The sequence below is a fragment of the Ahaetulla prasina genome, chromosome 1 (genome assembly GCF_028640845.1).
Source record: "Ahaetulla prasina isolate Xishuangbanna chromosome 1, ASM2864084v1, whole genome shotgun sequence".
NCBI lineage: Eukaryota > Metazoa > Chordata > Lepidosauria > Squamata > Colubridae > Ahaetulla > Ahaetulla prasina.
The window spans coordinates 75,034,839-75,104,612 of record NC_080539.1 but is presented as its reverse complement, the minus strand read 5'-3'; the positions used below and the strand labels follow the sequence as shown (position 1 = coordinate 75,104,612).

The window sequence follows — 69,774 nt, the reverse complement described above, 5'->3', positions numbered from 1 at the left end:
TGAGATCATCTCCCTTTCCCTTTTGAATCTAGTTGAAAACAGCCCTGAAAAGGATCTATTTTCAGTTCTATTCTGACATCAGGACTCTAGAACATAGCATGGGGATATGTTTGCAGGTCTACAGGTCACAGAAAACAGCCCATTTGTGTTCATTGGTGAAAGAATTACCCAAATGCTTCATTTGTCCCCATCTCCATCTTTCCACTCAGTTGAATGTTTAACAGCCACCCCATCTCGCTAACAATATAGAAGAATAAAGTGCTTGTAATGTATTACTGTAAGTTTTGGCGGGAGTTTTAGGCGGGAAGTATCTCGTTTCTGATTGGATACAGCCTCTGGCTGAAGTGTATATAAGGAGAGGTTTTTCTCCAGAGTTTTGCTGGGTCACACTATATTAAAGAGCTGTTGTCACTAACCTGGTCTCCTGCCTCGTCAATACCCAAACCTAACATTGGCGACGAGGATGGGATATTGAGGCAGAGCACCAGAACAGAGCTGAACTCACTACGAGAATCAAACCCAGCAAGGTAACGGCGAATGCAGCGATGACCGGCTACACGCCACCCACTCCGTTTGACCCTGCCCAGGAGACATGGGGAATATATATGACCCGTTTCGAAAGTTTCCTGAGGCAACGAGCTACAGGAGTCTCCGACAACCGTAACGGGCTTACTTCATAAGCCACTGTGGGTCCGCAGTCATCGCCGTCGCAGAAGCCCTAGCGGAGCCAACACCGCTACACTCCGTGTCGTGGCAGACCCTTCAGACCCTCCTGAAGAATCACTACGCACCAGCCCCGCCCAAATACGCTCGACGGCACGAGTTTGGGGAGCGCAGGCAACAAGAAGGCGAGTCTATCAGCGACTACATGGCAGCCCTGAGACAAGCCTCCAAGCATTGCAGTACCGCGATCTGGACGAAGAGCTGCTGGAACAACTTATACGGGGGGTCAGAGACATCCGTTTGAGGAGACGGTTGCTAGCCAAGAGCAACCTGACATTGGCAAACGCTCTGGACGAAGCCAGAGCCCATGAGATGTCCAACCATGCAGCAGACACCTTACAAAAGCGACTCACGCCGATGGCGGGCGCAAAGCCGAGCACAGTCCACCACGAAGAAACCTATCGTGAGTCAACCAGCGAAGAGGAGGAAGAAGTCCACTACACCGGAAAATCGACAAGGGAAGACCCGGAGGAATGCGGAAGTTGCGGGGGGCGACATCAGCGCCAAAGATGTAAGTTCAGGGCGCCATTTGCGGCGGTGTGAAAGGAAGGGCACCTGGCTCAAGTCTGCCGAGCACCCCAACCTTCCCGAAAATTCAAATGGGCCAATCAGAGCGGCTCAGACTCAGAGATGCAAACCCCACATTCCCCCCGAAATTTCAAACCAGCCAATCAGAGCGCGAGATCGGCGAGGGGACCCGCGATTGGCCAGGAAAGAAAGAGTGCGAAGTCAAACCGAATGACTGTTACCATAGACCACGCAGCTACCCGCATCAAGAAAAGATCTTCACAAACCCGACAATTGAAGGCGTACCGTGCCGACTGGAAGTAGACACAGGATCAGCTATCACAATCATGTCCTGGGACACTTTTGTGAAAGCCTTGCCGCACATCGCAAAGCGCAAGCTACAGAAACAACGGCTCCGGGTGCAGGATTACCAGGGCAACCGCATCCCTGTTCGAGGGACAACGACCGTCGAGGTCAAGTACGGGACATACGAAAAGACCCTGCCCATCACGTTAGTCGAGGAACCTTGCCAAGCTTGCTGGGGCTAGACTGGTTCAGGCGTTGGGAATGGGGTGACTGGCGTCCACCGGAGCGGATGCAACCTGCAAACGCCCTAATGGAGGAATTCGCAGACGATTCGAGGACCGTTTAGGCAAGTACAAGGGGACCCCTATCTCCTTCAATTTAGACCCCCAAATAGCTCCCATTAGGTTAAAGGCAAGGAGGGTTCCTTTTGCACTCAAACCTAAAATCGACAAAGAGTTAGATAAATTAGTCAGCCAGGGGATACTAGTGCCAGTTGACCATGCCAAATGGGAGACGCCAATCGTCACCCTATAAAACCAGACGGGTCCATAAGAATTTGCGCTGATTACAAGGCTACCTTGAACAAAGCATTGCAAAGAGCGCCTACCCAGTTCCAGTAGTGCAACACTTATTGCACTCACTAGGGCACGGACAAGTTTTCGCCAAATTAGACTTGGCACAAGCGTACCAACAGCTACCCGTAGATGCTAGCACAGCTGAAGCCCAGACCATTGTAACGCACTGGGTGCCTTTAAGTGCACCCGTTACAGTTCGGGGTGAGTGTGGCCCCGGGGCTATTCCAAAATTTGATGGAGCGGCTCCTACAAGGGTTACCGGGAGTCGTACCCTATTTCGATGATGTGTTGGTATCAGGGGAAGATTTAAGAGAACTGGGGAAGCGATTAAGGAAAGTTTTGGCCATTTTTAGGTCGGCAGGATTAAAAGTCAAAGCAAGCAAGTGTCAGATAGGGGTCGAATCTGTTGAATTTTTGGGCTATAGAATAGACAAAAAAGGGATTCACCCCACTGAGAGCAAAGTCAAGGCGATAAAGAGAGCCCCAGCACCCAAAAACAAGACAGAACTCCAGGCTTTCCTGGGTCTGGTAAATTTTTACGCCGTGTTTTTAAAAGACAAGGCAACCGTTGCTGAACCGCTGCATAAATTGCTTGGAAAAAACACTGCTTGGTCGTGGGGGAAGTCAGAGAATAGGGCATTTGAGGCAGTAAAAAGTTTGCTATCAAGCGATAGCCTGTTAATACAATACAACAACAGACTGCCGTTAGTATTGGTTTGTGATGCGTCCCCCTATGGAGTAGGAGCGGTACTTAGCCACAGACTCCCAAACGGCACTGAAGCCCCTATAGCGTTCTATTCACGAACAATGTCCCCGGCTGAGAGGAATTACAGCCAGCTAGATAGGGAGGCTCTAATAGTGTCAGGGGTGAAAAATTTCACGAATCGTTTTGGGAGAGACTTTGAAATTATCACTGACCACAGACCGCTATTGGGATTACTGGCTGGCGACCAACGCCAGTGGCACTATCGCCCGCTGACCAGATGGACTATTTTTCTGGCCGCCTACTCTACAAACTGCAGCATCGACCTGGAAAAGAGCTGGGGCATGCGGACGCATTGAGCAGATGCCCATTGCCCGGGGAAATCGAGGACCCTACTCCGGGCGCCCCCGTTCTACTAATTGACTCTTGGGACTCTGGCCCAGTCACATCGCAGGAAGTGGCTCGGGCCTCCTACCGGGACGTTGTTTTAAGAACTGTAATCGGTTGGGTTCAAAGGGGATGGCCCGCTGTGCCGGGCGACCGTTTTAGAGAGTTTGTAAAGAAAGGGGGGGAATTGTCTGTGCAAGGGGGGTGCCTGCTCTGGGGGGATAGGGTGGTAGTTCCAGAGAAGCTGAGAAAAAAAGTCCTGGAACTACTGCATGAGGGTCACCCAGGAATTGTAAGGATGAAGGGACTAGCCAGGAGCTATGTTTGGTGGCCCCTCATGGACAGGGAAATCGGTGACAGGGTTGGCGATGCCAGGTATGTCAGGAATCCAGACCACTACCACCCACGGCCCCAGTGTTGGAGTGGGAGAAACCCCAAGGCCCTTGGTCCCGCATACACATTGATTTTGCCGCCCTTCCACGGTCAAACATTTCTAATTGTGGTGGATGCATTCTCCAAATGGCTGGAGATTATCTTAATGAAATCCACAACCGCGGGAGCTGTCATTGCAGCACTAAAACACCTTTTCGCCACGCACGGGCTACCGGACACCCTCGTGTCCGATAACGGCCCACAGTTCACCGCAGCATTATTTGAAGGGTACCTGGCTGAAGAGGGCATCCGACATGCCCTCTCAGCGCCGGTCCACCCTGCGTCGAACGGCCTTGCTGAACGTTTTGTTCGGAGTGCGAAGAAGCGCTATCACGGCGGCCCCGGCGATTGGCAGGCACAGATCGACGCATTCCTAACCGTCCAACACAGGACCCCCTGTGTGGCCACCGGCCGCAGCCCAGCCGAGCTATTAATGGGACGGAAGCTACGGTGCCCGCTAGACCGGCTACACCCGAACTACGTGCAGGACGGGTTCAAAACAAAACCAGATAGAATCCGGGAATTAAACATAGGAGACTCAGTGTGGGCACATAATTACAGCGACGGCCCAAGCTGGAAGAGGGGATAGTCATAGACAAAACGGGCCCCAATCTTACCTAGTGGAAATAGCGATGGCAGAGTTTGGGCGCCACATAGATCAATTAAGAAACAGATTGAGCGATAAGGCAGAATTAGGCGAGACCAGCCCTGACTATGATTTAATTAACCCCACAGCTGACTGGAGCCGAGAACAAACAGAAAGCGTAGAACCAAACAGAGACTTATCTGAGTCAGGCGAGGTCCAGCGACACCCTCAGGTCCCTCTAGGGGACAGCAGGTCCGAGCCGGCGAATAATCCAGGGCGGATGGCGGGAGGAGGAGGGTAATGTATTACTGTAAGTTTTGGCGGGAGTTTTAGGCGGGAAGTATCTCGTTTCTGATTGGATACAGCCTCTGGCTGAAGTGTATATAAGGAGAGGTTTTTCTCCAGAGTTTTGCTGGGTCACACTATATTAAAGAGCTGTTGTCACTAACCTGGTCTCCTGCCTCGTCAATACCCAAACCTAATATACATGAAATCAGGTTAACATGACTTAGCCTGGAATCTAAGAAGGCGGGAAGGAGATTGGTGATGGGAAGCCAATATTACGTTGGCACTTCTTTATTTTGATAAGATGGTTGTGTAGTGCTTAAATCAGTGATTGAAAAATAGCCTATGACTCTACCCATTCCTGTGAATGAACCTCTCATTCAATTTTCTGATAATGAATGAGTGGTATGTGACTGATAACTGTCTTAATGAAAGGAGATGTTACAATAGTTGTTTCAAGCAAACAAAACATGCTGCAGATATTACCAAAAAATCTTTGCAGAAATCTTGAATGGAAAATCAGTAATATTAGTATATTGCATCAGTGGTGAAATCCTTTGCGGTTTGCCACTGGTTCACTGCCCACGCATGTGCAGTGCACGCCAAACACACGTTGCATGAGCATGCACAATGTGCACCAAATGCATGCTGCAAGCTTGTGCATGTGCAGTGTGCGCTAAACATGCGCTTTGCATGAAAAGGACACTTAGAATAGAATAGAATAGAATTTTTATTGGCCAAGTGTGATTGGACACACAAGGAATTTGTCTTGGTGCATATGCTCTCAGTGTACATAAAAGAAAAGATACCTTCATCAAGGTACAACATTTACAACACAATTGATGATCAATATATCAATATAAATCATAAGGATTGCCAGCAACAAGTTATAGTCATACAGTCATAAGTGGAAAGAGATTGGTGATGGGAACTATGAAACGATTAATAGTAGTGCAGATTCAGTAAATAGTCTGACAGTGTTGAGGGAATTATTTGTTTAGCAGAGTGATGGCCTTCGGAAAAAACCTGTTCTTGTGTCTAGTTGTTCTGGTGTGCAGTGCTCTATAGCGTCGTTTTGAGGGTAGGAGTTGAAACAGTTTATGTCCAGGATGCGAGGGATCTGCAAATATTTTCACGGCCCTCTTCTTGATTCGTGCAGTATACAGGTCCTCAATGGAAGGCAAGTTGGTAGCAATTATTTTTTCTGCAGTTCTAATTATCCTCTGAAGTCTGTGTTTTTCTTGTTGGGTTGCAGAACCGAACCAGACAGTTATAGAGGTGCAAATGACAGACTCAATAATTCCTCTGTAGAATTGGATCAGCAGCTCCTTGGGCAGTTTGAGCTTACTGAGTTGGCGCAGAAAGAACATTCTTTGTTGTCCTTTTTAATGATGTTTTGATGTTAGCTGTCCATTTGAGATCTTGCGATATGATAGAACCCAGAAATTTGAAGGTTTCTACTGTTGATACTGTGTTGTCAAGTATTGTGAGAGATGGAAGTATGGAAGGGTTTTTCCTTAACTTAACAAGGTAAGTAGAACAGCAGGGGGGGAACAGCTGTGTCGCGCTATTTAGATTTGCTGGAAAGCAGGATTTCCTGCTTTCTAGCGAATATAAATAGTGCAGCACAGCTGATCGTCAGAAATACTGGTTCAGACCAACCGGTAGCCTTTTTTTACTACCGGTCCTGTGAACCGGTAAAGGGGACGCAGTGGCCCAGGGACTAGGACGTTGAGCTGGTCGATCGAAAGGTCGGCAGCTCAGCGGTTCGAATCCCTAGTGCTGCCGTGTAACAGGGTGAGCTCCTGTTACTTATCCCAGCTTCTGCCAACCTAGCAGTTTCGAAAGCACGTAAAAATGCAAGTAGAAAAAATAGGGACCACCTTTGGTGGGAAGGTAACCACATTCCGTGCGCTTTTGGTGTCGAGTCATGCTGGCCACATGACCACGGAGACGTCTTCGGACAGTGCTGGCTCTTCGGCTTTGAAACGGAGATGAGCACCGCCCCCTAGAGTCGGCAACGACTAGCACGTATGTGCGAGGGGAACCTTTACCTTTACCTCTGTGAACCGGTAGATTTTATCACTACCAGTTCGCCTGAACCAGTGCAAACGGTAGAATTTCACCACTGTATTGCACATTTGCTAGTGGAAGCTCAAAAAAAAACACTTGCTGGTTCTGAAGATATTTATATCTTTACAGCAGAAGCAAAAAAAATGAATAGTCTTATTTATTTATTATTTGATGAGAGAGGGGGAAGGACGGAAGAAGAGAGACAGTTTGATGTGGTGGTTAAGGTGCTGGCCTAGAAACCAGGAGACAGAGTTCTTAGGTATGAAAACAGCCGGGTGACTTTAGGACAGTCACTCTCTCTCTCAGCCCAACTCACCTCATAGGGTGATTGTGGGGGAAAATAGGAGAAGGAAGGAATATTTGCTGCTTTGAACTGTATATAAAAAAGGCAGGATAAAATATTTTTTAAAAACTGATATCTCCCATATGTGTCTCTTGATGGTGCACAAAGTAAAAAACACAAAATTACCAAAAATATAACCACAAAAGCCATTACAAATTAAAAACAATTTAAACCATGAAATGTTCATAATTTAGTCACCTGTATTTAAATATAATCATCTGAATGTTAAATTAGTATCCTTCCTCTCTACTCAATTGGGCATGCTTATTTTATTATGACAATTTGTCCCTTCAAAATCTCATATCATAGATATTTCTATCCTTCCTAGATCCTTTTCCCATTAAGGATTAAATCCAGTGTATCCTCCAATGGAGTTCATTAGAATCTCCTCTTCTGAAGTCTTGTATGCAGTGTTGACTCTTCTGAGCTGTTTCTCTTCTGAATATAATGAATTCAAGGATACTATGAATACTTCTTTCCAAGGTGTACCTTCTTCAACCAATCCTTCTCTCTTGGTAAGGATTAGATCTAGAATAGCAGAATACTTTCTACTTTCTTCTACAATATTTTCTGCCAAACGAAGATATCAGCAAGAAAAGATGTTGAATCTCTGACTTTTGGCAGGATTAGATATGACAAAAGTGTTTGTAAACTGCAATGTTGTTTCAAAGGGGATGGCCCGCTGTGCCGGGCGACCGTTTTAGAGAGTTTGTAAAGAAACTAGGGGAATTGTCTGTGCAAGGGGGGTGCCTGCTCTGGGGGGATAGGGTGGTAGTTCCAGAGAAGCTGAGAAAAAAAGTCCTGGAACTACTGCATGAGGGTCACCCAGGAATTGTAAGGATGAAGGACTAGCCAGGAGCTATGTTTGGTGGCCCCTCATGGACAGGGAAATCGGTGACAGGGTTGGCGATGCCAGGTATGTCAGGAATCAGACCACTACCACCCACGGCCCCAGTGTTGGAGTGGAGAAACCCCAAGGCCCTTGGTCCCGCATACACATTGATTTTGCCGGCCCCTTCCACGGCCAAACATTTCTAATTGTGGTGGATGCATTCTCCAAATGGCTGGAGATTATCTTAATGAAATCCACAACCGCGGGAGCTGTCATTGCAGCACTAAAACACCTTTTCGCCACGCACGGGCTACCGGACACCCTCGTGTCCGATAACGCCCACAGTTCACCGCAGCATTATTTGAAGGGTACCTGGCTGAAGAGGGCATCCGACATGCCCTCTCAGCGCCGCTCCACCCTGCGTCGAACGGCCTTGCTGAACGCTTTGTTCGAGTGCGAAGAAGCGCTATCACGGCGGCCCCGGCGATTGGCAGGCACAGATCGACGCATTCTAACCGTCCAACACAGGACCCCTGTGTGGCCACCGCCGCAGCCCAGCCGAGCTATTAATGGGCGGAAGCTACGGTGCCGCTAGACCGGCTACACCCGAACTACGTGCAGGACGGGTTCAAAACAAAAACCAGATAGAATCCGAATTAAACATAGGAGACTCAGTGTGGGCACATAATTACAGCGACGGCCCAAGCTGGAAGAGGGGATAGTCATAGACAAAACGGGCCCCAAATCTTATCTAGTGGAAATAGACGATGGCAGAGTTTGAGGCGCCACATAGATCAATTAAGAAACAGATTGAGCGATAAGGCAGAATTAGGCGAGACCAGCCCTGACTATGATTTAATTAACCCCACAGCTGACTGGAGCCGAGAACAAACAGAAAGCGTAGAACCAAACAGAGACTTATCTGAGTCAGGCGAGGTCCAGCGACACCCTCAGGTCCCTCTAGAGGACAGCAGGTCCGAGCCGGCGAATAATCCAGGGCGGATGGCGGGAGGAGGAGCTCAGAGGAATGAAAAGCCCTCCGGCAAGCTCGACTCAACTCCAGAAAGTGAACTGCGCAGGTCCGGAGAGTCAGGAGACGCCCACGCACTGCAGGACTACGTAGAGAAGTAATATGCAAATATTGGCAAAGTGCCTTCTGGGAGGGGAGGAGTGTAATGTATTACTGTAAGTTTTGGCGGGAGTTTTAGGCGGGAAGTATCTCGTTTCTGATTGGATACAGCCTCTGGCTGAAGTGTATATAAGGAGAGGTTTTTCTCCAGAGTTTTGCTGGGTCACACTATATTAAAGAGCTGTTGTCACTAACCTGGTCTCCTGCCTCGTCAATACCCAAACCTAACAGTGCTTGTACCTGAAAGATCAGGAGAGGGACAGATCATCATGGAGAAAATCTACCTGGTCGCTAAGAGTTGATATTGAGTTGATGACACATAATCAGACAACGCAAAGCTGTATATTGCTACCCTGTTTATTTAACTTATTGTATGTGCAGAATACATCATACAAAATAACTGGATAGATGAATCACAAGCCAGAATTAAGATTTCTGGGAGAAATTTTAACCTATGGGGTTAGCTGTGGCAGAAAGTGAGGAGGAACTAAAGAGCCTCTTCATGAGCGTGAAAGAGGAAAGTGCAAAAGTTCGCCTGAAACTCAGCATAAAAAAAACAAAACTAAGATCATGTGTCTGGTCTCATCACCTCCTGCCAAAAAGAAGAGGAAGAAATGGAAGCTGTGATAGAATTTGTTTTATTGGCTCCAAGGTCACTGTGAATGGTCACTGCTCTTTGGGTAGAAAGCTATGGCAAACCTAGACAGCATATTAAAAAGCAAAGACATCACATTTCCATCAAAGGTCTGTAAAGTCAAAACTATGGTTTTCCCAGTAGTAATGTAATGGCTGTGAGAGTTGGATGATAAGGAAAGCTGAGTGCTGAAGAATTAATGCTTTCGAATTGTGGGGTTGGAGAAGACTCTTGAGAGTCCCTTAGACTACAGGGAGATCAATTCAGCCAATCCTAAAGAGAATCAACCCTGACTTTTCTTTTAAAAGACAGATACTGAAGTAGAAGCTCAAATATTTTGGCCACCTAATGCGAAGAAATAATTTATTGTAAAAGACCCTGATATTGGGAAAGATTGCAGACAATTGTATAGAACAAGATGGTTAGACAGTGTCTTTGTCACAGCAAACATGAGTTTGGGCAAACTCCGGGAGAAAGTGGAAGAAAGTGGAAGAAAGTGGAAGAGGGGAAGGGAATACAATGGTCCATGGGTCACAAAGAGCCAGACATGATTGAACAACAATAACAACAATCAGACAATTAATCTGCTCAGAAGACAAAGATCAATGGATAATTCTTTGCCTTTTGTTATATTGGAAAACCTGATGAAGGTATGTTGAGAGGTGAGGTATAAAAGATGTACACACATGCTTCATGTCTTATGGTTATCAAGGCCAAGGCAGCATTTTCTTTTTCAGTATTTGATCTTCCATCCATGTATGTTTCTTGAGTTCCTTTCATATCTGTCGCTACTCCCTATTTTTTAACTCATTGTGTTTTCAATGAGGTAGAGAATAGGAAAGCAGATTTCTATATTTTATCCATCCTTATTCAATATCAAAAGCATTCCTGCTTTTTCACTGAAACATCATGAAAATAATTACACCTGTTGAACTGGGCACAGTTGATTTTCTGTTTCCTTGTATCCATTTAGGTAATTTTCTTCCTGAAATAATGAAGAAAGTGTCATGGTTGCTAATCAATTTCAATCATTTTCAATCATCCATCCATATAAGAGCTAGGTAGCTCCACAGTCATGGGAGTCTACTTGTGCTCTCATTTTTCTATGTGTCCTGTTATAATTACCCAAATTAGAAAAGGAAGTGTTGGTACTGCTTGGCTGAATTTAGTAATTTTTATAGGTAATGTTTAATTTTATGGAACATCTTTCCATATATTTCCTAATTTTACTTTATTTTAAAACTTTAGATTTTTGTTTTTGGTGACACGCAAATGGCATGCGGGACAAAAGTGTACGCTGTTGCCTAGAGTGTTCCTAGTGAAATTTCCAAATTGATAGAGTTGTATAACAATGCTAGGAAGCACCCTATATGTGCTGTTTGACCTCAATTATACATGGGGAGATGCTTTGCATCAGTAGGTGATGTCCTGAAGGGAGTTGGCATTAATGCCATCGGAGATTACCTAAAACTAATATACATGAAATCAGGTTAACATGACTTAGCCTGGAATCTAAGAAGGCGGGAAGGAGATTGGTGATGGGAAGCCAATATTACGTTGGCACTTCTTTATTTTGATAAGATGGTTGTGTAGTGCTTAAATCAGTGATTGAAAAATAGCCTATGACTCTACCCATTCCTGTGAATGAACCTCTCATTCAATTTTCTGATAATGAATGAGTGGTATGTGACTGATAACTGTCTTAATGAAAGGAGATGTTACAATAGTTGTTTCAAGCAAACAAAACATGCTGCAGATATTACCAAAAAATCTTTGCAGAAATCTTGAATGGAAAATCAGTAATATTAGTATATTGCATCAGTGGTGAAATCCTTTGCGGTTTGCCACTGGTTCACTGCCCACGCATGTGCAGTGCACGCCAAACACACGTTGCATGAGCATGCACAATGTGCACCAAATGCATGCTGCAAGCTTGTGCATGTGCAGTGTGCGCTAAACATGCGCTTTGCATGAAAAAAGGACACTTAGAATAGAATAGAATAGAATTTTTTATTGGCCAAGTGTGATTGGACACACAAGGAATTTGTCTTGGTGCATTTGCTCTCAGTGTACATAAAAGAAAAGATACCTTCATCAAGGTACAACATTTACAACACAATTGATGATCAATATATCAATATAAATCATAAGGATTGCCAGCAACAAGTTATAGTCATACAGTCATAAGTGGAAAGAGATTGGCGATGGGAACTATGAAACGATTAATAGTAGTGCAGATTTAGTAAATAGTCTGACAGTGTTGAGGGAATTATTTGTTTAGCAGAGTGATGGCCTTCGGGAAAAACCTGTTCTTGTGTCTAGTTGTTCTGGTGTGCAGTGCTCTATAGCGTCGTTTTGAGGGTAGGAGTTGAAACAGTTTATGTCCAGGATGCGAGGGATCTGCAAATATTTTCACGGCCCTCTTCTTGATTCGTGCAGTATACAGGTCCTCAATGGAAGGCAAGTTGGTAGCAATTATTTTTTCTGCAGTTCTAATTATCCTCTGAAGTCTGTGTTTTTCTTGTTGGGTTGCAGAACCGAACCAGACAGTTATAGAGGTGCAAATGACAGACTCAATAATTCCTCTGTAGAATTGGATCAGCAGCTCCTTGGGCAGTTTGAGCTTACTGAGTTGGCGCAGAAAGAACATTCTTTGTTGTCCTTTTTTAATGATGTTTTTGATGTTAGCTGTCCATTTGAGATCTTGCGATATGATAGAACCCAGAAATTTGAAGGTTTCTACTGTTGATACTGTGTTGTCAAGTATTGTGAGAGATGGAAGTATGGAAGGGTTTTTCCTTAACTTAACAAGGTAAGTAGAACAGCAGGGGGGGAACAGCTGTGTCGCGCTATTTAGATTTGCTGGAAAGCAGGATTTCCTGCTTTCTAGCGAATATAAATAGTGCAGCACAGCTGATCGTCAGAAATACTGGTTCAGACCAACCGGTAGCCTTTTTTTACTACCAGTTCTGTGAACCGGTAAAAGGGACGCAGTGGCTCAGGGACTAGGACGTTGAGCTTGTCGATCGAAAGGTCGGCAGCTCAGCGGTTCGAATCCCTAGTGCTGCCGTGTAACAGGGTGAGCTCCTGTTACTTATCCCAGCTTCTGCCAACCTAGCAGTTTCGAAAGCACGTAAAAATGCAAGTAGAAAAAATAGGGACCACCTTTGGTGGGAAGGTAACCACATTCCGTGCGCTTTTGGTGTCGAGTCATGCTGGCCACATGACCACGGAGACGTCTTCGGACAGTGCTGGCTCTTCGGCTTTGAAACGGAGATGAGCACCGCCCCCTAGAGTCGGCAACGACTAGCACGTATGTGCGAGGGGAACCTTTACCTTTACCTCTGTGAACCGGTAGATTTTATCACTACCAGTTCGCCTGAACCAGTGCAAACGGTAGAATTTCACCACTGTATTGCACATTTGCTAGTGGAAGCTCAAAAAAAAACACTTGCTGGTTCTGAAGATATTTATATCTTTACAGCAGAAGCAAAAAAAATGAATAGTCTTATTTATTTATTATTTGATGAGAGAGGGGGAAGGACGGAAGAAGAGAGAGACAGTTTGATGTGGTGGTTAAGGTGCTGGCCTAGAAACCAGGAGACAGAGTTCTTAGGTATGAAAAAACAGCCGGGTGACTTTAGGACAGTCACTCTCTCTCTCAGCCCAACTCACCTCATAGGGTGATTGTGGGGGAAAATAGGAGAAGGAAGGAATATTTGCTGCTTTGAACTGTATATAAAAAAGGCAGGATAAAATATTTTTTAAAAACTGATATCTCCCATATGTGTCTCTTGATGGTGCACAAAGTAAAAAACACAAAATTACCAAAAATATAACCACAAAAGCCATTACAAATTAAAAACAATTTAAACCATGAAATGTTCATAATTTAGTCACCTGTATTTAAATATAATCATCTGAATGTTAAATTAGTATCCTTCCTCTCTACTCAATTGGGCATGCTTATTTTATTATGACAATTTGTCCCTTCAAAATCTCATATCATAGATATTTCTATCCTTCCTAGATCCTTTTCCCATTAAGGATTAAATCCAGTGTATCCTCCAATGGAGTTCATTAGAATCTCCTCTTCTGAAGTCTTGTATGCAGTGTTGACTCTTCTGAGCTGTTTCTCTTCTGAATATAATGAATTCAAGGATACTATGAATACTTCTTTCCAAGGTGTACCTTCTTCAACCAATCCTTCTCTCTTGGTAAGGATTAGATCTAGAATAGCAGAATACTTTCTACTTTCTTCTACAATATTTTCTGCCAAACGAAGATATCAGCAAGAAAAGATGTTGAATCTCTGACTTTTGGCAGGATTAGATATGACAAAAGTGTTTGTAAACTGCAATGTTGTTTCAAAAGGGATAGAATTGTTGTCTCTTTGAAGAATGATGGTTATTAAAAATATAAGACAATTTCATAATAACACTTTCACAGCATTTACTTGCTAATTCCTAAATCTTGTTTGAAAGTTAAAATTAGATTGAATAAACATAAAGCAAAACCAAACAGTAAAGCATCTTGAAATATATTTTTTATTAGTTTATTAATTTAATTTCTCATTTAGAAAAGCTATGTCTTTATTTCAAAAGTACAAATCTTAAAATTTGCAATATTTATCATATTTTAGTTTTGCACCCAGTTTAGTCCCAGCTAAACATGCTTCAAATTTTGCATCCATTTCTTTGCTCTGAGCTTCAGTGAACAAAGTTCTCCAATCCCCCACTTCACCTGTAGAGGATCAATGAAAAAAGAATTAGTTATGTCTTCATCTATAAAAGTTCAATAGTTTGAAACATCTTTGGAATGTGGAATCATGCATAATTTATATGCTTTGTAATGTATTCATATGCAATTCTACAGCTTTTTTTAAATTCTTGAATACAGCTCATCTGTCTGGAACCCACACTGCATATCAGACATTAATACAATCGAATGAGTCCAGAGATATTTCACAAGAAGAGTCCTCCACTCCTCTGCTTGCAACAAAATACTTTATGCCACCAGACTCAAAATTTTGGGCTTAGACAACTTAGAACTTCATCATCTTCGGTCTGACCTAAGCATAGTACATAAAATCATCTGCTACAATGTCCTACCAGCCAATGAATACTTCAGCTTCAACCAAAACAATACAAGAGCACACAATAGATACAAACTCATGGTAAACCGATCCAAACTAGACTGCAGAAAATACGACTTCAGTAACAGTTGTCAACGCCTGGAATGCACTACCTGACTCTGTGATTTCTTCCCCCAAATCCCCAAAAGTTTAACCTTAGACTGTCTATTGTAGACCTCACCCCATTCCTAATAGGTCTGTAAGGGACGTGCATAAGCGCACCAGCATGCCTACCGTCCCTGTCCTAATGTTTTCTTTTATTCGTATCCTTTTCATGTATTTATAATTATGTTTATACCTGTATCTGTCATAAAATACATGCTTGATGAAAAATACAAAAATAAATAAATAGATAAATAAATAAATAAATAAATAAATAAATAAATTACTCAGAAATAAGCCCTGTTCAATTTAATGGGTGTTCCAGATAGTAAAGCTTTGTAGCCTAAGACACTTAGGAATAAACCAAATGAAGTGATAGCGGTAATTAACACCCAAAACATTTGGAGGGTGGTAGGTTGCTTCTGTGGTGGCAGGATTCATGACTATATCTGTTTATTTAAAGTATGAAATATACATATTAGATCAGGTTTATATTTTACATATGATGATAAAAGTAAAAAGACATTTCAATGTCTTTAAAAGGATTTCCGTTCCTCTATTCTGCAATGCAGCAGATAGGCAAAACTTTGAAATAGGCTGTCAAAGTACTGATACTATAGCAAATCATAAACCTTAGTTGTTGCTTTTAATATTAATTATCTCCACTAGAGGACATGTGTGTTCTTTGAAGAAACAACTTCTTAACACTGCAATCTTGAGACCTGAGGGAAACAATACCTTTTCTGAAAATAACAGAAGCAAAGTGACCAAGAACTTCCGGAGATTTCCTGCTCATTGCTTGAAAGGTAACCTTATCTGCAACAGACTTAATAATCTCATCAGACAGAGGGAGTTCATAAAAGTCAGCAATTCGTTTGACTCCTTCCAGAAGGTTCTGTAAAATAGTACAATCAATTATTTCACCTCTAGAAGCATTTAAAATAATACAGGAAGTCTTCATTTTACAACAACAAGTGGGACCGGCAACTCAGTTTGCTGTTAAGGGAGACATCACATGACTGTGACTTGGGATTTTACTATCGGCTTCTTCATTAACTCTGCTTGTTGGAAGCCAGCTGTGAAGTATATAAGAAGTGATAACATGACCATGGGACTTTGTGAAGGTTGTAACTACCCTGCAATTGCCAAGCATCTAAATCTCAACCATATGATTGTGGGGATGATGTGATGGTCATAAGTATGAGGACCAGTTGTAAAGTTACATTTTCAGCAGAGTAATCATGAATAGTTACCAAATGTGACAGTTGTTGAGTGAGGACTACCTATATACTGTACACTGTTTTGACACCCAAGACTGGGATGAGTTAGAGTTAAGTGTATCTCAACACTGATAAGCATGAACTTTAGCTCCCAGAATTCCCCAACCAGGTTATAGAAAAGTACAGTATTATGGTGCATTGATGTCTTTATTAAAGAGAGGAAGTAAATGATATGCAGAGGTAAAAATTATTATGTTCAAGGTTTCCGGGCTTATAGTACAAAGCTTTAACTTCTGAGGGTCACATGTACAACATTGTGCTGTTAAATATTTACATATATTTTTCATTTTTGCAAATCCAATTATTAATATGTATTTCAGCTTTGCTAGCATTTATAGACCCTGAATTAGGATTGCCCCTAACTGTAGAAAGACCATTTATATTTTCATTTAAAAATATTTAACCCAAATAACCTGGATATCAAGTAGATTAAGTAATGACAATAGCCTATATTAATTATGAAACTTTGCAACACAGAAAATTCAAAGCATAGCACTGAGACCAAACACTAAAGAACAAGGCTAAATTTTTTACACTGCACTAAAAGTAAGTTTATTTGTGGTTTAGGTGTTGAATAATTCTAGCCATTGTGATTCATAAGCCATAGTTTATGGATTATCATACTAACCAAGAAACCATGCTTAAACAAAAAGTGACAAAGAATGATATGTCAATTCAACTTAGCTCATTTCCCAGTCATCCTACGACACATAGGATAGAAGAATAGAAGTCTTTCCTACTTATGCCCTGCACTTTGTTAGGCCTATGCCATTGACCTCATTGTGTCTCTGACCATACCTGAAGCAGCTTAAAGCTGTCGTCACTGTTCCCTTAAGCAGTCAACAAGTTGTGCAGAGTCTGTATAGACTCTGACACACTTCACCGACCAACAAGAAGTTGCCCGTATTGGGGAATGCTGGAGGTTTCCTTCATAGCTACAGGCTACAGAAAAATGAATGCGTAATATACAGAAAAATGAATGTGTAATACAAATATTATAATTTCTAAAAGACTTACTTCTTTCAGTTCTTCATAGGTGATTATCATTATATTTTCTTCATCCATATGTTTGTCCCAAGCAAGAGCATGGTCAAAGTAGGAACTCCACGCAACTGAAATGAAATGTACACAATCTCTATCTCACCAGCTAATTAAGTTCTCTACACGAGACAAGAAAAATGTAACAATCTCAATCATATAAACTGGATTGGAACCAGGTTTATCATGGCTATTTTAATCTGATGTCATTGAGTCTATTGTAAGTACGAGTTAGCTGGATAGGGTCCAATGTAATACTGCCTCCAGGCTGACCTGCAGAGGAAACATTTTTATAATATGCAAATAAAATAAGCAAGCCAACTTTGATGAAATTTAACTAAGTTTGCTCTAATTCAGTTAGTGATAAATTATTATAATCCGAATCATAGCTTGTTAAGACAAGTCTGATACTACTTGTAATGATATCATTCTCTTTTATTGGATCAGTTTTGTGCTATGTGAGAATTCTTTTATCACATCAAGGAGAGGGGAGAAAAGAATTTCTGATCCTCCAAAAAGTTCTGGAAAAGTGTGATAATTTTGTGATGGTCAAGCATATCACATTTTTAGCTAAAAATTAATCTGAAGACTATGCTTAGTAATTCCCTTCATAAATACGGTAGTTAGAAACATATGGGAAATATCTGTATTTTATTTTAAATTTCATATATTATTTCAATTTGTCTGCATTTCCATTTCTAGACTTGAGCTGCTGAAGTAATAAATGTTGAAGTAATAAATAAAGTACACTCTTTTTTAAGATGGGGGCTTCTTTAACTGCTCTTATTCAGTATTGCCTTCTGATCACAAGAAGAATTAGAAGGGCATCCCAAAATTTGGAGTCACCTCTTTTGTTATCACCATATTGTTGGGAAAAAAATGAGGATGTACTATGTATCATAAGCTGTGCCATGATATCGTTTCTACAATATTATTTATATACAAATTATCTTTGGAATGTTTTCCAAAGAAGTGTAGGTATATCTACTGCAAATATACTCATATTAGTAGTCCGTGGGATTTAAAATTATGAATTTAGGTCCTGAGGTCCGAAAGGTTGGGGACCCCTGTTCTATGCAATCACTTAGATAGGACACAATTCCAATTTAAACATTTTCAGACTAAACAGAATTGTAAATGGGAGGCTTTGAGAAGACCAAAAGGAATATATATTGTGAGAATGTGAGGTTAGCCCTAACTTTCCTATCCTTTTATAAGAGCTAAAGACCTGATTCTGCCAATTGGCTTGGGGCCCCCAATGGGGAAATAGGCCCCAGTGGAGGTGGTTGATCGAATAACAACAGATCCCACCTTCGCCCCACTCCACTCCCGCCCTCCCCACTTGTCCTTATATTTTAATCTTTGATTTTAATTTACTTATGTTTAATGTCATTTTTTTTTCTGTAAACTGCCCAGAATTATCTTATGGTAAGATGGCAGCCAATACATTTTATAAATACCGTATATACTCGAGTATAAGCCGAGTTTTTCAGCACGTTTTTTGTGCTGAAAAACGTCCCCTCGGCTTATACTCGAGTCTACGTCTTCGGGAACCCCGCACAGGAGGGGGTACCGAACGGACTCCCATGGGAGGGACGGGGAGCGGGCCCGCCGAGGTCTCGCGGGATTTGTCGCCCCCAGGCCGGCCCCCATTCCCGTGTCTGGTGGGCGGACGGCGCAAACTTGGCGGACTGTGCATTGGCGCGGGGAAGCCCTGGTGGTGCAGTGAGAGGGCTGGGCAGGGCCGCCAGCCTTCTCGGCTGAGGAGGAGGTTTCCCGACCGCGAGCTTCGCCGCGAGAGCCACCCAAAGGCCAGAAGAAAGGTCATTCCATCGAGTAATGGGCGAAGGCTCCTTCCTCTCCCGCCTTACCCATGCTGTGCGAGCCCGGCTGGGCTGCAACCCCGCCGCCGCCGCTCCTTCCTCAGCCTCCCGGGGCTCGCGCTCTAGCAGCCGCCAAGCTCAGGCGGACTCGGCAGCTCCCCATCAGCACTCGCGCAGGCGCGATTCGGGCAGGAGGTCGGGCTCGCTCTGTGGCGGTGGCGCGCTGCCGCCGCCGCCACCACCGCCACGGAGCGAGCCCGACTCCTCCTGCCCGAATCGCGCCGTGCAGTGCTGATGGGAGCTGCAGTCCGCCTGAGCTTGGCGGCTGCTAGAGCGCGAGCCCGGGAGGCTGAGGAAGGAGCGGCGGCGGCGGTTGCAGCCCAGCCGGCTCGCACAGCATGGGTAAGGCGGAGAGGAAGGAGCCGCTCCATTACTCGATGGAATGACCTTTCTTCTGGCCTTTGGGTGGCTCTCGCGGCGGCGCAGAGCGCAGCGCCATCCCGCCAGCGACCCTCAAACTCGCGTTCCGCTTTCTGGTAAATTGAGACGCCCGGGTGAACAAACAATGCAGCAACTCAGAGCAAGCGGCGATTGGCCAAGCTCAACCAGTAGAAAAAGGTTCTCCCGTGTCGTCATTGTTGCTAGGCAGATGTTCAGGCGCAGCGGGAGAGAGAAGAGGGGAAAACCCTCCTCCCTCAGCCGAGAAGGACTGCACCGCCAGGGCTTCCAGCGCCAATGCATAGCCTGGCGGGAGTTACTGCAGCTCACCGGCTCCGCCCCAACTGGTGGTGTTGGGGCAGCAGCTGCGCTTTCTAGCAAAAGGTCGCTCGCCCAAAACTCCTCGCCTTCTCCTGGGAAGGGCTGGATGGCTAGCCGGGAAGGGTTGAATAAGCAAGCCAACCTCCTCCCTCCTCCCTCCTCTCCCCATAGCGAAAGGCGTTTTCCCGTTGGAAGAGAGAGAGAGAAAGGAGGGGCCGTTCCTCCCCTTCTTTCATTCTTTCTTCTCCCTCCGTGCTTCAGAAGCTGGGCGTGTGTGTGCGCGCCCTAGTCCCCTTCTGTTCCGCGGCGCTGGAAGAGAGAGAGAGAGAAAGGAGGGGCCGTTCCTCCCCTTCTTTCATTCTTTCTTCTCCCTCCGTGCTTCAGAAGCTGGGCGTGTGTGTGCGCGCCCTAGTCCCCTTCTGTTCCGTGGCGCTGGAAGAGAGAGAGAGAGAGAAAGGAGGGGCCGTTCCTCCCCTTCTTTCATTCTTTCTTCTCCCTCCGTGCTTCACCGTGCTGGGCGACCTGGAGCAGCTGCTCTTCAGCCAGATGCTCGGTGAGTCAGCCCGTCCCCTTCCTTCCGTGGGGTCTGCCTTGCTGGTGAAGGTTATTGGGGCTTTTGAGCAAGGGAGGAGGAGCGAGCACCGCCTTCGCTGGCATTCCGGGATTTCCCTTTGTTTAGAGCTGGGAATCCTCCTTCCCCCTTTTGCACTCCCTCCCTCTCTCTCTCTCTCTCTCTCACACACACACACACACACACAGACTTCTAAAGTCGATTGGCACAATGCTAAGCAAACACAGCAGTGGGTCAAGGGTGAAGGCTAGGAACCTGGCAGGTGAAAGGTTGAGCGACATGAAGGCAAAGACCACAATTGTTTTAAGAAAGAAGCTTTAGCAGGGAGGGGGATGGGAGGGTGTTTTAAGTTTTGGCAAACAGCCAGGCCAACTGTATTGGAGAAGGTCACACAACTGGCCTTAACATTTTAGCTGCTGTCTTTTCCTCACACTTGGGTTTAATGATATTAGAGATCCTTATTGCCCTGCCAAAAAAAAAAAAAGAGCCACCCCAACGTCTATGAAAATTAACCTTCTCTGCCAAGAGACACTGTGCAGGGTATTTTCACTATTGGTGTGCATACAGGCTTAGATTTGTGCTGGGTTCTTAGTGCTTAGAGCACTGACCTTCAGAGGCACCCTGGTCCCTTGGAAGCTAAAGGAGGACTCATTTTCATGCTTGCAGTTGTATTGTCAATTTCTGTGAGACAATGTTGTTGAAGTAACTCACTCACTCATTCATTCATTCATTCATTCATTCCTTGTGTGTCCAATCACACTTAGCCAATAAAAATTCTATTCTATTCTATTCTATTCATTCATTCATTCATTTTATTTTGTCAAATACATATTAAATAATTATATAAATATAAGCATGAATTGAATACATAAAGGAATACAACTAAAGGGAACATTAGGACAGGGACGGTAGGCACGCTGGTGCTCTTATGCACGCCTTACAGACCTCTTAGGAATGGGGTGAGGTCAATACTAGATAGTCTTTGGTTAAGGCTTTGGGGATTTTGGGAAGAGACCAGAGTCAGGTAGCACATTCAGGCATTAACAACTCTGTTACTGAAGTCACATTTTCTGCAATCTAGATTGGAGAGGTTCACTTTTAAGTTTGAATCTATTGTGTTCTCGTGTATTGTTGTGGTTGAAGCTGAAGTAGTCATTGATAGGAAGTACATTGTAGCAGATAATTTTATGAGCTATGCTCAGGTCATACCAAAGGTGGCGTAGTTCTAAATTTTCTAAAGCTGGGAATCCTCCTTCCCCCTTTTGCACTTTTATTGTTTTTCGTTCAAATAAATATTCATGTTATTTTACTTGGCTCTATCTTTATTTTTTACATTGACCAGTAGCTGCCTCATTTCCCACCCTCGGCTTATACTCGAGTCAATAGTTTTTCCCAGTTTTTGTGGTAAAATTAGGTGCCTCGGCTTATATTCGGATCGGCTTATACTCGAGTATATACGGTAAATAAACAAACAAAGATAACATACCTTCGCCACTCATAAACTTTTGAAAGAAGTCATCCCAAGAACTGGCATTAGGGAGCAAAGGATTTTTGTTGTAAAAATGATAATAGGATGTAGCTGCATCTTTGGGATTTCGAAATACCACCAGCATCTGTTTAAACAGATAGATAATCATTAAATGTGACTTAAAAGAATTATAAACAGCCAGTTGATGTTTGCAGTGTTTATATAATGAAACTAAGACATAAATCAGGGTTGTGATTTCTATGCCAAAATTTGCATTTGGCCTTTGAATGATGGCATACTGAGAATCACACCCTAAAAAGTTATATATGAGGTCAAGACGAAAACATTTTATTTGCTGTCAATTGTAAATGTAGTTACATGTAAATGTAATCAAATGTTTTTGTCTTGGCATCCATTATTTTATTAAACTTCACAATTTTGTAGCAACATTTTAAGATTTCAGAGCAACAGAGCCTTGGGCCTCAGGACAGGCAATTCGATGTAAATGCACATTCAGAGTGGGAGGTTGTTATATCATAATATGCAAGATTTCCACTCCTTTACTCCCAGCAAGATTGGAGAGGTATTTCTATATTGCAAGGAAGACAGGTACATCAAGTTGCCTTAACAGGGAGGTGGGCAGCATATTAAATGAATAAAGAGAGAGAGAGAGAGAGAGGGAGGGAGGGAGGGAGGGAGGGAGAACAGTAATATAGAAGACATATGTTGAGTATATGTCTCAATAACATTCTTAGTTGGAGAATTAGTTGGATAAATCTTCAGAATGTCAATTACTTTGGATAAATATTGAAGAAAAAGATATGATGATTATTATATACTATGGTTTAATTCATAGATCATAACAGAAACTTTGCTTGCAGGGGTAGTCAATCTTTTTATAGCTACCGCCCACTTTTGTGTCTCTATTAGTAGTAAAATTTTCTAACCGCCCACCGGTCCCACAGTAATGCGCCGTGTATTGTCATCTGTGCATGCCTCTCACACATTGTGGATTGGGTATGTGGGAGGTGCGCCAGCTACCAGCTCTGCTTGTCTGTTACAGCTGGGTGGTGTGAGGGGAGATGCGCGAGCTGTTCTGGGATGAGGCTCGTTTGTTTGCGGTTGCACTATAGCGCCATTTAGTTTCACTTACGTGAACTAAACTTATGCATGGGCGATACAAATATATATTTTCATAAATTTAAATTGTCATGGGGAATTTTATGAAAACCTAATGAAACTGTTTTTAAATAATGCTATGAAAATTTTTTAAAAAGTCAATTAAATTAAAAAAAAGGAAAGTGCTTCAGTATCGGACAAAACCCCTACAGCCCACCATGAAAGCTGGAATGCCCACTAGTGGGTGGTAGGGACCAGGTTGACTACCACTGATATAGAGGAACTAATTTTTTGTGACCTTCAGAAATATATAATATTCAATATCTACAAGCTGAGATGCAACCAGGCAATTCTGTTGGACAATTGTATTTACAGTGAAATTGATTCCTTACCTTCACTTTGTTCTCCAGAAAGGATTTTGGAATGTTATCGTAGTAGAGATGAGTTACATAATGACGGGGAGAAGGTTGTTCTTTCATTTTCTGAAATCAAATCAAAAGATGCTAAAATTTTGTTGATGAAATTTGGGCTCAATTGTGGTCATAATCGAGGATTACCTGTTCAGTTTGCTGCAAACCTATCCGCATTAGCAAGTCCACATTAGCCTCTTCATTATGTAGATGGTAATAATGACCATCCGGATCTCCTCTATCTATAAACCAAGTGTCCTGGCCTGCCCCCTGCTCTAGAGAGGCAGCTCCACTTACATATTTCTTTTGCATACACAAAGCAATTCCACAAGCAAACCAAAACATACAGTAAAACCAGAATGAGGATTAGGCTGGTTAGTTAGAAGTACATTCTCTCAATACCTATGGAATGGCTAAGTAAAATAACTTTGAAAGGTTTTGTTTTTTTAAAAAAATTGCATATCAATATCTTTCTTTGATCCTGCTCTAGAACAAGCTCATAAACCCAAAGTTTCTAACTCTATCAAAACAATGCAATAATATATAAGAGCTGTAATTACTGTAGATTGTAAAATAAAAATAAAACCATTGTCAAGTCTGACTTTACTTCCTGATGACGTACATGAATGCATACATGCAGCTTTTTCTGGCCCATGACAATTTGGCATTACCTTATACCAGAATATTTTAAAAAATCTTCAGTGTATCTTACAAACCAGAACTCTAGAGCCCAGCCAGTTAAGCTCAGCTCTGGTGCTGCCATATGCTGAAGCAGGGTAAATTATCCAGTGTATTTAACCACTTATATTATTCTAGGCAAAGACTGAATTCATACTGACCAGAAATTTTTCTGGGCCTCCAAATTCAAGCATTAAGTGGGGTCTTCGTAGTTGTGACTCCTTATTACTTGTAATTGCAGCTACCATTTCAGTTAGAATTTGAAATACCCAGTTGGTACCTATAAGAGAAGACAGGTAAGCTACATTTAGATTACAGATTGCATTAACTTTATAACCATGAGCATGAACACAAATGTGTTTTCTTGAACCAAGGAAAATTTCAGCATGCCAAGCATCATGAATGAAAAAAAAAATCTAGAAAATGTAGACTATAGCTTGTACATTTTGTGATGTGTTGACACTGGTTGGATATAATACCAATCTATGATCGCTAGAAAGTGAATCTCAGGTTTGCTGTTTCACCTAATCTACAAAGACTACATTTTGTCTGCAAGATTTAGGGGACAAGCAAGCAGTGATCTTGATTTACACAGCCCATTCTACCTAAGGTTCAACCAGTAGCATTACTAGAGGCTGAGTCAGGTGCCCTCTTAGGCAGTGGTGGGATTCAAATAATTTAACAACTGGTTTGCCCAGGGTCAGGTTGGCTGTCATGAGAGGCATGCCCCCCCCCCGTCTTCCAGCTCTGCCGCACATAAGGGATGACCCCCCCCCCCGATAGCCAACCTGACCCTGGGCGAACCGGTTGTTAAATTACTCCCCTTCCCCACTATCAAAGTGGATCTTGGGCACTGCACTGCAATGGAGAAATGGGCAACAGATTTGCTGGCACGAACGAAGAAAGAGCAGGGAGAAGAAAGAGGGAAAGTGGCCTTCTCCTTCCCTTGCCCGGCCATCCAGTAGCCCGTTTCTCCATTGCAGCGCAGCGCCCAGAATCCACTTTGATACCGGGGTGGGTGGGTGGGTAATTTAATAACTGGTTTGCCTGAACTGGTGTGAACCGGCCGAATCCCAACACTGCTCTTGGGATTTGTAGGCATCTGTGCTCTTGTAATTGCTCTGTCCACACAGCCATTTTGCTACTATTCTATCTTCTCATTGAGTCATTGAGAGTTGGACAGCATACAAGTTTAATAAAACTATTATTATTATTATGGTTGGCTGCGCTATCGGCCAGATGTTTAGCTGAATTTGGCATTTTCATTCACCTATTGAGGCCGTTCTCAAGTTATATCACCATCAACATCTCCTGGTGCATTCAATACTTTCTTTACCTCTTTATGAAAGGTCATATTTTTTCTTGTCCTCCTTCCCCTGCCTCTTTTCCATAGGTCCTTTAAGGTTCAGAGGTGAGACAGCACCTCTGTTGATTCCTTTTTTAAGTACATAGTGCTGAATTTGGGAAGACCTCTAGTCACCAACTGGGATAAAATGTTCAAACAGCCCCAGGGCAAAATTGCAGTCGATTTGCAGAGCATATTAAAATATGTGTCAAAGGAGGTTATCTATAGCCTCGTCACACCATTTCTTCCACTTCCCAATCCATCAGTAACAACAGCAGCCTGAAGATAATCCACAACCATCCTTAAATCTGCCAGCTTTAAAATGCTGAGAACAAAAGTAAAGAACCATTGCTTTAACTTGAGCTGCCACAAGTCTGTAGTAACAAAAATCCAGGTCTCTTGTTTCAGGCCTCTGTAGTAATCCTTATTTATATTGTGTGAATCTGTATGGTTTTATGTAAGCAGGTAAAAAAAAAATCCATTGAGGGACAATTGAGAAATATATCAAAGTGCCACCTTTTCTCTTCAAAGAAGCCCAGGAGCCAAAGGTATGGAAAAGCAAAAATTCCTATAAATACCATAATATTTTCTTGAGTTCTGGATGTTATCCAGTAACTGTATTTTGCCATCATTGGAAGTTGTTTATCATTCACAGAGGTAGTTCCACTTTGTTGGACTGTAGCCAATGTCCAAAGTCTGAATTACTGTGGCCAGGTTATACCTGTTTTGCACTGTTCATAGTGACAGGAACAACTAATCAATTAAGGAAAACTTTCAGTCTGAATCTTTTCAGTCTTTTCAAGGCATATGCATCTCAACTCAACATAAGTCATTCATCCAGTTCCAGGAGTTAGGGCCCAACATGTACAAGCCTGGTTATTTTTGTTTTAGCTTTCCAATTTCTACAGTGCCTCCTTGCATATGATTCTTGGACCCAGCCAACCAGGTCTTCATTACAATGACCAACTGACAGAAAAATGTTTTCTTGATATAACGAGGCTAGGAATTTTTGTTCAATTTTTTCCTGATAAATAATCTTTTTCTAAAAATTAAATTTTGCATTCAGTTAGCTGTGGCCAAACGAGGCGATTGTTAACAGAATAAAGAATAACAGAGTTGGAAGGGACCTTGGAGGTCTTCTAGTTGAACCCCCTGTTAATTGAGATATGTGATTTTACAACCTTTTTGCCAGAGTTGTTAAGTGAATTACTGTAGTTAAAATATATAACATGGTTGATAATGGAATCTGGCTTCCCCCATTGACTTTGCATGGCTCAAATTGCAAACACATGATCCCAGAATGCTGCAATTGTAAATACGTGCAGATTGCCCAGCATCTGAACTTTGATCATGTGACAGTGGGGATGCTGCAAAGGTCATATGTAGGAGGACCAGTTGTAAGTCACTATTTTATGTGCTGTTATAACAGCGAACAGTTAATAATGAATGATTGCCAATCAAGGACTGCCTCTATTCTTAGCCAAAAGAAATATCAAATGATCATCTGATAGGGTAAGACATCTCATCATAGGATCTAAATCTTTAAAATGCTGTCCTCAAGCCTAATCACATTACTTTTGAGGAATGGATACAAAAATAAAACAAAAACATTTTGTTTTTAACAGAATATAACAGGCAGTTTATGCAAATTATTGATGACTTCTAGGATCATAAAAAGCTGAGCAGTTTCACTTGGTGCCCAGCCATTGTACAGCCTTCCCCAAACACATCCCTTCTAGATTGTTTTTGGGAATGACAAATGCTACCCTCCCACCATATAGCTGAGGGTGATGACAACTGAAACTCAAGGTATATTCAGGATGTCATTTTGTAATATATTGCCGATAAACTTGAGATTATCCCAGAGGCAGCAAAATGAAAAAAGTGATGAAAAGCCACAGTATAATGTTCCTCTTTCCTTTGCAAGAGAAAGAAAGAAGAGTAGATACTCACCACATTTGGGATAAGCAATTACCAGCATATCATCCTTTCTTGCTTCAAAAGTTTCCAGTGCTTCAAAAGTTTCTGCACTACAAAGGCGGTTAGGATACAAAACTCCTTTGAAAGTAAAAAAAAGCTCTTCGTCCTTGTTGTCTTTATTCTCATCAAATATCTTATTCATTTGTTTCACAAAACTCTCATTTTCTTCAGCCATTCTTTTCTCTTGCTGGAAGTCTCTGCCTTGTTATGAATCCTTTCAAAAGGCAGCTCTAGGTTTATGCAGTCAGATTCTTTGAGGCCTCCTTTCTCTTGCTCAATAAAAAAAAAAGTGCCCAGAACAGAGTCATGAATCACTAGTCTTTGCACGCTACATCCTGGTGTGCGTTGATTACGTAACAGTTTTGTGAGTACAAATTACTTAACCTGTGGTAGAAGAGCAGAACTTTCTTCCAAGAAGAAAACAAATAGTTTGAGAGAGATTGCAGTGCCAGAAGCCAGAACGAATGCAAAGTAAACAGCTTGAAACTGTATCGATTGGTTAAAATAAAAGGTTTCTTCTTTCTTTAATGGGAGGACTATATGGAACTTTTTTTTTATGTCAAATCAGTAACATGAATGTTAAAATTCTAGATCTGCTTTTGAAATTGAGCACCTAACACAAAGTGAAAAACACAGTGAGTTTAGATTGACGAGGGGTGTGTGTGTGTGTGTAGAGGAATTTGTAGCAACAACCTCTACATCTTTATTTGATTGTAAATCTGTGTTCAGTGAACTTTGTGCCCCATAATTTAGCATACTGGTATTTTCCTGAAAATACATGTGTTTGTGTGTGGGACCAAGCCTAATTATGTTGAGCTGAAGGTAAAGGTAATATGAGGGTGAAGGTTCATTCTCCGAGCTTGTGGGTTGGTTTCCGAACGTTTTATCACCAGGCTAGGTAACATCTTCAACGGAGTTTAGGAGAATGAACTGAAAATGTTACCTAACCTGGTGCCAAAGCATTCAGAAACCAACCTACAAGCTTGGAGAATAAACCTTCACCTTCATCTTACACCCGAGCTACAGATATCTGCCACTAATGCTGTAATATCTCTGAAATATATTTTTAAAAAACCACGTTATTTAGAATTACAGCTACAGTATGTATGTCAATAGTATCAACCAGCCATATAATCTTTAAAAAAAAGTATAAATATTGCCTCAGAATTTGCATCAATGAATGAGAATTAGAAATATAGTTGCACAGCCAGGTAGTCCACACCTTAAAGGCTGGTCACTTAGCAACATTCAAAGTTACAGAGGTTCCCCTCTAAATCTACTTAATAATCTGGTTCCAAAATCACAGCCGCTGCAGCCCTTCCATGGTTGTTTGTCCTTTCCAACCACAGGGATACTGCCAGACTCCCAACTCTATCCCATCACCCCCCACCAGATCCCCAACAGCCTCAGGCCTGCTTCTTACCTCACCAGGCCCTGCACCCTCCTCCTCACTTACCTTTCAAAGATCTCCAGAGCTCATCTTAGGGAAGCAAAATGGATTGCTTTGTGGTGCAGCTGCATGGTACAATTCTGGAAGCAACCGCCATATTCCGAGTGGCTACTTTGAATTGTTGTCACATGGAAAACGACGACTGCTTCTTGAATCACGCTTCCTGGCCAAGCAAATAAGCAATCCATTCTGCTTCCCTAACGTAGTCTCAGCAATGCTCCGGAAAGTTCTGGAGATCTTCAAAAGATATGTGTGTGATGGGTGATGTAGGGTGGGGAGGAAGCCAATCTCTGTGGGGACTAGTAGGGGAGAAAAAGCCCCCAAAACTGTGGAGACCCCTGAAGTGGAGCATGGGGTGTCTTAGGGGGTGGAGAACACCTTAAAAGGCCTGGGGCAGGCAGGCCTGGGGCTGCACTAGGGCTTTCAGGGCTTCCTACAATCATGTAGCACCCTGTGTTCTGCTTAATGAGGCATGTAATTGTTCCATGACCACATCAGACACAGCAGGGAGTGGGATTCTTTAAGCTAGGCCCTCTCATTTAATGGCTGTCACCAACTGCAACCATAATGGGCAGGCTCCTTTAAGGTTGTACATTGAGGACTACTTGTAGAACATAATATACCATATTTTTCGGAGTATAAGATGCACCTAAGTTTTTGGGGAGGAAAATAAGAAAAAAGCTGATTGGCAGGTGGATTGGCCTCCCAGAATACCCCCCCCCTCCCAGAAGTGAATTTTAGCAACAGGTTCCTTGTTGTGAACTCTGTCTTGCTTTGCTGCTTTTTTTTTTTTTTTGCTTTTTTTCCTGCCTCTGAAACTCTGTTTCAGAAAAAAACTTTTTTTCTGTCTCTGAAAGCCCTCAAAACAGAGCTTCAGGGGGAAAAAGCCTCTGAAGCTGTTTGGGGCTTTTTTTCTGCAGCTCCGGTTGGGGCTTTTTTTCTAAATTCTGTTAAGCTCCGGTTGGGGCTTTTTTTCTGAAGCTCCGTTTCTGATGCTTTTTTCAGCCTCTGAAACCTCCGTTTGAGAAGCTAGGCTACATTCGGAGTATAAGATTTTCACCCTCTTTTTTTGGGGAAAAAGGTGCATCTTTGGGTGGCTCAGCAGACTAAGTCTGTCTATTATTAACACAGCTGCTTGCAATTACTGCAAATTCAAGTCCCACCAGGCCCAAGGTTGACTCAGCCTTCCATCCTTTATAAGGTAGGTAAAAAGAAGACCCAGATTGTTGGGGGCAATAAAAAGTTGACTTTGTATATAATATACAAATGGATGAAGACTATTGCTTAACACAGTGTAACACACTATTGCTTAACACAGACACAGTGAGTCTTCGGAGAAGGGCGGGATATAAATTCAAATTAAAAAATAAATAAATCTTATACTCCAAAAAATACGGTATATATACCAGCTCAGTGGGGCTTCCTCCAGGTAATTTGTTTTTAAAAAGGCTGAGGATTTTGTTCAGTATCTGTCTGATAAAATCGCTCAGATTTGGGACGGCCTGGACACTGATTGGATAGATCCAGGTGGGATGGCGGAGACGAGTCTTGAGAATGTTATCTGGGCTGAGTTCGATCCTGTGACTCCTTATGACATGGACAGGTTGTTGGGTAGGTTGAATTCCACCACATGTTTATTGGACCCGTGTCCCTCCTGGATGGTACTGGCCACACGGAAGGTTACACGAGGCTGGCTCCAGGGAGTTACCAACGCTTCTTTGTTGGAGGGTGTTTTCCCCGCCGCTTTGAAAGAGGCGGTGGTGAGGCCCCTCCTCAAGAAGCCCTCCCTGGACCCGGCTGTTTTAGCGAACTACCGTCCAGTCTCCAACCTTCCGCTTCTTGGTGAAGGTTGTTGAGAGTGTGATGGCATATCAGCTTCCTCAACATCTGGAGGAAACTGTCTATCTGGACCCGTTCCAGTCCGGTTTCAGACCCGGATACAGCACCGAGACGGTTTGGTCGCGTTGGTGGATGACCTCTGGAGAGCCCGGGACAGGGGTTGTTCCTCTGTCCTGATTCTATTAGATCTCTCGGCGGCTTTTGATACCATCGACCATGGTATCCTGCTGCGACGGTTGGAGGGATTGGGGGTGGGAGGCACCGTTTATCGGTGGTTCTCCTCCTATCTCTCTGACCGTTCACAGACGGTGTTGGCAGGGGGGCAGAGGTCGACCCCAAGGCGCCTCACTTGTGGGGTGCCTCAGGGGTCTGTTCTCTCGCCTCTCCTGTTCAACATCTATATGAAGCCGCTGGGTGAGGTTATCTGTGGTTTCGGGGTGGATTATCATCTGTACGCTGATGATACTCAGCTGTACATTTCCACCCCGAACCATCCCAACGAAGCCGTTGAGGTGATGGGCCGGTGTCTTGAGGCCGTGCGGGTCTGGATGGGGAGGAACAGGCTCCGACTCAACCCTTCCAAAACAGAGTGGCTGTGGGTTCCAGCGTCCCGGTACAGTCAGCTTACACCATCGCTGACTGTGGGGGAGGAAGTACTGACCCCCAGGGAGGGAGTGCGCAACTTAGGCGTTCTCCTGGACGATCGGTTGTCCTTAGAGGATCATTTGACAGCCATCGCCAGGGGAGCATTTTATCAGGTTCACCTGATTCACCAGTTGCGCCCCTTCCTTGACCGGGACGCCTTACGCACGGTCACTCACGCCCTCGTCACTTCCCGCCTGGACTATTGCAATGCTCTCTACATGGGGCTCCCCTTGAAGAGCACCCAGAGGCTCCAGTTAGTCCAGAATGCGGCCGTGCGGGTGATAGAGGGAGCACCGCGTTGCTCCCATATAACACCCATCCTGCGCAGTCTACACTGGCTACCGGTAGCCTTCCGGGTGCAATTCAAGGTTTTGGTTACCATCTTTAAAGCGCTCCATGGCTTAGGACCAGGATACCTTCGAGTCCGCCTTCTGCCGCCGATTGCCTCCCAACGACCCGTGCGCTCCCACAGTGGGCCTCCTCAGGGTGCCGTCGACCAAACAATGTAGGTTGGCGACCCCCAGGGGGAGGGCCTTCTCTGTGGCACCAGCCCTGTGGAACGAGCTTCCTCCGGGATTACGACAACTCCCCGACCTCCGGACCTTCAGACGTGAACTGAAGACTTTATTATTTCAGCACGCTGGACTAGCCTAAGAATAAAATGTTTTAGCTAAATTTTAATGGGTTTTAACCGTTTTTTACCATTTTTAGTGATTTGGCTATGATAATATTTAGTTTTAATTGGGTTTTTAATGCTTATTTATTATATTGTCTTTTACTATGCCTGTGAACCGCCCTGAGTCCTACGGGAGATGGTGCGGTATAAAAGTATGATTAATAAAATAAATAAAAATAAATAAAAAGAGGTAGCAATATAAATCTAGAATAAAACATATCTCCAACAACAGTTGCAAACTAATGTGAGTGGTTTGTCTTATAGTCGCTGATTTGGATTGTATTTCCCATTTTCTTCATATTGCATCCTTCAGATTAACAGTAAATGTCGTAGAGATTCAATCTTAGTTCTGATGCAAGTTGCACTCAGCCTAAGGCAGGTCAAAGAAACACTTTAATCACTGCCCAATATTCCTCAACCAGCTATTTAGAAATATGTAGTGACTGAAAAGTTACAGCATAATTACATCATTATGAAATAACTATTTCTCCAATTGTAAGTGACTTTCTTCTGAATTACAGTAAACCTCACTGGCCTCAAGGAACTTTATTCCTAGGCAGGAACTGTAATCACTTTACATATAAACTATTGCTTCTCAAAGAAGTTAAAATACACTGTATGTCATGCTTAGCAAGAGGGGAAGTCCCCTATACCCCTCCCCTCAATCTGTTCTAAAGATCAGCAAAGCTTGTTTTAACTAGTAGTCTTTTATCATTAAATCACACTTGTATGTTCAGTTCTCTTTAAAACTATAAAGTACAGAAAAAAACCTTTAATGAAGGAATGCAAGCCTCTTTCAGGGAAAATAAATTACTATAATGGGAATGGCAAAAAATAGGAGAAAGAAACTCAAGATAACTTTGCCTTGATTCTGTTTGTTGTAAGGGGAAACTGAGGAAATGGAGAAAATCAGGGCATTAAGACAACTTGGCAGTAACATGTTTGTAACAGAAGTCAAAGCCTGATACTCAATGTTTCCTAAAAGACCTTAGTATAAGATGAATGAATATGTTTTATACTAAGTAGTAGATGTTTGTATCAGTAGGTTCATTTCTTTCTAAATTCTATATTCTGTCATGTTATGATTCATTGGGAAGAAAATTCAAATAAACATCAAGATTACATTTACTTCATAAATTTGTTTAATAAAGAAATGCTTTGGCAAATCATGGCAGGATTGAAACACAAGTAAATACAAGCAGCAATCTGTGTGTCTTGCCTTTAGAAATCATGCTGATTTTGAATATTGCCTTATAACATATCACTCTGATTTCTGAATTTGAAATGAGGGAAAAACATATATGCTTGCTCTGTATTTATGATAGATTGTGGGAAAGCAAGTAATGAAGTTTTGAAGATTTATCTCAGCAGAGGCATCTCAATCCAATTACTATGAGAAAAACCAATTCAGAGATATTTTGACTCAAATAGCTTTCTCTAAGGATGAACACTTCCTCTTAAATTTTTCAAGATTTTGTATTTTCCCCAGACTAACATTGAAGTTACCTTCCTGAAATCCAATTGTTCTTGTTTCCTTGATCTTATCAGCCACATGGGAGTGACGTAGGAATGAAATATACTTACCTTCCCTACCGGTTCATAAGGGCACGTGCCGCACGGACCCCCTGCACATGCACAGAGGGTAAAAAACAGCTCAGTGATCTTGGGCCACTCATTCTCTTAGCTTAGGAAGAAGACATGAGCCAACTAGTTTGAGCATTTGGCAAGAGAAATTCTTGCCAAATATTCAAACTAGTCTAGTCTCTCTCACACACACACACAAATACACCCACACACACACACTTGTGATGAATGTTTTAAATGGATGACTGATCTGCCTGATGCAGTGCTTTCCAATATTATTCATTTTACAAGCAAGATTTAAGTGAAAACTGAAATTCAAGAGCATAAAATCCTCTTGACAAAATCTATCTATTCCACGGACAGGACAAGGTAGATTTGAGCACTATGGCTTCTACCATCTACAAGCCTTTCCACTACCCAGGCAATACCCACCTCCTTCACATCATCAGGAAGTTATTTTACATTTAACTGAAAAACAGTGCCTGACATTTTTCTTGAATAGAAAAAAACCCCTCATAAATAAAATATGAAATACATGAACCTGACAATGCTTCCTTGATGTAGCTTAGTTGTAGATGCTTTTATTCCAATAATTCATAATCGATAATTCCGTGACATAAATGATAAATGTCAAGGAATATACTGTAATTCAGGCAGTGAACAAAGAGTAAGTGAACTGCAGTCTAAATATAATTCCATTAAATTCCAGAACTTGAAGTCCTGATTTAACTTTTGCTTGCAATCAAAGCTGCAAACCTTTTTGAGCAAATTGCACAACTCAGTACAAAACTTTTATGGACTTTGCCCTTTTTCGTATTATTCTTTTGAGACTAAACAAACTGCATCTCTCTGTTAATGAATTGCATTTCTGTTAAATGATAAATAAATTGAGATTCTCTGATCTAACCGGTAGATGGAACTGCTTTACTACAACGGTGAAGAGGTGAAGTTTTCAAAGGTTCATTGAATGTATCTGTAAAAAAAAGTAGAATTCAAAAGCAGATATGTCAAAGAGTAGAATTTAAAACAGAATGTCTTTTTTACCTTCCCAATACTGGTAAATTAGCACATTTTGCAGTGTTTCCTTGATATTTAATATCTGTCCCAAAAGGGCAGAGTCAAAAAGTTGGATCTCTGAAGTTGGATAGCACCAAATTGTAGGCCTATTGAGGCAGCTTAGATTTGCCTCAGCAAGATGCTTTGCATTGTGAAAAGATGCAATTTGTTTTAGAAGGTATTTCAGGTTGCCTCAAATCCTTCAAAGATAGTTGACTCGGGCTTAGATAGAAGCCAGAAACACTGGACAGTAGAAGGCAATCCAAACACGCAAAATGAAACAATATTTTGGTGACTTGCATAAGTGAGGGTGCCATATTGCTTCACAAAGCAGTTCTGTGTGAGTTGTTGATCAAAGTGAAATCACAAAGAATTCATAGTAATGGGTAGGAAAGATAACCCAGGAAAACAAATATAATAAATAGAAACAACAATTTTTAAAATCTCAAACAGTGTTTAATCAAATCAGATCAAGTATTACAATCGTAATGTACATTTCTATAAAAAATATATATATAGAATAGATGAGTTCTTCAGGTCAAATGGAGGTTGCAGGTAATTTTATTTTTGTAGTGAGTGTCCAGGAAGATTAGTAGATCCTATAAAAAGGGAAATTCAAACTAGAACCTTTATCTTTCAAATGAAATATTGAATTATTGTAATCAAACTGCCTTGATACAGTAATGACAAAAACCAAAGAAAAAATGTCAGGCATTTAACAACAACTGCTTAAAGAACCATATTAATCATAAAACCATTTAATTTATAAAGTATATGTAAAGTATTATAGCAGGAGCATAGTATAACTATCATAAAATATCTGTTAACACTTCTTATCACCCATCAAAAGTTCTATATATTAGTCAAGTACAAAATAATTTGTGTATTTCTGCAAACCAGACTCTACGACAACCATATAGTTCAAAGATCTTATATGATGTAATTATTTCCATTTATATGAATAACTGATTTATAAAACAATCAAAATTGTTGAATGAAGGCAAATATATGTGCCCCAGGATAATGTTGCAGGATCCAATCTAGTTGGTCATTGGGACCAGAGGTTTGTTTTTCCAAGCTTTCAGACTCATGCTGGTGCCCATCCTCAGGGAATTTCTCAATCTCCAGGAACAAACCTCTGGTCCGGTGACCAAGTCAGATTGGATCCTGCAATCATAGCTGTAAATCTTTATTATGTGACAGCTTTGATTTTTTTTTAACTTGGGTACAAAACAATAAATATTACTTAGCATCTTGGTTGGTAAAGCAAAGCCATCTCTGCCTAAACACAAAATAGGTTAGCTGCAGAAGCAGTAGATGACTGCATTCAAATTTGCATCTACAGTAAGGAGAACAAACATCCATCATTGGCAGAAGGGGTATCCCCCATGTCCTCTCCTCCCAATCTGTTCCAAAAAATTAGAACACCTTTCAAAGCAGATTTGGAGGAAGTGTAATAGTTGCCGAATGGGGAGGAAAAGAGGAAAACAATATGTCACTGGATAAATAAGGGCCATACATATAATACGATGCTGCTGAAGCCCAGAGAAATATCGAGTATTTTTAAACAAAAACAAAATCATTTGTCAATATCAGAGAGTATTGCCGTTGTCCCAAAGATTACATTTTATACAAAACAGTGAGTTAATGTTGGCTAGGATTACTTCTATTCTTCATGAAATTCACTTACCTAAATGCTGCCTCTGTAAAAGATTAACGAGAGTGATTGGGTGTTTGATCCCAGATGAGAGCGAAGATGCAGATGTGGACTGATAATGCTGAGTAGATTTCTGTCCAAAAGTATTTGGGATATGATTTCTACTGTTTTGTGATGATACAAATGACGATATGTAAGGATTTCCATTGTTGAGCATTTTTAAGGGAGATGATCTAATAATAAAATGACCAAGAACATTGCATAACAGTGAAAGCAGAATACACATTTTGACTACAGTAGTAGAGGACTTGTTCCATTATTTCAATAAAATAGATACAATGGGAACAGTCCCATTAGAGGACATAGTGATTCTAAAACATTGTTTCTTCTATGCCGCTGCATAGACTTACTGCTATAAATTCAAATAAGCTAAAAGAAAGATGCTAATAGTTGAAGGAAAGATTTTATTTAATTCAGTAATTATAAAAGAAAAATACAGGTATAACTTGTTTTCCTAAAACAAATTACCTAAAATTTCACAGTATACTAATTCTGTCAAAAAATCTTAATAAACCAAAGCCAATTAAACCATCTCTCTGAGCAACAGAAATAAGCATTAAATACCAAAATGAGAAAAAATACCCTTTTTTGAATCCCACTGCAAAGTTTATTTTACCTTACAGATCCTGCTGGGTTTCTTTGAAATGATGTCATTCCAGATAATTGAGAACTTCTGCATGTAACACTACCTATAAATAATATTCCAGATTAAATTACATTATATTTTATATAATCCATTATCTGAAAATACATTTCCAGAAATACATTGCACACTTCACAAATTATTTGGAATAAGTGCTTCAGATCTCATGTTAGCACAGACCTCCCCATAATCATTAAAAGATCCCATTCTTTTTTAGGCTTCTATGTTTTATGGGCTCCAATAAGGACTTTTCAATACCAAGATGTGATCTTCCAAGACAAAGGGTCATAGAGTGCATCTATGTGTTCATTTAATAGATTTATACTGCCGGCCAACTCAAATAGTGTGATTTTGGGCAGCATACAATAGATAAACCCTTCACATAACATTAAAACATACCCAATATATAAAATATAAAATGGCAACCAAACACATTAATGAAAATACATTATTATACATATACATAGTATGTAGTCCTGGGCTTATGACAGTAATTGTTATGAAATGGTAAACCCAAACATAAGGTATATATCAACAAATAAACAATATTTACTCTTACCCATATGTCCATTCTGCGGTGGACTTATCAGTGATATTCTTGTTGGGCCAGCTACTGTTTCAGTCTACGTATAATTCAGAAATATTTACAATAAAAACATAGAGTAATAAGTAATTATTTCATTTAATTAAGTATTTCTTGCTTCCTTGCTAGTACAGTACAGAAATGTACTGCTTTTTTAAGAAGAATTATTACTAGGTTGTATTACTTAAAAGAAATTTTGGTTCGGCCTATGATAAATCAGAAGAACAGAGCTGCATTTTTAATGGGCTCAACAATAAATTATTTCCTCTCTCTGCTATAAATATCTTCTAACAAGAATCTGTAACAGTCAGAGTCTAAACATTTTGTATGCTACTTATGTCTCCTAGTTGGTGGACTGCAGGCAACAAAATATAGGCTTGCAAGGTACTTTCCCTATATTGCTAAAGCATAAAACAGTATGTGAAAGCCTCAATTTCGCCTTGATAGGTGAAAGAATTAATATCACTGACTGGATCCATTTGATGATGTCCTTGACATATGGAAGATTACAATTTAGAAAGTAAGAGGAGCGAGGAAGGAGAAGTCAATGCATGTGCGCTTTTATATACAAGTAGTCCTTGACTTACGACCACTCGAGACCAAAATTTTTGTTGGTAAGTGAGACAGTTGTTGAGTTTTGTCTCATTTTACAACCTGTCTTGCCACAGTTGCTAAATGAATCTTAACAGTTGTTAAGTGAATCTGGCTTCCCCATTGACTTTGCTTGTCAGAAGGTCATAAAAGAGGATCACATGGTGGCAAGTGTGAAAAACGGTCATAAGTCACTTTTTTCATTGCTTTTGTAACTTTGAATGGTCACTAAATGAACTGTTGTAAGATGAGGACTACCTATACAGACAATGAGGGGAAGACTGAAAAAATCATGATGGGTTGGAATAGATGAGAGCCTAAAAAACAGATAAGATAAATTTAATAGCCTCATCTGAACTATTTTGGATGCAATAAACATGACCATTATTCCAGAGAGATACCTAAGCAAAAGCTGGATCCTTTGCATCCAGTTTGCTAAATAAAGGTCAGTTAAATAAACTTTAATTACACTTTTTCTCCTTCTTATCTCAAGCCTCTATTTCTTTTGCTTACCCTTACAACTTTTCTGTATTTTGTGCAATACTGTTTACCCCAAACAAGGTGGCATGACATACCGTATTTTTTGGAGTATAAGACGCACTTTTTCCCCCAGAAAAGAAGGTGAAAATCTGAGTGTGACTTATACTCTGAATGTAGCCCTGCCCAGCCTCTGAAACGGAGCTTCAGAAAAAAAAGCCTCCGAAGACACAGAGCTCACAACCAACGAATCTGTCGCTGAAATTCACCTCTGGGAACAGCTAATAGGGGGTATTCCATGAGGCCGATCCACCTGCCAATCAGCTTTTTTCTTATTTTCCTCCCTTATTTTATCTGGCTGTTAACCGCCCTGAGTCCTTCGGGAGAAGGGCAGTATAAAAATTCAATAATAACAATAATAACAATAACAATAACAATAACAATAATAATAATAATAATAATAATAATAATAATAATAATAATAACAACAACAACAACAACAATAATAATAATTATTATTATTAAAAACTAAGGTGCATCTTACAGTCCAAAAAATACAGTATGTCAAAGTCTATCAGCTGAAACTTTTCCATTTTGCAGATAAAAACAGGAAACCATTACTTGCAAGTTTCTTTCCATGAAATCATATCATAGTATAAGCAATTTTTTAAAACTAAATATGAGAGAATAGATCAGAATGAACTATACACTCATTTCAATTGCAGCAGTCGGTTACCAAGTTTTCTAGTTAAATTCAAGCAACAGATTATAGACAGAAAGAAAATGTAATAGCTGTCAATTTTATAGTCCCATCTTATACTTGATATGTAATTTGAGCAGTTCTGTGTATAAACAAAAGGAACAGCCACAATTATATATATGCCCATGTAGAAGAAAGAAGCATGGGAAGTACTAAACTGTCATGACTGCTTTTCAAAGAATTAGTGATCACCTCAGCATATATGCCTTTAAGAAGTAAAGATAGGAAGTATCCTAAATAACAGAGAACCTTTTCCACTAAAGCTGATCTAGCATTTAACAGTAGAATGATAACTGGAACTATTTGTATCTTGGTATATAAAGAAGGAAGAAAAAACTTACTTTCCTTACTGAAGGTGGCACTTCTACCTCCTTTGATGAATTCCGACTGATAAAAGATGTTGAATATTTAAATAATTGAATAAGGTACAAATATTAAGCCTGGGCCAAATATTTAAGTTTTATTTTTGTTAAGTTTTTATATTATAAATATTATATACACAAACACATACATACCAATTTTAAATTTCAAATAATGGAATAATTGAAGCATGATACTATAAGTATGCTATTTTTCTTAATCACAATGGGATTCAGCATTGTTAAACTCGTTTAGGATGAACTAGGTAATTAATTATTTCTTTGTCACCAATACTATAGTTTTTCTTAAGGTGGCTTGAAGTATTAAAAACATATAAAGGCGGACAATTTATAAAAATATAATTAAGTTTAAAGGGTACTGCGTCCTTTAGATATATATGACACAATACTAAATACAACACCTGAAAAGTATATTCCAATGAGTTTAGTGGAATCTATTCTGATGTCCAGATGTATGTTTTCAAGCAAAAGTTACTATTCATGGAAAGTAAATTACTCTAATGGATTATGCGTATTTGAAAATACAAAGTATCTTTGAAATTATTCAAAATTCAATTGTGTTAATAATTAAAATACTCACCGTTGCAATTGTTGTATATACTGAATTTGTTGTGATGCTCTCTTAAGATATGCTTCCAGTTTTGCAATCTGAGTAGAATAATCTATTTCAGTAATTTAAATTCTGTATTATTTCTTGTCATTTATAAAAATCAGTTGTTTAATGGTCAACAGTTGTTTAATGGAAATATTCCAGACTAAGGGATCAGTACTCAGTCAAAATATTTTAACTGCTAGATGAGGTACCAAAAAGCTTAGTACAGTACATTATTTGATTCATTACATTTTATTTATACATATCACACCAGAAATGTGACTTCATCAAGATTCAGTATACTATAGTATTCAATTCAACATGAATCCAAAGTACCTTTTCTCTGTAATGTGTTAATAGACGTCTTCTGTGTTTTTCCTGAAACTGGGCAATCTAACAATTAAGAAACCACAGGAACAATTATTGGTATTGTTAAACAGTGTTAGAATATTTTTACGAAAGCAATACAAATCTAACAGAAATTAAATACCTAAGTCTATATTTTACTCCTAAGTACCATATTGATGTGGGGAGTGCAGCAAACATTAAAGATTCTTTTTTCTTCAAACTTTCAGAAATACTTCATCCTAAACTGCATACCATGTACAAACATAATACTGTACTTAACCAACATAAATGTAATGAATTGATCACCTGTAGATAAAATGGATACTCAAAGTACACATTATGCTAATATATTATGTTATTGCAAAAACCATAATATTTCTAATTCATACATGCTAAGCCATAATATACTGAACAAGTTACATGTTAAACTAAAACCACATTAAGACTTGCCCATATCCTCTAATCTTGCCCATACCCTTTCATCTTCTTGGGTGACCTAAATCTACCTCTCATTAACTGGACAACTAATGAATGTTCAACTGACCCAATCCATACTACACTATACAACGCTGTTACAAACCTAGGTCTTGAACAACTTGTAACTAACAATACAAGACTCAACAACTGCCTTGATCTCATCTTCTGCAACAATTCAAACTCAATTTACGGACTACAAATTAAAGAACCTTTTTCCAACAGTGACCACTGCATGATTGATTTTCGTCTCAATATACGTCCATACTTAAATCGTCATAACAACAGTACTCCCAACTACAACTTCAAAAAAGCCAATTACGACCTTATAAACATTTCTTTTCTTGTCTTTCATTTCTGGACTGGCAAAATTTGTTTGCAACCTGCATAACCCCTGAAGACCACTATAGAGTCTTCCTACTTGAAATCAATAGAGTCATTAAACTATATGTACCACAAATGACTACCATGATAAAAAAAAAACCACTACCCATATCAATAAAAAAGCTTCAATCAAAAAAAAAATCCCTCTGGAAAAGAAACAAAAAAGGCTATGTTACAAATTTCAAAAACCGCTACAGAAACATATGCAACCAAATAAAAACTGAATGCACAAATTACCACACCAAGCAAGAAGAGAATCTTCTGCGCACAAATTCCAATTGTGCCTTTTATAATTTTGTTAACAATAAACTTAAAGACTCTAGATCCATCCCACCACTAAAAGATTCTAACAACAAAGAATGCAATGACGAAACAGTTAAAGCAAACCTCTTCAACATTTTCTTTGGCTCAGTTTTTGTTAACTCCGATAACACATATCCGACATTCCACAAACGTACCAGCAATGATTATGATGATTTAACTCATATAGATTTCACAGAAGACAACACTGGAAAAGCTCTTCACAACTTAAAACCATCGCTATCTATTCGACCCGATGGACTGTGTGCATACTTCTTAAAAAAACTTTCCATTAATATAGCAGAACCCCTAAGTATTATCTTTGATAAAGCTTTCACTACCAGTTCTCTTCCCAAACTTTGGTCACTAGCCACAGTAATCCCTATCTTCAAAAAAGGAGACCCCAGCTTAGTTGAAAACTACAGACCGATCTCCCTTTGCTGCGTCACCTGCAAAGTCATGGAATATATCATCAACCAATCCATTACCTCACACTTAGAAACAAACAACCTACTCTCCAACAAACAATTTGGTTTCAGAAAAAAATTATCATGTAACTTACAACTTCTCCACTGCAAAAACATATGGACTTCAAATCTTGATCAAGGCAAATCAATAAATGCAATTTACATAGACTTCTGCAAAGCTTTTGACTCAGTAGTACATGATAAACTTCTCCTAAAACTAATATCCTATGGCATCTCAGGGCCCCTCCACAAATGGATATCTGCTTTTCTGTCTAACAGACAACAAGTGGTCAAAATTGGCAATGCTTTATCAAATCCTGTTCCTGTCAAAAGTGACGTTCCTCAAGGCAGCGTTCTTGGACCAACACTCTTTATACTATACATTAATGATCTTTGTGACCATATCTCAAGTAATTGTGTTCTCTTTGCTGATGATGTCAAACTATTTAACATTACAGACAATACTTCTATCATTCAAAACGACCTTGATCATCTAACCGCTTGGTCTAAAAATTGGCAGCTCCAAATTTCAACCAGCAAATGCTCAGTCTTAAAATAGGAAAAAAGAACCCAAAAACTAAGTACATACTAGATGGACATTACCTTACAGACAACCCCCATCCCGTTAAAGACCTTGGAGTTTTCATGTCAAATGATCTAAGTGCCAAAGCCCACTGCAACTACATAGCAAAAAAAGCTCTAAGAGTTGTAAACCTTATTTTGCGTAGCTTCTTTTCAAAAAACACCACTACTAACCAGAGCATATAAAACATTTGCTAGACCAATTCTAGAATACAGCTCGCCTGTTTGGAACCCTCACCACATCTCTGACATCAATACAATTGAATGTGTCCAGAAATATTTTACAAGAAGAGTTCTCCATTCCTCTGAAAACAATAGAATACCCTATCCCACCAGACTTAGAAATCCTAGGCTTAGAAAACTTGGAACTCCGTCGCCTTCGACAACACCTAAGCTTAACTCACAGAATCATCTATTGTAATGTCCTTCCTGTTAAAGACTACTTCAGCTTTAATTGCAATAATACTAGAGCAACTAATAGATTTAAACTTAATGTCAACCGCTTTAATCTAGATTGCAGAAAATATGACTTCTGTAACAGAATCATCAGTGCTTGGAATACTTTACCTGACTCTGTTGTCTCTTCCCACAATCCTAAAAGTTTTATCCAAAAACTTTCTACTATTGACCTCACCCCATTCCTAAGAGGACCATAAGGGGCGTGCATAAGCGCACAAACGTGCCTACCGTTCCTGTCCTATTGTTTTTCTTTTCTTCTTTCTATATATATGCTTATACCTCCTTATATTTACTCATATATGTTTATATACTATATAATCTTTTGTACGATTCCTACATATATTGTTGTGACAAAATAAAATAAATAAAATAAAATAAATAAAGACTTACTATAAAATATGAGTTTAGCCAGAATGCAAACATTCCTAAAAACATGAAATGCCATAAAAGTTTGGTGCAAGTGCTTTATTTCCCATGAAAAAAAGAAAAAAACCCTCAAGGTCCTTAAGTAATTTCTGAAGGAATGCGGCTCTGCACTGTTTCTTCCCATCATTCCCTTTGTTGGGAACTTCTTAATCTGTAGACACATTTCAACATGAATAATAAATAATGAATCCTAATTTTTTTTATTACTACAATATAATCCTTATATGCCAAATGATGTTAGCAATGGATATATCATCTTATTTTTTTTTAAGTATTTCTTCTTTTTAAGGCCACAGCACTACTTGCAAGCATGGAAAATAATGTTCAACTAATTTTCCTTACCACTGGCACAGCTAAACCATATTTCAGCTTGGATCACCTAATTCCCTGATTTTCTGAAAACTTTTACTTGTGGCACTATCCAATTTTTGCTGAAGGAATTCTGATTGCTAAGGGTGACTGCAGCCAGCAAATTCTTACTACGTATAATTTCATACTTTGTGAAATATTGTATATTTAATAGTACAAGTTTATAGTTTTATTTCATTTAAACATTACACAGGATGGATAAAACATGCTTACATTTCCCTTTATGTCCTCATTCAATACTATGTGTCAAAATTATATTTTATCTTCTATTAGTGTTACATGAAAGGTAACACTAATCTTAACTATTACAAACCAGTACTAAATCCAATTTCTTGCTGGGAGTCAGTTTGATGATTTATTTATTTATTTATTTATTAAATTTTTATACCGCCCTTCTCCCGAAGGACTCAGGGCGGTTTACAGCCATGATAAAAACAACAACAGGATACACATAAAACCATAATTTAAAAAACTTATTTTACAAATGGCCGAATTAAAACATTTAGAATAAAACCCAAATTTTAAAATGTTAAAACATTGAGACTAATTTAAAATCCTATTAAAATCCTATGCCAGTCCTGCACGAACAAACAAATAGGTCTTCAGTTCTCGGCGGAAAGTCCGAAGGTCCGGCAGTTGCCTAAGTCCAGGGGGAAGTTCGTTCCAAAGGGTGGGAGCCCCCACAGAGAAGGCCCTCCCCCTGGGGGCCGCCAGCCGACATTGCTTGGCGGACGGCACCCTAAGGAGTCCCTCTCTGTGCGAGTGTACACGTCGGTGGGAGGCATTCGGTAAGTACCCTGGCCCTAAGCCATGGAGCGCTTTAAAGGTAGTCACCAACACCTTGAAGTGTACCCGAAAAACCACAGGTAGCCAGTGCAGACTGCGCAGGAGAGGTGTTACATGGGAGCAACGTGTGGCTCCCACTATCACCCGCGCAGCTGCGTTCTGAACCAACTGGAGCCTCCGGGTACTCTTCAAGGGGAGCCCCATGTAGAGCGTTACAGTAGTCCAAGCGAGAGGTAACCAGAGCATGAGTGACCGTGCATAGGGCATCCTGGTCGAGGAAGGGGCGCAACTGGCGAACCAGGCGAACCTGGTAAAAAGCCCTCCTGGCGACGGTCGTCAAATGATCTTCGAAAGTCAACCGTCCATCCAGGAGGACGCCCAAGTTGCGCACCCTTTCCACTGGGGCCAATGATTCGCCCCCAACAATCAGCCACGGCTGCAGCTGACTGTACCGGGGTGCCAGCATCCACAGCCACTCCGTCTTGGAGGGATTGAGTTTGAGCCTGTTTCTCCCCATCCAGACCCGTACAGCTTCCAAGCACCGGGACAGCACTTCGATGGCTTCGTTGGGATGGCCTGGGGTGGAAAAGTACAGCTGCGTGTCGTCAGCGTACAGTTGGTACCTCACCCCAAAGCCATTGATGATCTCACCCAGCGGCTTCATATAGATGTTGAACAGGAGAGGCGAGAGAATCGACCCCTGCGGCACCCCACATGTGAGGGGCCTCGCGGTCGATCTCTGCCCTCCTGCCAAGACCGTCTGTGACCGGTCAGAGAGATAGGAGGAGAACCACCGATAAACGGTGCCTCCCACTCCCAAACTCCCCAACCGGTGCAGCAGGATACCATGGTCGATGGTATCAAAAGCCGCTGAGAGGTCTAATAGGACCAGGGCAGAGGAACAACCCCTGGCCCTGGCCCTCCAGAGATCATCAACCAACGCGACCAAAGCTGTCTCCATGCTGTACCCGGGTCGGAAGCCAGACTGGAACGGGTCTAGATAGACAGATTCCTCCAGGTATTGGGGTAATTGACGTGCCACCACACTCTCAACAACCTTCGCCACAAAGCGAAGGTTGGAGACAGGACGGTAATTTCCTAAAACAGCTGGGTCCAGGGAGGGCTTCTTGAGGAGGGGTCTCACCACCGCCTCTTTCCTCCTCCAAATCATGAAGATTAAAACTATATATGAAGATGATGATGATGTACTGATATCATGGTACTGAAATCATGCTAACTCATGGTGAATTCAGAGAATCACAGAATATTTTAAATTTTTTAGGGAAACACAGACAACCATCAGACATGCATTAAGCTCTGCGAGTTCTTTGTGGTATCCCGGCTGGGAACCACAAGGTACTGTGGAAAAAGTTATAGAGAAATATAGTTATTGAGACACTATGAACCAGTAAAGTTTGGGAATTTCTGTTCTAGCATACAGTATTCATAATGAAAAATATTCAAAATAATTCACAGATCACTCACTTGTGTGATTTCTTTGGAATATTTTCTGCATAATCCATCTAATCCCATAAAGAGTGACTGGATATCTGAATTCACCTGTACCAAATAAATAAATATATACATACAACTCAAGTATTTAAAATGTTAAAAAATAAGCGACTCTGCTCAGTAATACAAATACTAATTTCTTTTGAGATATAATTATGAAGTTACTGAAAAGTTATTCATAGGTCTAGTGTGCATCACACAAAAAGAAAACATTCCAAATGCTATCATAGTATCACACTATGTTAGGGTTAGGGTCAGGGCGCCAAAGGAGACCACCAAAAGTATCACTATAAACGATACTATATTCCACCAGCCAATGGTGGGTTTCAAATTTTTTTACTACCGGTTCTGTGGGTGTTGCTTAGTGGGCGTGGCATAGGAAGGATACTGTAAAATCTCCATTCCCACCCCACTCCAGGGAAAGGATACTGTAAAATCCCCATTTCCTCCCTATCAGCTGGGACTTGGGAGATAAAAAATAGATGGGGGTGTGGCCAGTCAGAATTTTTACTACTGGTTCTCTAAACTACTCAAAATTTTCGCTACCAGTTCTCCAGAACTGGTTAGAACCTGCTGAAACCCACCTCTGCCACCAGCATATATTTACATACTTGGCTACAACTCCATGATCAGAAGAATACACTTATTTAAAATGCTGTACCACTGACATCAATATTTAGTCTGTTTTCCTACTAGGAATTCAAAGCCATATGCATAGCATTCCTCCTCCAAATCATGAAGATTAAAACTATATATGTAATGTAATGTTGGTATGTTACATTACATTATGTTATATATGTTATAATAGAAACCTGCAAATCTGGTGGTATTTTTCTTCCCTTCCCTCTTGTAGCCCAATTGGTCAGGGAGGGGTCAACCTGATTCTCTTAATACTTTTTCCCAGTGTTTAAGGAATGCTTCTGTCCTTTTTGTTTACATGAAGATTTCTGGATACTTGCTTCAAGGCTACCTCCCTGGCAGTCTACCCCATATATTTTGGCCTGAGGGAGAGTGAAAGGATCCAAATCATTCAACAGGCTTCTATAATTGAAAGTGGTCTTGAACTTGGGTTTCCCTATCCTAGCACACCTTAATTGTTATTGCATATTACATTGTATGTATTTCTGTAACGTCTATGAAAATATACATTAATTTATACATGACAATACTTAATCATTTTGCAATTGCTGAATGAAATGTAGCTATTTGTAACTTTTTCTGTACCTTTTTTGAAAGGACTATTGTACGACATGGAACTCTGCAAATCATACATTCATCTTTTTTACCTATAAAATCAACAAAAATGCATGCTGTACTATATATTATTTTACTGACAAATAAACTGTAACATCTAATAAATTGCATTTTGTATTGTATCATTCATAATTATGACTTGGAATTATATTAGCTTTTTTGAAAAAGCAGCATATCCATTATGTTTTTTAAACATAATTGCAATACAGATGTTTAGACAAAGCCTTAATACTTATATGAAAATTTCTTAAACAAAATATTTGTTTGTTCTGGAAATATTTGCCCAGAAATGGGACATCCCAGTAATGCAAGGACTATTTTAACTATCTCATTAGAAGGTGCGTACCACAAGGTTGAACTGTAGACTTCTTGGCGCTTTCTGAGCTAGCTTGCTTGTTTGCAGATTTTTGATTACGCAACTAGGTAATATCAATGTGAATTGCATTGATGATGATGCTATCTAGTTGGCTAATGAAACACCTGCAAACAAATAAGCTCAGACAACAATTAAGAACTCCGTGTTTCAATTAGATAGCTTTTCTAAAATAATTTTCACCCATTGTTTCTACCCATCCAGTAAAAATGTACAAAATGAATAAAAATGTCCATGCTCCAGATCTCATCTTTAAACCAGTGTCATCTGATGAGATCCAGGTACTCTGTTGCAATGGATCCAGTACATGATGCAACAACTTAGCCTTGGCTATCTGAGTTGCTCTAGTCCTGCCGATCTTTCCCAGGTACTGGGTTAGAAAACACATTTATAATATTTTATTAATATATTGGATGATTTAAAAAGAAGCATGACCAAATGTGAAACTGTTGGCTTTCATTTATGGGACTTTATATCACTTCAGTCACAATGAATTCTTAAGGTTAATAAAAATCATTAAGATAAAAAACAATGCAAGTCATTTCATTATACCGGTGTTATCATTACAATAATAAGACAATGTCAGCCTCATTCACTATTCATTCACAGCACTCTATCACTTCTTAATGGTATAGTTTTGGATGGACTTTGAGAAAAACACGGGGTTAGAAGATTCTGGAATATTTAGAGCAAAGGTCATTGTTGCCTCCTGGGACAAACTGTTCTATAGGGGGAATACTCCATGAAATGCCCCTTTTTGTCAGACTTTTCTGTATGTGGGAAGCCTCAGTAGGTATCTTGTTTATCTGCACCAAATGGACCAATCTACTTGGAATGGGCAATCTTGAAAATATCTGGATCGCAACCCACTTTTATATTTATATATAAAAACATGTGAGTTTATTCTGTACATTATTATTCTTGGTGCCAACTATTAACAGGTAATGTAGTAGTTGCAGCATTATCAGAGAATTTTCAATTAAAATGTGATCCTGGTATCTGGAGATTTTTTAAAGAGAAAAAGGACTGGAAATTCTCTTTCATTGCAGTAAAGTATGGAGTAAAGATTTATTTCCCAAGGTAAATGGATGCCGCTTCTCACTAGCAGCATCACTTTTAGGGTGATGAAAAAGACAACGTTCTAAATAATAAATACCAAAATAGGAAATCTGTAACTCATTCCACTAGCAGATGAGCAAAAGCATGAAATTGATGTGGAACTTGGCAGCAGTGCTTTTTCAAGCCTCTATCTGCTGTAGAATTTCTGGTCTGCAGGGATTTTGTTTAGGATGAAATTGGTCTTTTTAGTTCTTTTTTGTCTCTTTGTATCAATATTCTTTATTTAAACATAAAATATCTGATTTGGATGAGAGGATTCAACTTTCATATTATACAAACACTGGGGCAAAATTGGCACATTCCCAATCTTAAAATTAAAGTCACGAAAATGTCCTTTGGTGACTTACGCTATTGAGAAGATCTGAATAAAGGTAAGAGAACATTCTAAGTGCTAAGTAATCTTCTGTCTCTTATAAATCACTATTTTTGATTTTGAACTAGTTGCCAGGAATCAATATCAGTAAATGTCAGAGAACTTCTTTTTCCAAAATTAACATGCGCCTAACCTTAGATATCCTAATATGTATGTGTTTAAAACATTTACGTAGCTGCCCATCTTATACCCAACTCTGATGGCTCCCAATCAAAAAGTAAAACAATATCATTAACAAAATAAAAAAAATCATAATTAAGCTATAAATATGTTTGAATAGTAATTTGAAGATCGCCACCCGAGTTATGGCCAGAAATGCCTTCAAGAGAATTCAATGACTTGATTCACCTATTGTGATAAGCCAGTGTGACCAAGCAGTTTAATAAACCGCAGTTAACCAGGTTCAACCCAAGCAATCATACCATGGCTTAACGCCTTAACCCAATGTGTGAATCCAGCCAATGGGAAGCGCAGACTCCAGTGAATATCACTTGGCTATCAACAAGCTACCAGGTCCTGCCACCCCTGGGGCAGGTTACCTTTCTGGAGACACTGCCCACAGATAACATGGCCGCAGTTGGTCAGGCTGAAATTTAGAGCGGCTCCTTGGGGCTTCTGGAAACATACATTGCAGAATATCAGACAAGCCATTATCAGACCAAGATATATATTTATATATATATATATTTCTCTTCTTGTCTTGCTCTAGCTACAATCAGGCACCTGGGCCCCAGGAATACACTTATACTGCCGCCCCTTCGGAGTCAAGTGGCCACCAGCCACTGATCCGCAGCTCAAAAGACAGCGCGCTCGCCCTGCGAGGGGGGCCGAACGAACGAGAGGTCGAACCTGAGGGAGGCGGAGGCCGCGTTCGTCAGTACCGCGCAGGCGCTCTCTTCTTCCACCAAAAGGGGAAAACAGGGCGGGGGGGAAGGCCGGTTCCAATTCACGTTCTGTTTAGCCCCGCCCCCACCCCGGCCTCTAGCGAGAAAAGGCTACGCGTACAGTACGTAAAAACCGGAGCGTGCCAATCTCTTTTGCAGGTCTGTTTAGTTCCGGGATGAGGATTTGACCACGTTGAACACAGTATATAGAGTGGCAGCTATCCGTAGAAACGAATGGAAAAGGTGTAAGGCTTTGATGGTTTTAACGAAACGGTGTTAAAGGCGGCACAGGCAAGCTCGGTGATTCCGCAGACGCATTCATTTACTTTTCTAGGCAGTAGCAAGTCCGAAGGAGGTGGCTGGCCGATGTTTTCTGGTGAGATATTTTTTCAGCTTCCCGTTTTAATCATTAATCCCGGTGGCCTTCCATCCACGTATTAACCGGGACGGACCCTGCTTAATTGTTCAATGGCAATTAATAGGAGGTTCATACCGGCAAAGAAAACTCTGGTTAGGCGACCCCTTTGTCTTGCATTAGCAAACTACTGAAAACGCCAAGCATCGACATGCTCATATGAAATCAGAACACAAAAAGGAGCAAGTCCTGAATGTATGAATGGTGAATAGGTGTGGGAGGGAGGATCAGAAAGCGACGTGTCAAAGGCGAAACTAAATACGAGCTTTTTCTGTTGGTTTTCACAGGCGTCTCCAAATTAGCCGGAAGAGAATCGGCGTGGGGGGGGGGGAGAAGCAACCTGACATACATAAGTGAGCGTGCATGAATGAGTGTGTAAATCTAATGCGCACGAACGGCGGAACACGCCACGGCAACAGCCACGGAGGTCCGGTTGAATTCGGATGTCGCGCTCTCGTTTCTACGCCAACCAAGCGAGCAAATGAACGAATCACCCTCGGAGCTTACAGATTGGGATCTGGCGGGCGCCGGGCAAAGCCGCTCCTATGGGCTGCACGGGATCAAAGCCCTTTTCTTTGACTTGGACAACACCTTGGTCGACACCGCCTCTGCAAGCAGGAGAGCCATTGCAGAGGTACTTGCCATTCGCATGTCTTCCTTCCCCACTTAAACAAGGAAGGGAAAGCAAATAAGTAGAGGTTGGAAGAAGTTGATTAGCAGACCGGGTTACCCTGCGTTGATTTTAGCTCTTGAAAGTCTTTTGAATTTAAATCGGGGCTCCCTATCATCTCATTCTGCTGCATCGGTAGAACAAAAGGGTAATAATAGTAATATATTGCAGGAAGTGTTCCACATGCTTTGCTATTTTTTGGAAAGGGGACCTGCCTTAGTTCAAGCTGCTGTTGATCAGAGTCTTTTCATCCTCAAGTTAACTTCCCATGCAGGGAAAATTGAATATTTTCAATAGCACCAGCTAGAGAAAGCCACTTGACATGTGTGAGCGTAGCCATTAAAAAAAAACACTTCTCTGTGCTCAGGTGTCTAGAGTGGGAGGTGAAGCTCTTTACAATTTATAACAGGCCTCCTGACTGGGAGACTTACATCAATGTAAACCTACTGCTTCATGGAACCCAAACACATACAGTTGGTAACATTTCTAAAATGTATTTTCCATATTTCCACAATGTGTGTGTGTGTGGGGGGGTGTTATGTAAATTTAGTGTTCTCCTGCTCCTTAAAGCAGAGCTCTCTGTGTCTGCCTCTGTTTCTCTTCCCCTCCCTCCCATCCCACACACCATTTTTTACACATGGGATATGTTTATGTAAAAATTATGATCTTTGGGAGAAAATACAATTAGAATTCTAATTGATTATTAGCTTTACTGACATTTTTCCAAAACATGTTTGTACAAGTTTTCTTCTGGATTTATTGTATATTGTTTAAAATGTTATACATTTATACAAATATTCAAAACCAGAAAGTTTTATTTTCCTCTATTTTTTCTGCAATTCAATGCTAAACAATCTGTCAAGGACAAAATGGTGAACACTGACATTTGACTCTACAGCAATGCCTGCCAGCCTTAGCAACATCTAGCTGGGAATTCTATAAGCTGAATTCCACATGCGTAAGAAACAGTCAAGCCTCAGGAACACTGCTCTAACTTTATTAAATTACAGTTTCCAAACTTCCTACCCAGTATGCATGTGTGTTGGCTAGGAATTCTGGAAGTTAGATTCCAGCTCTTCTGAAAGGCATCAAATTGGAGAAATAAACGTCAGGCGATCTAACTTTGTTCTGATTTCTCCATTTTCATAGGTAATCAAAATTTTACAATATAAGTATCACTACACTGAAAGAGAAGCTTGCATGGTGTGTGATAAGTTCCAAGACAAGCTGTTCAAGGAATGCTTTGATCCATCTAAAATATCCATTACTAATCTAAGGATCCAGCATTGGGAAGGAGCTATACAAGAAGTAAAGGGAGGAACAGAGAATCAGAAGTTGGCTACAGAATGTTATTTTCTTTGGAAAACCACCCGCCTGAAGCACTTGACTTTGACAGAGGAAACACGCAAGATCCTCAGGGACCTCAAAAAAGTTGTCCCTTTGCTTCTGCTAACAAACGGAGATACTGAGACACAAAGAGAAAAGATTGAAGCTTGTGCCTGTCAGAAATTCTTTGATGCAATTGTTGTAGGAGGAGAGCAGGAAGAAGAGAAACCATCGCCATCCATTTTCCTTCACTGTTGTAAACTTCTGGGAGTCCAGCCGGAGGACTGTGTGATGATTGGAGACTCTTTAGACACAGACATCCAAGGAGGGTTGAATGCAGGTTTAAAGGCAACCATTTGGATAAATAAAACTGGAATAGTTCCCAAGGAAACATCTCCTATTCCTCACTATACTATTTCTTCTCTTCTTGACCTCCCTGGGCTTTTAGTAAAACAACATTTTGAAATGAATCGGATGGCAGATAATGTACGTGCCAGTCTCACCAAGTAATTTAAGAGTTTAGCCTCTTTAGTTTAGAGTTAAAGGGCATTTCTATCTATGAGGTTTACATTGATTTACTTAAAGTGTTCTTTTCTATCTTTTTAAAAAGATTTTTACACTCTGTGCCATGTTGAACATATTTGAGTCTTTTACATGCTGTTCACTTTATGTCAAAGTGTGGGCGAAATATACAGGGGACTGTAAAGAAGTGGCCATTTTTGGCTGCTCCAAACCAGAATCTTGCAAACTCACTAACTTTTCACAAGAGTCCAGCAATATCATATTATTTGTTATGGGAGGGGATCGGGATATCTAAGACAAGAAATTAGTAACTGAAACTGAATTGTAGTTTCTGTCTTAAAATAACACCCACTCAACCAGCTTTTGTAATGATATCAAAAATAAATATATTTCTTGGTTACTACAATTCAAAGAAAGCAAATGATCTGACAATTCATCATTGCATTCCCCCCCAGCCCCCCAATGGTAAGCAACACTAAAGCACAGTTAAGCTGTGAGTCTCAATACTCTTGGACAGTGTTTCTTGGCAATTTTCTTATTCATGGACTTCAACTCCCAGAATTTGTCAGCTAGCAAGGTGATCCAGGGTGATATCTGAAAGTTGCCAAGGATGAGAAACACTGCTGTAGGATGAAACCAGTCATGGAGTGCCTCCTGGTGGCACTCCATATAACATTAAATTGTGTTACAAATGTGAAAAAATATTTAAAGGCTATTGTGAAGTTCAGTTCAAGAAAATCTGTAACTGGCTCAAAGTTCATGCTGTACATTTTTTTCTGAAAGTATACAACATTGTCTTTACTGTAATTTTAGACATAGTTTTTAGCTTCTTTGGAATCGGAGCAGAATTAAACACTACAATGCAAATGTGTCTTTTTCAGTTTTGTTCTTGCAATGTAACTGCATGGATTAGTATTTGCAGATGAGAATCGATTGAAAGGATGGGGAAACACTTAAATCTCATTCTTGGTGTTTTCAATGTTTTCTCCTTGTTAAAGTCTTCCAGTTCTTTTATCTTACCTGACAAATACAGTTAAAGATAATACACATACTCCCCTCAAAAGACAAAAAATGCTGTTTAGATTGATAAATTTCAATGAAGCCTACAGATTATTAGTATCTTGTGAGCAGGAGAAATTTAGACACAAAACAGAAGTTGAAGAATCAACTTGAAGAAGTTGCTATTGAAGAATCAAATGTATTGTTTTTTAAAAATCTGAACATATAGAATTGATACCTTAGCATCTAAATTCCTGTAATTCTAAAATCTTATAAACATATACCAGTACTGATTTTAATGCCAGTATTTTACCACTGTATAGTCCTGATATTTTTATGTACAGCATAATTTGCCAAAAGTTTTTCATATTATTCTTTGAATATCAGGTCCTTCTAAATGATTATAATAGCTACGGAGTTGCTACTGTGGTCATTTTCACTTAACATTTTACATACACATGACTATCTAGCTAGCACACCTACACAGCACCCATATCCGTCAACAAATACACAAACGACACATAAATATTTCAAACAGAAACATATTGATTACAGATACTTACATTTTGCCAGGCCAATTCTTGAATATCCTCATTTGTCTGGAATCTGCACTGCATATCAGACATTAATACAATTGAACAACTCCAGAGATATTTCACACGAAGAGTCTTCCACTCCTCTGATCGCAACAAAATACCTTATGCCACCAGACTCGAAATTTTGGGCTTAGACAACTTAGAACTTCACCGTCTTCAGTCTGACCTAAGCATAGTACATAAAATCATCTGCTACAATGTCCGACTAGACAATGAATACTTCAGCTTCAACCAAAACAATACAAGAGCACACAATAGATAACAAACTCCTGGTAAACCGATCCAAACTGGACTGCAGATAATATGACTTCAGTAATAGAGTTGTCAACGCCTGGAATGCACTACCTGACTCTGTGGTTTCTTCCCCAAACTCCCCAAACTTTAACCTTGGACTGTCTACTGTAGACCTCACCCCATTCCAAGAGGTCTGTAAGGGGCGTGCATAAGTGCACCAACATGCCTACCATCCCTGTCCTAATGTTTTCTTTTATTCATACCCTTTACATGTGTTTATAATTATGTTTACGCTTGTATCTGTCATAAAATACATGCTTGACGAAAATAAATTTAAAAAAATAAAAAAAATAAAAAATCTCCGCCCAACCTGTCCATTACTTATTCTACTGCAGAGTTAGGCAACAGGATTGGGTCCAGAAGTACCAGTCGCTCACTGTTCTGCAGAGCCATTGTTTGTGGAACAAAATTGTGTAAGCAATTTGTGATTCCCTCAAAGAAGGCAGAGATCCTCGTCAGGAAAATTCTTGAGGGTTAGGGTCAAAATCTAAAAGACACCCCAGCAAAATGTTAGGGGAAAAAAATACAGCAACCCAATGTGGCCTTTTAACAATATCCAAATACCCCATTTATCTGGCCAAACAGTAACACTGGACCTGCCCCTTGTTCAGAAAAGCAGCAGAGGGCTCTTTTAGGCATAACCAGTGATGATATTCAGCCAGTTCGCACCACTTCGGGAGAACCGGTTGTTAACTTTCTGAGCAGTTTGGTGAACTGGCTGTTGGAAGAAATCATCAGGGCAGAGAACCGGTTGTTAAATTGTTTGAATCCCACCACTGGGCATAACCCAGTCCTGTATTTCTGCCATGGGTGCTACTGGATCCATAGGCAGCAAGGAGATCAGTCAATGAGCAGACATGTGGAGAATGATGGGAGTTCTCCACTTCTAATCCCACAGGCTAATGGTTTTTATTTTTATGTTATTTAAAAGAAAATTCAATATTATTTTCAAATCTAAAAACGCAGTTTACAATCAAGCAATTAGAAGCAATAAGAAAGCTTCAGATTATTCTGTTCCAAGAAGCCTTTGGTAGAGTTGTTGCACAGAAAAAGTCCAAGGAATCAGGCATAATACAACCACTCCTCGTTTAGCAATTACCTCAGAGGGTTACGATTTACAAATACAACAATAAAAAATTCATTTTCAGGCCAATGTGTGCATTTAGGACCAATTTCTGTGTGCCTGACTACAAAAGCCTTCAGCGTGAAACTGATTAAAGTCTGGTCAGTTTCAGACAGCAGCAGGAACCAGCTGGCGTTTCTAAGCAACTAATTCAAGTCATAGGGATGAGCTTGTTAACTTGCAGTTTTTAGGGACATTCTGTGAAAAAAATAGCTCAGGAAGAGATTACTTATATAACCAATCTCTGCCCTGTGAGGGAGCAAAAAGGAAAACATATAGGTCAGGCTCAGTGTATTATAGAACTTTAATTGAATTAGAAGGTATAACCAGTGATGTTCACTTAGTGACCATTTTGATGGAACCAATTTCAGTCACTAAACAAGGAGAGGCTTGAATTCTACATACCTCTTCCTGTGAGTAGATGTAGTTTTCTTTCCCCAACCTACTGCTCTTTCTCTGCCTGTGCCTACTTTTAACAGTGCCATTAACTTTTATGCCTAGTAAGAAATACACTTTCTTAACTCCATCAGCATTGCTCCCAAGAAAGTATTAAGGCTGCAGTTCAGCATGAATTCTATTGACTTTTGCTGGCAACATGATGAATTCTGCCCAACTGTTCTGCTAGATTTCCTATGATAAAGCTGATGAAATGTGGTTGCCTCTAGCCTGAAAAATGTCTAGGGATCTGTATGCAGGGAAGACTGTTATGTCTCTGTGCGTAGGTTGGCTTAACTTCAAAGTTATTCATCATCTAGCATGATATAGCAGATGGTAGAACCAAGGGGCCCCTAGACAGTAGTAGCTATGCTAATATTTAAAATACTAAAATACTAAAACGATTTATTTTTATAGCTGAGATCCTGATCCACAGTAATATTAGAGAAATAAGTTTAAATCTAAAAATACAAATAATCAGCATAGAGATGGAAGGGACTTTGGAGGTCTTCTAGTCTGACCCCCCTGTTCAAGCAGGAGACCTTATACCATTTCAGACAAGTGTCTGTCTAGTCTCTTCTTAAAAAGAAGAGTGATGAAGCACCCACAACATCTGAAGGCCAGCTGTTCCACTGGTAAATTGTTCTCACTTAGGAGATTTCTCCTTAGTTCCAGGTTGCTTCTCTCCTTGATTAGTTTCCATCCATTGTTTCTTGTCCTGCCCTCTGGCGCTTTGGAAAATAAGTTGACCCCCTCTTCTTTGTGGCAACCTCTCAAATACTGGAATACCGCTATCAAGTCCCCCCTAGTCCTTCTTTTCTCTAGACTAGCCAAACTGAAATCCGTTCTTCATGTTTTAGTCTTCTGGCCATTAATAAACTTAGTTGTTCTTCTCTGCACTTTTTCCAAAGTCTCAATATCTTTTTTGTAATGTGGTGACCAAAACTGGATTCAGTATTCCAGGTATAGTCTTATTAAGGTTTTATAAACCGGTACTAATACTTCATGTGATTTTGATTCTATATCTCTGTTTTTACAACTAAAGATTGTGTTAGTGTTTTTTGGCTGCTGCCACCACTGTATATTGTATATTATATACCATAATATGCAGTGTTATATAATATAACACTGCATATTATGTATATTATGTTTGATCAATGTGTGGATAGCACAGAATTCTCTAAAATTGTCTGGTTCTAAACCGAGCAAGCATAAAGACTGCACGGGTGGGGTGGGAGGGAGGAATAGGAACTTGATGCAGTAAATCCTTCTTAATTCACATGCCAAAATTAATCCAACTACTTTAGGTGCAGATTGTTTACCTAATATTGTATTTCAGTGCTATTCAACTACTTATTTTACAATGTACTCTTATGTACTCCTTTTCAAGCTTTGGGATTCTCAGAAAGCAGAGAGAGATCTAAAATGAAGATATAGGTAGAAAGAACTGAACATAACTTGACCTCTGTAACTATTGCTAAAATTCTGGAATGACACTAGAGCCGGGGTCCCCAACTCTTGGGCTGCGACCTGCTACCACGCTGCACAAGGGCAGACGAGTGTGCACAGTTCCATGTTCATGATTGGCAGGTGTTCACACTTGCTCAGGAAGCTCCATTAGTGTGAGCAATGGGCATGCACACCTGGTGCTCATATAAATGGAGCTGTGTGGGTGCGTGTGCCCACTGCTTGCATGGAACCATCCTCTTCCCCTCCCCCCGCTGATCTGCAAAACCATCCTCTTCTCCCTGCACTAGAGGATATCAGGATTTTTTTTTTAATTTGCCCATTTAACTATGATTGCCTGCAGTAGGGCTATGTGATTAAATATGCACTGCCCATTGCAACACTAAATCTAGATCTTACATATCTGTATGCAATGTCACAACCCAAGTATGGTAGAATACAGCAGGGATCACCAACCTTTTGGACCTCAGGGTCCACTAAATTCATAATTTTAAATCCTGCGGACCACTAATATGATCTGCCTAATGACCAGCTAGGTGGGTGTAGTTAGGTAGTCATGTGACTGGGTGGGTGTGGCCAACTCAATATCACTCAGGTTGAGGAGTGCCTCGCCAGCCTCTACTCACCCCTCCCCTCCCAGCCACTCCTCGCCTCCCTGCCCGGGCTCCTTAGGGCCCCAACAGGAAGCAGTTGTTAGAGCTAGGCAGCCATCACGAGAAAGAGTTGGCAAAACAGCTGGCTCAGTTCAGATTGGATCTGGCCAAGAAGGAGGCTCAGCAGAAGCATCTCACTAAGGACTAGGAGTATAGGCTTTCCAAGAAGAGGGAAGATCTGTGAGAGTGCAAGGCCAGGTACCAGCACCTGGAGGCTCAGCGGGCTGAGATTGTCAGCCAGTTCCAGGCCATGAGGCAGTCCCACTGGAACAAGGCCCTCTGGCTCTTCGCCACCAGTGGCACTTCTGTATTTTTATTTATTTATTTATTTTGTCACACAGTATATATAATATAGTGACCAGACGTCCCGCTTTTGGTGAGACAGTCCCGCTTTTTAATAATCTGTCCCGTGTCCCGCGGCAATTCCAAAAATTCCAAAAAAAATTCCGATTTTTTTTTGTTTCACTCCCATTCTGAAAATGAGAGGCGGCAACGCAAGAGGAGGCGGCGGAGAAGGGGGAGTGGCAGAGAAGGGGGTGTGAGGGGGAGGAGAGACGCCACTTGACTTTACCCGAGAGGAAGAGAAGAGCCGAGAGGAGAGCCGAGCCTGCCTGGAAGAGCTGAGTGGAGAGCTGAGCCTGCCTGGAAGAGCGGAGAAGCAGCAGACTCAGCATGCATGCACAGCCCCCCCCACTACCCCCTGTCAATGGTGTCCCGCTTTGCCATCGCTGAAATCTGGTCACTTTAATATATAAGCATAAGCATGAAATAACTATACTATATATAAGCATATATATAAGCATAAGCATGTAATAACTATATTAATTGGATATAATGAAAGGAAACAATAGGGCAGGAACGGTAAGCACGCTTGTGCTCTTATGCGCTTCCCTCCAGCCTTTGCCCAAAACCCCACAGCAGGAGGCCGAAGCAGTCAGCATTTCTGCCCCCCCCTCCGACCCACACAAAAAGGCCCCTAAGAGGGAGACTCTCTGCAGTAACACAAACGTTCATTGCACGTATCTGTCTTAGGGACTGTAATTTGAGGAACCCTGATTTAGTGCAATATAAAAAATGCAAATAATTTTTCTGAGGACCCCCAAAATTTGGGGGTCCAGTTGGGGACCGCTGGAATAGAGCTTGCACTGTGACAAAGCATATTTAGAACCAGATTCCTGCATGTCTAGCCTATTGCCCTGATATTGTTTGAAGGTCCCATCCAATATTAACAAGGCCCAACTTTACTTAGCTTCCCAGCCTGTACAATTTCTGTCAGGTGTTGCTACCTGCTGAAATTCATACCCTTTAATGGGGCTTAAAATATACTAAAAGGAATACTTCTATTTTTGTGTTCTTCATTGTTTTTGGTTAAGGAATAAAAACTAAAACTAAATGCAACTTAACTAGTAAATTGAACCTGTAATCCAATTTCTGGATATCCTCAGAAAGTGTCCAACACATCTGTCCTTGCCCTCTAGTCAGGAAACGCCTAATCCCAAGAACAAGAATCTTATATCTCTCCTTAAAAGTATTTATCAGAAGGAAGGTTACAATTACAGCACAAGAATTCCAGCAAGTACTCTGCTTTTCAATGAGAAACCTATAGTTATGATGGCAAAACTGTCCATTTGGCAAGTATGTGGGGGTGCCTGTTTTGTGATAGTGTAGCTGTCCTCATCTATTAATTGTTTTGATAAATTACCGGTTTTTTTAAAATCCATATGAGAAATTAGACTAGGCAAGATATAAACTACAGCAAGGGGGGAAAAGGTGCAGAAAATGACTGACTAGGAACTTGAAAATAAACATGTTTGGTATTATTAATACATAGAAAAATCATCCCGATATTCTCAAATTATTAATTTTTTATTGGTAATTAATATAGATTTAGCTATGAAGCCTATTATATATATTGCAATGGACATAATTTACAGCAGATGGCGTGGACACATTTCCCTATACTTCTTGTGCTTAATGCCAATGGAAAGGGAGTTGTTGGTTATGTATTCAGGAGCTGTAAGGAAGTATGATTGGAAGCAACAAACAGGAGACAAACTGTAGGGCGTATGCTTTGCCTTCGTAGAAATGACATGTGATTATTTCATAATCACTTGCATCCATTCCAGTTCCTTTGCTTTGATTACAAACTGGTCTTACAAAGCTTTGTTTTATTACCGCTGGTTGGTTGAGTTTTGAGTTGTGGCCTAGCACAGGCCCCATTCTTCTAACATGTTTTGAATTTTTGCCCAACTTATGTCCAGTATCTTGGCAGAAAATGAGTTTATTAGGATTCTGGTTAATATCTCTTTGTACAATAAGATTGTTCCAATGACTGCAAAATAATCAAGTCCAATTTCTCTTGGACTTGATCATCTGCTCCGATAGCTCCTTGGTTATGCTGGATGACAACTGTAGAAGACTTGTTATTTTCCCCAGGATCTCAGAAGTTCTTCATACCATGAGCCTCAGCATCTTTACTTTCCAGCTGAGCTTTGAGAGAATGAATTAAGTGAATCTTTTCTGATCTCATATATTTTCAAATGCTACTAGATATTTCCTGCTTTTTACTTGTTCTCTGCTGAGAAAGATTTGGAGGATCTTTGACAAGGATTTGGAGTTCCTGCCTTAAGTGATATGATGTCATCCTGTTACACTTCTCCTTAACTTCAAGCCTCAGAAATTTATGATTTGCAGAAAGCAAAAGCACCCAAATTTTGTATCTTAAACAGTATCACAAGTTTATGGAATAGGTTTTCTTGCATTACAGTCCATTAAATCAAATTCATGGAGTATTATCCTGAGAAAGTCAAATATGTGTGAATACATACTGTATACATTACATACCCACAAATTATGTTCTCACTCCCACAAATTACCAATAAAGGAGAATATTTGTAGCTCTGGGTTGAAATGAGGAATCCTTGGTGGTCTCTGAGCTTGCTTGTTTTCTTGCAGACGTTTCATTACCCAACCTAGGTAACATCATCAGTAAAGAGTGCTGTTTGCTGTCAGTTTATATTCTGGTGTCTCGCCTGCCAGTGTTGGTAGGGGTGGTATTAGAACTTTCTTTGAACTGGAACTTCAGACTAACAATCAAGTAAATAATACCCCAATCAAGAGACTGCCAAAGAATGTGAAAGATGTGTGTTTGTGTTTTATTTTTATAGTAATAATGTACACTGAAGATGGCACTTAATTTCATTGTATGAGGTGCAATGACAATAAACTAAACTAAACTAAACTAAACTAAACTAAACTAAACTAAAGATAAGATAAGATAAGATAAGATAAGATAAGATAAGATAAGATAAGATAAGATAAGATAAACTAAACCCTAAACGAAACTAAGCTAAACTAAACTAAGCTAAACTAAACTAAGCTAAAGTAAGATAAACTAAACTAAACTAAGCTAAGCTAACTAAACTAAGCGAAGCTAAGCTAAGCCAAGCTAAACTAAACTAAGCTAAAGTAAGATAAACTAAACTAAACTAAGCTAAGCTAACTAAACTAAGCGAAGCAAAACGAAACGAAACGAAACGAAACGAAACTAAGCTAAGCTAAGCTAAACTAAGCTAAACTAAGCTAAGCTAAGCTAAGCTAAACTAAGCTAAGATAAGCTAAGCTAAACTAAGCTAAGCTAAATGAAACAAAACTAAGCTAAGCTAAGCTAAGCTAAGCTAAACTAAACTAAACTAAACTAAACTAAACTAAACTAAACTAAAGATAAGATAAGATAAACTAAACCCGAAACGAAACTAAGCTAAACTAAACTAAGCTAAACTAAGATAAGATAAACTAAACTAAACTAAGATAAGCTAACTAAACTAAGCGAAGCGAAACGAAACGAAATGAAACTAAGCTAAGCTAAACTAAACTAAGCTAAGCTAAGCTAAACTAAGCTAAACTAAACTAAGCTAAGCTAAGCTAAGCTAAACGAAACAAAACTAAGCTAAACTAAGCTAAGCTAAGCTAAGCTAAACTAAACTAAACTAAACTAAACTAAACTAAACTAAACTAAACTAAACTAAACTAAGAGCCAACAGTAAACAGCCCAACCAAAGAATCTCTAAGACCACCTCCACCAACATTGACAGGCAAGACATCAAACTTTATAAACTGTCAGCAAACAGCACTTCTTACTAGCACTGATGATGTTACCTAGTTTGGGTAATGAAATGTCTGCAAGAAAACAAGCAAGTTTAGAGAGTACCAAGGACCCCTCTTCCCACAAATCACGTTGTTGGAATAAAATGAGGATGGATCTTCAATAACTCACACTATCAGAGGAAAAAATAGAATATAAATGTGATATTAGCATTAATACATCAATAGGATTCATAACCTGATTTCAGACATCCAGCTCTCCGTTTAACTAAAATGTGTCCTTCTAATTTGTCCTTAATTTTAATTTATAATTTCCTGATTATACCATTAGTACTATTCAACTACCCTCACTGTTCAAGTTGTCTCACTGCATATTGTAAAACTCATGCAAACAATGAGATACTTTTTGTCTTCTTCACACTGCATATTTAATTAAAGTAAATGAAGGGGCTGAATCACTTTTTCTTTGCAAGGACTTTGAAGATCTGTGTAGTTTAACTTTGCCAGCCCTTCTTAAAGTCACCAGGGTTGAGAAACATTGGTGAAGGCTGTGCAATTTGGTACCACTTTTTAAAGATTAGAGAGAGAGAGAGAGAGAGAGAGATGGATGGATGGTGTTTTTTTGTTGTTGTTTGACACGGTGCCACAATGTCCTTTAATCTTTAATTCAGTCTCAAGAACAACCACACCAGTTTTGACAGACTGGGCTTCCCTAACAAAACAAAACGGATATTATGTTACTAAGGGTAGTTTATTTCTGGTTATCAAATGAAGGATATAGTTTAATTTTATAGGTAAGAGGTGAGATTCCCAAATGCCAATGGGATTTAAAGTCTATATATTTTACATTTTCTATTTTATCTAGACAAAAGAAAAGTTTTGCCCATTCCATTTATATTAATCATCCCTACTGACATTTAGTTTTTCTTCCTGGGTGCTTTCTGATGTCTCCAACTAATATTTTCATTTGTTTGTAAAATGGGCATATGGATAAACTAGAGCAGTGTTTCTTAGAAACACTGGCTGTGGAATTCTGGGAGTTGAAGTCCACCCAGCTTAAGGTTGTCATATTTGAGAAACTTGAACTTTGCAAAAAATTATTCTGTATTTTTTTTCTTTTAGTTCTCATGCAACAAATTTGAATTTGAGACATATTTTAAAGAAGAGAATTTCAGTAAAATCCTCCTAATTCCCCCTTTCTTAATTTAGTTTATGAGCTTGATTCAGGGTGCATTTGGAAACTTATGTCTTTCATCAATTCCCATGGGGGTTGCAGTCTTCTCGGCTTCCCACATGTCCATGGTATTCCTGGAAAGTAGTTCTTCTGTAGGCCCTTTTCAGACAGAATTCAGAATTGTGGGCAGCTTAGGGTGCTTCAGCTGGTGGGAAAATATGCAAGAGAAAACATGGCTGCCCTTCACCAGCACAACCATTTCAAAGAATAATTTCAAAAACATCTGAAGAATTTGTGAAGCATCCTGAGTCTGGTTAAAAAAACAACAACAACAACATCAAGAACACCCCAGAAGCCTCTTCTACTGGGGAAGAAAACATTTTGCAAAAATTACTACGCGGATTTTGGCAGAACAACAACAACAACAAACTAATGGAAAAATGTTCACGACTTGCAGGCTGGGTGAATATCGAATAAAGGTATGTGGGTGCGGTTCTGTTGTGTTGTGTTGTTTGGCTTTGTTGGCTTTTTATTTTACAGGTTTTGAAATCAATGCAAATGCTAGCCAGAAAAATCTGAAATTAGTCAAACGCAGCACATTCTCAAAAATAGTGCTGGAAAAGCACCTGAGCAGTCGAAAGTATTTACTTGCTGTTGACAATTGTGTCCTGCTCGTGTTGGGGGCCCAACATTGCATTGCATGACATACAAAAATGTGACATTGCAAAAATGTCATAAAATGGCATGGGACCGAAGGACACTGCAAACGTCCACTGTGGGCTGGTTGCCAAGCACCTGACATGTGGTTATGTGCCCCCATGGGGATGATGGCCAATGTAGTTTCAGAACTGGGTTGTAAGTATCCCTGGGGAGGTATATATTGTAGCTTTGAACAGTCACTAAACGATCAGTTGTAACTCGAGAACTATCTGTAAGGCTTTCTCCTATATTACCCTTTTTTGCTTATTTTTTTACCATACTCTCTGTGCCAGTTTTGGGTAAAGGAGACTTGGATCTAGTCTGCCTTAGGCACACATCCATAAGGACTGCTGGCACAGCTGCAGAGAGGTGGAGGAGTAGTAAACTGAAAGAGCGCCATGAGCATAGTAGAATACAAGAGAATAATGGTCTATTTGGGAGTAGGTTATTGCTTTTGGCAGCTAGTTGTGTTCAACATCAGCTGTATTGGGCGGTGGCCAAGATCTTCCAATAATTGATTTCTGCTTGAAAGCACCCAAACACCGGTATAACTTTGATGTCTGCCTATTCTTGTACCAGCTGTGTCTTGCCTTCAAGCTCTGGCTGGCTACCTAAAACCCTGGAACAACACCTTACTGTTCTCTCCTCTGAAACTTGACTGCTAGTATAGAACAACACCAGAATGATATATGCAGTCCGCCTTCCTCTGGGTTTTGCAGAAGAGAGATATATAGATGTTACATTATGTCCTGCCCCAATATATAATGTTTTCTATTACTTCTGTCCCCAACTCTTGGGGGGGGGATGTCTTTATTTTTGCACAATGTATGTAGAAAGTCTAGCTATGTATGTCTGATGACTCTGTCTGCCTTGAACCTACACCTGATGGTGACCAGGCCTTTGCCTAACAATTCTACTGTAAATACCTTTTACAATATAGGTAGTCTTCAACTAATGACCAACATTTCTATTGCTAAGCAAGATAGTTAAATAAGTTTAGCCCCATTTTATGAGCTTTCTTGCCATAGTTGTGAAATGAATCACTGCAATTCTTAAGCAGATCATTTAATCATTAAGCCAACCTGGCTTCCCCCATTGACATTGCTTGTCCCTAACTGGCTGGGAAGGGTTACCAATGGTGATCACATGAGCCTGCAACTGACATAAATATATGCCACTTTGCCAAACGTCCATCCAAATTTTGATCGTGTGACCATGGAGAGGTTGCAATGGTTGAAAGTATGAAAAAAATGGTTGTAAGTCACTTTTTGTGCCATTGTAACTTTGAAATGGTCAATAAATGAACGGTTGTAAATTGAGGATTACCTGTAGTGGCTCTGAATTGTTTTATTCTTCCGCAAATTCTACAAGGAAAGATGGTCCCATGTTGTATAAAAGTCCCTCTAATGTATGAAAGATACCAGAAAGGGAGCCCAAAACTGAGGGAAAATAGTGTTAGCAAAAGAGGACATGTTAAAACTTGTGGACCAATTTAAAGCAAATAAATTATCAACTCCTCATAGAAGCAACTGGGACATCTCCAAAAACACACATGTGAAAGCCTTATTCTTTTAGCAAATATTTAGAATGCACGGCTAAGAGCAATGTCAGAGAAATCTGTAGCCCATTCCTAAAAAAATTTAGGAAATTGCAAACTTGAATTAATAACACAATGGGTAAATTAAATTAATTTAAAATATATCTTTCAGGTACAAAGCCATTGAATAACACCAGGGGTGAAATGCTCCCGGTTCGGACTGGATCGCCTGATCCGCTAGCGATGGCGGTGGGTGGTTTGGAGAACCGTAGCAAAAATCCCTGCCACCCACATGCCCAGCTGAGCCATACAATCATCAGAGGGTTTTTGTTTTTTTACTTTTAAAAGCATTTTTTCTTCGGCCGCAAAAATGCTTTTCAAAGTAAGAAAAAAAAGCCTCTGATGATCGTGCGGCTCAGCTGGGCATTAAAAATGCTTTTAAAAGGCTCTGACGATCCCAGCTGAGTTGCCTGATCATCAGAGGCTTTTTTTTTCTTTTAAAAGCAAAAAAAATGCTTTTAAAAGAAAACAAAAACCTCTGACGATCAGGCAACTCAGCTGGGATTGTCAGAACCCTTTAAAAGCATTTTTTTACAACCTCTTTGGCCGAAGAGGTTGTAGAAAAATGCTTAAAAAAAAGTTGGCCACACCCACCCAGTCACATTACCGCCAAGCCATGCCCACAGAACCAGTAGTAACAAATTTTACATTTCACCACTGAATAACACTCTATAGTGGTTTGAAAGTTTTAGGCAGCATATGGCTAGGGTAGAATGCAGTAGACATTCTTTTCTGGACTTTCATAGCATTTTTAACCAAATCCAGTGGTTTCTGGAGAGGAGGGATAAGATAGCAAGGAGCACAGAATGATGAAACTTTTTTAAAATGTGCATCACGATGTCATACATATACAGGTAGTCCTCAACTTACAATCACAATGGAGCCCAACATTTATGTTGTTAAGTGAGAAATTTGTTAAGAGAGCTTTGCCCCCTTTTACAACTTTTCATGCCACATTTGTTAAGTGAATCATTGAAGTTATTAAGATAATGAAACGGTTGTTAAGTGGATCTGAATTCCCTATTGACTTTGCATGTCAGAAGGTCGCAAAAGGGGATGGCGTGTCCCCGGGACACTGCAACTGTCATAAATGTGATCCTGTTGTCAAGCCCCCAAATGTAAATTGTTATGTATTCATGTTTGTACCTTTAAATATTTGAGCGGGAAATCAGCACGTTGCTGATTGGACGAAGCCTCCAGTAGAACTGTATAAAAGGAGAGGTTTTTCCCCCAGCCTGTTGCTGGGTTCACCCTATATTAAAGAGCTGTTGTCACTACCCTGGTCTCCAGCCTCGTTACTTCCAGAACTTAACATTGGCGACGAGGGTGGGATATCGAGGCTGAGGAGAACCAGAACCGAGCTGAAGCACGATAGACCCGAACCCAGCAAACCCAGGGCAGAAAAGCGGAGATGGCCAGTTACACTCCGCCCGCACCGTTTGACCCGGCTAAAGAGAAATGGGGGACGTATATGACCCGTTTCGAAAGCTTCCTAGAAGCCAACGAACTGCACGGAGTTCCAGATAACCGAAAAAGGGCTTATTTCCTAAGCCACTGCGGTCCGGAGGTCATTGATATCGCGGAAGCCCTGGCAGAGCCAACGCCGTTGCAGTCGGTGTCGTGGCCAACTTTACAGACTTTACTAAGAAACCACTTCGCACCAACGCCGTCCAAATACGTGCGGCGGTTTGAATTCGGAGAGCGAAGGCAGATGGAGGGCGAATCCATCGGTGACTACATGGCCGCCCTAAGAAAAGCGTCCAAGGACTGCGGATACCGTGACCTAGACGAGGTGCTCCTCGAGCAACTCATCCGAGGGGTCAAAGACATCCGTTTGCGGCGACGGCTGCTAGCAAAGAGCAACCTAACGCTGGCCAACGCTCTGGACGAAGCCAGAGCACATGAAATGTCCTCCCAAGCGGCAGAGACACTGCAGAAGCCGGTCCCACAAAAGGCGAGCGCGAAGGCAACTCCGGTGCACCAGGAGGAGGTTCAGACCGAATCCGACGGTGAAGATGAGGAAGGGGTCTGCCGCACCGAGAAACGCGACAAAGGGGACCGAGACGAATGTGGAAGCTGCGGGGGTCAACACCAGCGCCAACGCTGCAAGTTTAAGGACGCGACATGTCGGCGGTGTGGGAAGAAAGGGCACCTAGCTCAAGTTTGTCGAGCAGCCCAACCTTCCCGCCGAAAATTCAAATCGGCCAATCAGAGCGCGGAATCGGCAAGGCGACCCGCGATTGGCTCAAACAAAAAAGGCGCGGATTCCAACCAAACAACTGTGGTCATAGGCCGCGCCTCGACCCAAGTGGAGAAGAAGATCTTCACCAAGCCAAAAATAGAGGGAGTTCGGTGCCGGCTTGAAGTAGACACGGGATCAGCGATCACCATCATGTCCTGGGACACTTTGGCGAAGTCGCTGCCGTCTGTCGCGAAGCGCCACCTGCAAGCACAACGGCTACGAGTCCACGACTACCAGGGGAATCGCATCCCTGTTCGAGGGACCACCTCCGTCCGAGTCGAGTACGGTCCACACAACAAGACCTTGCCCATCACGATCGTCGAAGGAACTCTGCCCAGTCTGTTGGGACTAGACTGGTTTCGTGCCCTGGGCATGGGAGTGACTGGCATCTACAGAAGTGACTGTAACCTGAAAGACATTCTCTTTAACGAGTTCGAAGATGTCTTCAAGGACTGCCTGGGCAAGTACAAGGGGACCCCTATTTCCTTCAACTTAGACCCCCAGGTAGCCCCCATTAGGCTTAAGGCGAGGAGAGTCCCTTTTGCCCTAAAACCAAAAATCGATAAGGAGCTGGACAAGCTCATAAATCAGGGGATTTTGGTGCCAGTCGATCACGCAAAGTGGGAGACGCCAATCGTCACCCCAATAAAGTCGGACGGGTCAATTAGAATTTGCGCTGACTACAAGGCGACGCTTAACAAAGCCTTACAGAAGAGCGCTTACCCGGTTCCCGTGGTGCAACACTTATTGCACTCTTTGGGGCAAGGGCAAGTCTTTGCGAAGTTAGACTTGGCCCAAGCCTACCAGCAACTGCCCGTAGACGCCCGCACAGCCGAAGCCCAAACGATTGTAACGCACAGGGGGGCATTCAAGTGCACCCGATTGCAATTTGGGGTCAGTGTGGCACCAGGGTTGTTCCAAAACCTAATGGAACGACTACTGCAGGGGCTCCCAGGGGTAGTCCCATACTTTGATGACGTCCTAATTTCAGGGGAAAACATGGAGGAATTGGGGGAGCGTTTAAGAAAGGTTTTGGGGATTTTCCGGACAGCCGGATTAAAAGTCAAGGCAAACAAATGCCAGATAGGGGTCGAATCCGTCGATTTCTTGGGCTACCGGATAGACAAGAAAGG

General features: G+C 40.8%; 3 protein-coding genes across 4 annotated transcripts; 1 reads left to right on the top strand and 2 right to left on the bottom strand.

Moving 5' to 3' along the window:
- Window positions 1–14,044: 14,044 nt before the first annotated feature.
- Window positions 14,045–27,516, bottom strand: LOC131188841 (sulfotransferase 6B1-like). Its single transcript, XM_058164444.1, has 7 exons — window positions 27,196–27,516; window positions 24,059–24,177; window positions 23,202–23,291; window positions 21,709–21,835; window positions 17,049–17,143; window positions 15,490–15,646; window positions 14,045–14,258 (listed from the first exon to the last, which is right to left on the bottom strand). The coding sequence occupies exons 1-7, from the start codon at window positions 27,395–27,397 to the stop codon at window positions 14,128–14,130; spliced, it is 921 nt and encodes a 306-aa protein (XP_058020427.1). The 5' UTR covers window positions 27,398–27,516; the 3' UTR covers window positions 14,045–14,127.
- A 7,400-nt stretch (window positions 27,517–34,916) lies between these two features.
- On the bottom strand, window positions 34,917–50,348 carry RNF212 (ring finger protein 212). Of its 2 annotated transcripts, none has more exons than XM_058164424.1 (10): window positions 50,291–50,348; window positions 47,547–47,608; window positions 46,296–46,370; window positions 40,552–40,608; window positions 40,204–40,271; window positions 39,585–39,630; window positions 37,392–37,455; window positions 36,806–36,878; window positions 36,163–36,362; window positions 34,917–35,071 (listed from the first exon to the last, which is right to left on the bottom strand). In XM_058164424.1, the coding sequence occupies exons 2-10, from the start codon at window positions 47,589–47,591 to the stop codon at window positions 35,034–35,036; spliced, it is 666 nt and encodes a 221-aa protein (XP_058020407.1). In that variant the 5' UTR covers window positions 47,592–47,608; window positions 50,291–50,348; the 3' UTR covers window positions 34,917–35,033. The 2 variants fall into 2 exon arrangements, with proteins under 2 accessions (XP_058020407.1, XP_058020415.1); XM_058164432.1 differs by lacking the exon at window positions 50,291–50,348 and adding an exon at window positions 49,981–50,168.
- Window positions 50,349–50,449: 101 nt separating this feature from the next.
- On the top strand, window positions 50,450–54,217 carry NANP (N-acetylneuraminic acid phosphatase). The gene is made up of 3 exons (XM_058164414.1): window positions 50,450–50,701; window positions 51,028–51,374; window positions 52,560–54,217. The coding sequence occupies exons 2-3, from the start codon at window positions 51,222–51,224 to the stop codon at window positions 53,244–53,246; spliced, it is 840 nt and encodes a 279-aa protein (XP_058020397.1). The 5' UTR covers window positions 50,450–50,701; window positions 51,028–51,221; the 3' UTR covers window positions 53,247–54,217.
- Window positions 54,218–69,774: the final 15,557 nt, after the last annotated feature.

Coding starts and splice junctions, on each gene's coding strand:
- LOC131188841 (XM_058164444.1), bottom strand. CDS start 27,397: ATGGCTGAAGAAAATGAGAGTTTTGTGAAACAAATGAATAAGATATTT. Junction 17,144..21,708: donor AAAGTTTATGAGTGGCGAAG/GTATGTTATCTT, acceptor ATTTCATTTCAG/TTGCGTGGAGTTCCTACTTT. Junction 15,647..17,048: donor CCTATGAAGAACTGAAAGAA/GTAAGTCTTTTA, acceptor ACTATTTTACAG/AACCTTCTGGAAGGAGTCAA.
- NANP (XM_058164414.1), top strand. CDS start 51,222: ATGAACGAATCACCCTCGGAGCTTACAGATTGGGATCTGGCGGGCGCC. Junction 51,375..52,559: donor GCAGGAGAGCCATTGCAGAG/GTACTTGCCATT, acceptor CCATTTTCATAG/GTAATCAAAATTTTACAATA.
- RNF212 (XM_058164432.1), bottom strand. CDS start 50,092: ATGGCTTGTCTGATATTCTGCAATGTATGTTTCCAGAAGCCCCAAGGA. Junction 47,609..49,980: donor TGGGCAGTGTCTCCAGAAAG/GTAACCTGCCCC, acceptor TTGATTTTATAG/GTAAAAAAGATGAATGTATG. Junction 46,371..47,546: donor CAATAGTCCTTTCAAAAAAG/GTACAGAAAAAG, acceptor TATTTGGTACAG/GTGAATTCAGATATCCAGTC.